We start from the raw sequence: 72089 nt of genomic DNA, 5'->3' as shown, positions 1-72089 counted from the left end.
TAAACTTGAGGAAGGGCAGGCTGCTTTAGTTGCGGAACTAAACTACGTCAAAAATGGCTGTGCAGCTGCTTCAGAAACGGTGCGTCGACTTCAAGAAGCAAATGCAACTTTGCGGGCCGATCTAAAGGCAGCCCACGACAGGCAGTCTGCCGCAGATGGCAAGGTCAAGCTGCTTAGCACGAAGATTTCTGCAGTGGAGTCGAGGAGTTCACTTGAATGCCCAGGTAGCCCGGACCCTGGCTCTCATTCATTGAGTAAATTTTCTGAGCAGATTGAAAAAATTTCTTCGCGGTGCGATGAAAACGAAAATAGAATCAGACGCTCAAACATGCTGTTCTTTGGCATAAAAGATAATGCTCGAGAAGACTGGGCTGCATTGGAGTGGAAGATAATTTCTTTCTGCCCAGAGAAACTTGCTATCGATGTAACGGGCGCCCAGTTTGACAGAGTGCATAGAATAGTTAAATTCGCTGATGAAAAGCGCAGAGCTATAATTGCTAAGCTGACATATTTTAAAGATAAAGGACGCATCTTGGCTTCTGCGCACAAACTAAAAGGTTCTGGTTTCGAGGTTCGAGAGGTCTTTTCTTTTTCTACACGACAAGCCAGAAAACAATTGATTGATCACGAGAAAACACTAAATAAACCATTCAAACTTTCAGGGTATATGTTGCAGGGTATATCCCTGCAACATCCTGGAAACAAAGCAACAAAGTGACAACCATTCCACTCTGGGAAGATGGCTTGGCAGCGACAGTCAAAGCTCTCAAACGAAAAGCAAAGTGCTTTCGCTGCCATTCCATCTTCACAGAGTGGAATGGTTGTCATTTTTCGCGTTGCGAGTCTGGCGTCATTGCTCGTTCGGAGGTGCCCGGGCTCGCGAGTGTCGTTTTCGTTCAGCATCGCGGTAACGTTCTTTGTCGGTGGTCGTTTCGCGCCGGCGCCGTTTACGTTCTCGTTGCGTTATATATATCTATATATATATAACCGCAGACAACCCCGTTCTGCTGAATGTAATAAAATATGGCTAGCCACCGATCGCTCTGGCACTGGCTACTCGCAGCTGCCGGGAAGATTTATCCACGCATGATAAAAAAAATCTGCGTGGCAGTATAAACTGTCGTTCTCTTTCAGCACGTATACGACATCGGTCTGCAAACTCTATATACTATACGCTGACAATCCGTTTCAATGGCATTTTTAGCCTTCTGTCGCACGCCACCGCGATTGTCGACCAGCCACCGCAAGCTAAGCAAGGGGAAGCGGGTCAAACGCAGACGCCGTCACCACCCTCCTCATCCGGTTATCTACTTTCACTGTGCTGGCTCGGACAAAAAAAAAATTATGGGGTTTTTACATGCCAAAACTACTTTCTGATTATGAGGCACACCATAGCGGAGGACTCCGGAAATTTCGACCACCTGGGGTTCTGCTGAATGCAAGGCAACGTTCAGGCTGACCATGCTGGCAAAGCTGGAAACAACACTTCGGGAGGAATGGTCAAGATACCTTTCTCGACAAAACATGTGGCGACACTGGTATCTGCACGCGCTTGGCGTTTCCAGTGACCCCTCTGGACAAATGCAGGCCATCAATACAGACCGTTACAAAATTGATCTATCGAATGACTTTTACATGCCGCGAGGCCTCAACAGACACGACCAAACATGCCTACACTGCATCAGACTCAACGTGGCCTACATGAACTACTTCAAGTGCGAAATTCAGATGATGAACATGGTGATGTGCTTCGAAAGTAACACCCGTGAACACCTGTACATGTTAAAAATTATGAGGTTTTACACGCCAAAACCACCATATGGTTATGAGCCACATCATAGTGGGGGACTCCAGACTCATTTCGAGTACCTGGGGTTCTTTAACGTGCACATAAATCTAAGTACACGGGTGTTTTCGCATTTCGCCCCCATCGAAATGAGGCCGCCGTGGCCGGGATTCGATCCCGCGACCTTGTGCTCAGCAGCCCAACACCATAGCCACTGAGCAACCACGGCGGGTTCTGGCCGGGACCCACTGTAACATCCTCCACTTCTGCCCGCTCCTTGTCTCTTGTAAGCCAATTAGATAAGAAAAACATTTCAAGGTCGGCAATGCTACTCGCTTTGAAAGCAAGCAAAGGTTTCATCCTATAAACGAGGAGTGCGTTTGATTGGGCTATTCAAACAACGCTAAGGATCAGCGCCCGATGCATGCGTCCGCGTTTACTTAAATTTGACGTCAGGGTATCGGAATAAAATCTGAATGATATAGTTTTACATTGTGAGTTCTAAGTTGAACAACTTACAGATGTCAATTAAGCCACACATTTGAGTCATTTGTTGAATATAAAACTAGTTTGGTCGTTCATTTGACCAGAATACTGTTGAATTTTAAAACAAGGTCCTCATTTTCGAGCACCGAGAAAGAGCAATGTTCGAACCTCACTTTGCAAGGCACCGGCTCTTGCTACCTACCGATCCCGATGGAACAAAACCCGCGCTAATAATTTATGAAATGTTGAAGAGTTCTCCTCGCTATGTCCTTCCAGGACCACATGCGAAGGTAGATCAACTATTACATTGTTTGAGGGACATCTTCGCCGACATGTAGCCGCTGTACGGCCAAACAAGTATCACCAAGTGCCTATGTCTCGCCACTATATAGTCTAACCGTGTGATCAGAGGTGCTTCAGATGCAACAGTAGCACTGTTTGCAAAACTCAGATGCGAAGGGGCATCACGAGCAGAAAGACAAGGCAACGCCAGAGAAATTGTTCACGTGGAAAAGTCATTGGTAGGTTTGCTCCAAGTACGTACAAATGACTTTCAGCGGAAGGCTCACTGGGCCACCACTGTGAATTATCCGCTGATTCCAGCAGAAGAAATGTTCGCCGACCAGATTGGTGACGTGCTCATTTACGATGGAAGTTCCCGATTATTTGATAGGTGGGCTTAGATATATGTGTCGAAAGGCAACAAGCCCGATGTCCATGCGCTCCTTGTACACGACACCACATTGAATTTTCTTTTGCTCGTGAACCCCCCCCCCCTTTTCCCGTGAACAGGACGACGATAAATATATCATGGCGCAACGATCTATAACTGAAACACGTGCGGACACTAAAGCCCCATTCAAGTCGGTGGCTAGTATCCTGGAGCAAACTGTACATATTCGAGAAAGGGCCGCACTTTTTTTCTAGAATATTGGTTGGCTGCGGCACTCACCCGAACCAGGCCGATGACTGCCTGCTGAAAATTCTTACGTTTCTGCAACTGTAGCAGAGGGTAAAAAGGCGCAAATAGCATAACGCTGCCGTAAACGACCTCAGATGCGGGCCCATCGTCCCTGACCAGCGCTGACCTACACAGGGTTCCCTTCTCCACAGACTAAATGCCATTGTTCCGACTGGAAACACTGCCAACACAGCGGAGACGACGTGCCACAGAAGGAAATAATGGCATGGTGGCACCGGCCTGAGGGGCGTAGACAGAAGAGCAGCTAGAGTCATCAAGCGGCAACGGAACCAACTTCGTTTTCCGGCGAGACGTTTTGAATGTTTTTCCACATTTTTGCCCTCCAAAGGGGGGGGGGGGGGGTTGTGGCCCTTACACGAGTATATACGGTATACAAGGACACTAGTAATTACAAGTGAAAACGTGCCGATTCATTACGTATAACTAATATGCATTACAGTCCACCAGTGGCACGATTACGAACGTGCCTTTCAAGCTCAGCGACGCTATTGTTGTGCTAAGAAAACCATACGGCACCTCCTAAGGAAAAAAAAAGAAGGAAGAAGGTGGCTCAAGCAATAACTTCAAGGTTTTCTCAGTGCGGAAATTATTTGGCCTTCTACATCCTCCTTCGTGTCCCCGATCACTATAGAACCTGAGGAGAACGGGATATTCAGATTATGTACCGACTACACGTTCATTGATCGTCAGACCAATTCATTTCTCTAGCCAATGCCCAGAATTGACGACATCATCAACAAAAGAGGTGGTTGCTGTCGGTTTCCCGACGTCGACCTTTTTCACGTATATTGTCCGGTTCCACTCTAAGAACAATTCAACCGCTTCATAACTTTGGTCATTCCTGTCAATGGCTTTCAATATAGCAGGCTACCGCTCGGGTTAATAAATTCTGAAGGGTGGATCGAAAAAGAAAAAGTTGAACAACGTGCTTCGTGACTTCACAGGTAACTCCTGCAACAGGTCTGTGGATGTAATCACGCGCTCAAAAAGACGTAACAATTATTGCTCGCATCTGCTCTATGTGTTAAGCGTAATAAGTAAAAAAAAGGTTGAAACTGAAACTACAGATGTGCGAATTCTTCAAGAACGTTTAGGTTCTCTAAAGGAGACTGACGCACGTGCGAAGAGCACAAATGGGGAATCCGTTGAGCGCATAACTGAGCAGCTAAAGCCGTATCACGAGCGTGCTCTCCGCGTTTTATGGTCTGCAGGGACATTCATATGTGCGTGAGCATCACTACCCCTTAATGCGTGGGACTTTTATTTAGAAATATTCTAGGCTCTTTGTAGGGCTACTATTTCTTGATAATTATTTGTGAACGTCTCTGATATATTTCTGTTTTTCTCATGGGACAATGAGTAACCAGCACCTTCCTCTGGTGCCACGATATCTTTATATTATTGCGATAGTAAAAAGGAAAACAAAAATTATCCAGATCCCCCGCACTGTGGGAATCGATGTAAGCGAAGCTTTCTGTGCTGGATGCTTTGATTGACGATAATTAGCTATGATGTTGACGGCTAAAGCTTGATTTCTTCAATGTTTAGGCTAACATGAGAGTTGTTCATGATTCGATGTTAAACGTTACCTTGCGTGCACCACTGCTGTTTGTCTGCGTAGTACACAGCGCACAGAGGGAGAGGTGTTTGCTTCAGGCATTGTTGTGCGCCATATTCTGTAACCTCTGAGAGGGTTGAGCGTTGTCATTTCCTCACATGGCGCATCGCTTTGTGGCAGAAGTATTAAACTTGAATTGAATTATGGGGCTGTACATACCAAAACTACACTCGGATTATGAGGCAAGCCGTAGTGGTGGAATCCGGATTAATTTTGTCACCGTGAGGTTCTTTAACGTGTCCCAATATCTAAGAGCACGTGCGTTTTCTATTTCGGCCCCGTCGAGATGCGGCTGCCGCGAATGGGATCAAATCTACGACATCTAGCAATGCCATCGCCGCAAAGCTAACGCGGCGGGCACAGAAGTGTTGATTTGACGATCGACCACTTCCGTAGTGTCTCCTGGACCCTGCAGTGCGCTTTAATTAATGCGGCTCTGTTTCTGCACGCCCTGCGTAAGTTTCCCGCTTGACTTATTTGCATGGCGTTTATTTTTCAGAAATAGCAGCAACGTACTGTACCGCACCTTGAACTTAAGCTTATCCTGTTTCCCCGCAGCCGCTATCGTATAGTAGTGGAGTTTCCTTGCCTTTTCACGTAACCCCCCCCCCTCTTTTATATGGGAATTGCCTCTTCTCCGCCCTCTCCTTCTTCTCCTCTCTGCAGTTCTATCTGCGTACCCTCTGGCCTCGCACGTTAGTAGAAAGGGAAGTGCTGCAGTTTCTGCAGTGCATCTGATGGGTCACGGTTAACTACAGCTGTCAAGCGGCTAATGTGGCGACGGCCAGGGAGCTCCAGAGGGCATTGTGCACGTTCGACGCGGTGGGGAGAAAACGAGTTTCTCCCTTCGCCTTTCCTCTCTAATGTTGAATTCCAATGGCGGAGTCGGAGCAAGTTTTTCTGCTCGTTTCGGAGCAAGTTTGTTCCAATGACAGAGGGAGGGCGGGAGTAAGGTGTTCCAATGAGAGAGTCGGAGTTAATTCAGAGCAGGAGTCACTCCATGGAGCAGAAAAAGATGCTCCGCCAAAATCGGCGCAGTGGACCGGAACTGTTCGTGACGCATTTCCTTCACCACGTTTGTCTGCTGGGAGGCGCCACCGGTCACGACTCGCGAGGAAGCAAAAGCTGCTACACGCTTGGCGAGATATCCATTCCGCACTTTTAAAAATACAACAGGTGAACGGCGCTGAAGAGACAAGTGACCGGTGTGGCGGTGCTAGGAGCAAACAGCGGAAGGAAATGACAACACGCAAGGTATTCTGGGTAACTCGGCGATAGAAGTTCCGCTTCCGCCTTGCTCCGGCGGCGCAGGTTGTGTTCCACTCGCAGATCTGGAGGCGTTGCTCTACGCCAGAGTCGAGTGCTCACTCGCACAGTCCGTCGGCTGCTCCGACTCCGCCATTGGAATCCAACATAACTCGCGCCTGTCATCTATATGGATGGATGGATGGATGGATGGATGGATGGATGGATGGATGGATGGATGGATGGATGGATGGATGGATGGATGGATGGATGGATGGATGGATGGATGGATGGATGGATGGATGGATGGACGGATGGACGGACGGACGGACGGACGGACGGACGGACGGACGGACGGACGGACGGACGGACGGACGGACGGATGGATGGATGGATGGATGGATGGATGGATGGATGGATGGATGGATGGATGGATGGATGGAGCGTCCCCTTTGAAACGTGGTGATGGCAGTTGCCACCATGCTCAGCTTTTTATTTTGCCTTTTATTTTTATTTACCTGTGCTGTGTGTTATTGAAATTCTCGATTTTCTTTAAATACGTCTTCCTGGCCTTTTAACCTTATGTCACCTCTATGCTTTTGAGCCACCAATCCTCCAATCGCCTTTTGCTAATTTCCACCGCATCTTTATTTACGTGACTATTACTATCTCTCAACCCTAGGGCCTCAGGAAGCGTGACTATGGCCGCATCGACATCGGGATTGATACCATCACATTTTAGTATGAGGTGTTCTATTGTTTCTACATATTTACCACACAAAGTACATGTGTCTTCTTCTGCGTTAAATTTCTTTTTATAGCTCCACGTTCTAAGATATCCTGACCTAGCTTCAAAGAGAACGGCACTGCCTCTTGAGTTATCGTAAAACGCTTCATTCCTGATCTGCTGTTTCCAGTCTCGATATCATCATCAGCCTGGTTACGACCACTGCAGGGCAAAGGCCTCTCCCATATTTCTCCGACAACCCCGGTCATGTACTAATTGTGGCCATGTCGTCCCTGCAAACTTCTTAATCTCATCCGCCCACCTAACTTTCTGCCGCCCCCTGCTACGCTTCCCTTCCCTTGGAATCCACTCCGTAACCCTTAATGACCATCGGTTATCTTCCCTCTTCATTACATGTCCTGCCCATGCCCATTTCTTTTTCTTCATTTCAATTAAGATTTCATTAACTCGCGTTTGTTCCCTCACCCAATCTGCTCTTTTCTTATCCCTTAACGTTACACCCAGCATTCTTCTTTCCATAGCTCGTTGCGTCGTCCTCAATTTAAGTAGAACCCTTTTCGTAAGCCTCCAGATTTCTGCCCTGTAGGTGAGTACTGGTAAGACACAGCTATTATACACTTTTCTCTTGAGGGATAATGGTAACCTGCTGTTCATGATCTAAGAATGCCTGCCAAACGCACCCCAGCCCATTCTTATTCTTCTGATTATTTCCGTCTCAATAGTTCAATTATTCGTCTCAATAATTTCCATTTCTCGATATAGTTCAACACTATGCTTCTTTTCCATTGAATTTATCCCATTTTTACCTTCCGCGTTTCTAACCTGTCGTTTAATTCTCGGTCTTTCTTCGTCCTCGTGTCTGCCATACTTACTGGTTAGCTTCCTAGTTCTTTTCCGCTATATGTGAGTCAACGCTCTTTCTGTATAGGTATTTAAATACCTTAGCTGCCCACCTGCTATCGTCCAATTTCCTCAGGCGCTTTTCGTATAGGATTTTACTCTGAGCTTCCCGTGCTTCGAACGATGCCCAGCCCATGTCCCCCTGTACTGATTCGTCTGGGGTTTTCCCGTGGGCACCTTGTGCTAATCTTCCCACAGCTCTATGATTTACTTCTAGTCTCGACTGAACCTCAGCCCTTAAACACGGGACCGCATTCCCGAAAGTGAGCCCCGGCACCATTACTCCCTTCCAAATACCTCTCAGTACCTCATACCTGTTGTACCCCCACAATGCCCTATTCTTTATTATCCCGGCACCTCTTCGCCCTTTTGCTATGAGAGACTGTTCGTGCTTTTCCGTGTACATCTGCTCTTTGTTTATCCATACCCCTAGATATTTGTATTGTAAGCTCCTGATCAGTTGTATCGTTGAAAAACATCCCACTGGACTTAGCTGCACCTAATCTTAGCCGCCTAATCTGTACGACAGATTATACCCTAGATTGCTGCGTTAATTGTAACCTTATTTCCATACTTGTCATATAAAGCATGAACAGCAGCGGTGATAGAGGACAACCTTGCCTTAATCCTTTGTATACCTCGACAGTTGTCGTACTCTTAATTCCTTCCCATGTTATTTCAACATTATTTTCTCGGTATATTTCCTGTAGAAAATCAATTACCTCATGACCGATACCTTCATCTTTTAATATGTTCCACAGGAGTTCCCTGTTCACGTTGTCGTATGCACCACTTATGTCCAGGAAGGCTAAATACAGAGGTCTATTTTCCGCCTTAGCTACTTCTATGTACTGGGTACGCACGAACAGGCTATCATCTAAGCGCCTACCACTTCTGAATCCGTTCTCAAGTTCTCCGAGTATTCTATTACTTTCTACCCATGACTGCATTTTTAATTTCACCGCCTGCGTCGCCAGCCTATATATAACTGATGTTATCGTAATTGGTCAGAAGGATTGTATGTTCTTCTTATCACCTTTCCCTTTATAAATCAAATTCATTTTACTCTGTTTCCAGCTGTGCGGAATTTGCTTATTTGTTATGACTGCCTCCAATGCTTTTATCAGCGTTTCTTTGCTTCTTGGGCCAAGTTCATTAATTAACTTGATTGGAATTTCGTCTATCCCCGCGAACGTGCATTTTGGAACATTTGCTTCCGCCTTTTTCCAGTTAAGATTGGTCAGTTCTAAGCTGTTTTCTATTATGCTATCCTGTGTTGCTCCCTCATTTAGGGCGATTACCCTATCGTCTTTCCTAAATGACTCTGCTGTAACTGAACCGATGTAGTTAACAGCGTCATCTCCCTCTAAACAATTTCCTTCGGCATCGTGAATCTGTTCCTGCTTTCTGTGATTTGCTTTACCCAGCCAGCTTTTCTTGACCTCCCTTTATTAGTTGCATCGCGAACTTCAGCCAGCCAGCGATCAGAGGACTGCACCTGCTCTTGTTGTTTCTTTTGATGATAAGATTCCCATTTTTGGCCTATTTCCTCTTCAGATAACTGCGCCCTCTTTGCTTCTCTGTGTTCCCGAGATGCCAACCGTCGTTGTTCGATGGCCTCCATAATTTCCTTATTCTACCAACTTCGTGGCTTCCTCTTTCCTCTCCAGCTGTTTACTCCTTTTACTTCTTTTATTTTTGTACTAATGAGTAGTTCTAACTGATTATATTCCCACCTTTCCATGGGATGTTTCTCTATTACTTCTATGCCAGCCGCTATTTGCGCTATTTGTTCGTCATTTAATTTTCCGTACTCTTTTTGACTTCCCTTCATTTCTCTTTTGAGCAGGGCTCCCAACTGTAGACTAGTACGCTTATGATCACTTCCGAGGCTGTACTTCCCCTCTTCGTCTATTTCTATTGTTGCGAGCTTGCTATACAACCCCTGCGACATTAAGCAGTAATCAATGGTCGTTTGCCTGTTGCGGGACTCCCACGTGATTTGTCCCTCACACTTAGTTTATTTACTATAACTAGGTTGTGTCGCTCACAGAAGTCTAGCATCAACCTGCCATTACAATCTGGGTATCCATCCAAATCCCCGATGTAGCCATTCATGTCACCCAGCAGACAAATATCGGCGCCTTCTCCAAACTGCTTTATATCGTCATCGAGACACTGCACTAGATCCTCGTTCTGTTGCCTGCATTTGGCCCCTGTCCCTAAATAAACTACTCCTAGCCATGTCTCTTTACCGGCAGTTGTGCCTGATAGCCAGACATGTTCTTTGCAAGTTAACTTTATTCTTTTCCAATTTGTTCCTTGATGTATCAGCATGCCTACTCCTCCTGCCTTCATCTCCGTTGTTGTTCTATTGCTCCTTTCCCAGACGTAGCCTTCAATAAACGGTGGGTCTTCTAGATCCCTGAGATCTGTTTCGAATAGCGCGTATACACCTAGTTCTTCGTTCTTTAACTGCTCTTGTGTTTCTAACCACTTCACTCTCTTTCTACCGCCTTGCATGTTTATGTACCTGATCCTGGTGTTACATTTATTTTTTGTAGTTTTCTTCCTGGACCTCCATATACACTCTCTGAACCACCCCCCGACGCGGTGTGCGCGACAGCAGCAACAGCCGTGGGAAAGTCGAAGGAATAGGCAAAGAAAGCTTCGCTTCAAAAACAGAGAGTGACATTCGGGAAGTTGCACGGTCAGCTTTATGCATAGCGCTCGTGACAGCCCCACCCACCCTTAATTTTGAATTATTTTCCACTACAGGAAGTTTAAGCGAATAATTAAAGGATGAGAACAGAGGACATAGTGAGTCCCTACTAAGTAATACAGCGGATGTTGCAGAAGAACCGATTAACTTTCTTGTATACAAACGCCGAAAAATTAATTCCAGTTTCAGATAAACAACGATTAGAGTACGCCAAATTTTAAAAAGAAAAGTCGCAAACGCTGAACCCAATAGGTTTTGTGACTAAGAATGTAACTGTAGACTGCTCCTTAACTCTAGAAAAGGAACTTAAAAGCGTCCTTTTGTCACCTCCGTTTACAGTAGTTTGCCTTGTTTGGATGTGAACCCCTCCCCTTTCCCCCCCCCCCCCCGAACGTCGCATTTCTTCTTCCTTCCTTACTATATCTCAAAACTTCCCGTCCCTCTGCTTTGTCTCCTTCTAAAAAAAACGTCATCCCATTCACTTATTTTATTCTGTTTATTATAAGATTACTCTCTCACTCTGTCCCTTTTGGTGACGTGCGAAACAGGATAATGTATATGTTAAGATGCAAGAACCTCTGAAACAATAGAAAAAAACTTTATTGACAGGTACCCGGAGTTCGGACTGAAACTTCCTTAAGCGGAGTATCATTATTTCTTCCTGAAGGCACGGCAGACACGCTGGTTTTGGCAGCGTCTTTGGCAGCGGTTTCTGGCTTGTGGCTGGTTGGTACCTTTTTATCGCTGAAGGTGCAGCACCCCATGTCAAACCTACCGAATAGAGCAATAATCGTTGGCTAGCAGGCGGCTGTCTTTTCACCACCAGTCCCATCCACCATGGCCACCGCCGCCCCCGCCGCCGAAGCCACCACCGCCGCCGCCGAATCCGCCGCCACCGAATCCGCCACCGCCGCCGCCCCCGAATCCTCCACCGCCACTGGAGATGGTGTAGGTGAGCACCGGCTTGAGCGCATGCGTCACTGTCGTAACGGGCTTGGCGACGTAGCTGACCACGGGCTTGGCAACGTAGCCGACGCTGACCACGGGCTTTGCGATGTAGGAGACGGATGAGGTCACGACGTGGCCACCGCCGCCGCCGCCGCCAAAGCCCCCGCCACCGCCAAAGCCACCACCGCCGCCGAAACCGCCCCCTCCTCCGCCGCCACCGAAAAGCCCGGCGGATGCGACTGCCACGAGGGCAGGCAGCACGAAGATCTGCAACGAAAGAACGGAAGCACGCCGTGAACCACGAATATTTGCCAGAACTTTGAAAGGGCCGTTTACAGCGAATTCTGTGCGAATACACAGGAATGACACTGAGTATTCTTTCTGATGCCCCGTAATGGAAATTGTTGCAGCACACAAGAGGTCTGGTGCTACTTTTGCATTCTACCGGCGTGTATTTGACTTACATTTCTCGTTTAGCCGTTGATGTGTTCCTTCCAAGACAAGTTGCTAAGCTATTCCATTTCGTTCCTCGGCCACCTGAGTTATCTATAGGGACTGTAGGCTATCTATGCAAATGTAAATTTTGAACTTGCGAACTCAAGGTGCCGCGCAAGTACTACTCGGACAACAGCACACGATGAAAATGCTGCTTCCTAGCCCCAGCGTCCGTGTTTATTCAGCTTAACCTAGCCTCACCTGCATAAAAACATTATTACCTGGTTATAATATTACAGGTTTGTAGCTAAGGTTTTTAGTAAACTACTCATTTACAATGACAGCTGCTCAACACTTATTGGTATTCAAAGCTTATCTCATCTATCTCGCTTTAATTTCCGAAACACGACTTTGCGAAACCATAAAGTTTGTCTGATTAATGTTTTGATCGCGGCTGATTCACGTGGTTCCTGACATGCTGGTAAATTTTCACGGACTTCAGTTCTTAAACATCCCTTAAATTCAGCACGAAAACATTCAGCAAAGTCAAAGGGCGTGCCTTTTTAGATGATGGTTTTCTCTTTCACATATGTGTCGACTATGACGATACAGATATAAGTATGCTTTTTTAATTCCACACAATGTCATTCCAGTGATTAGTGCGACGCGCAGAAACATGTGAGTGTTTCAGTAATAGATCAATCGTTCTGGCAAATTGAGTGGCGATGACATGTCGCGTTCAAATATAACCGACACCTGTAAGATTTCCTTCCTATCGCGCACATGAGAGAGAGAGAGATTGGGTGGGAAAGACAGGCAGGCTAACCGGAAGAGATTCTGGTTCGCTACCTTGCAATGGGGGACGGGGAAGGGGAAATGAAAGACGGGGAGAATAGGGGGGCGGCGAGATAAAGCAAAGGTACGTGAAAAAAGTAGAGGAGGTGGAGAACGTCAGTGAGAACTCATGTCAAGCACCTTGCTCATGCCCCTTTCCACTATCTCGCATCACTGTAAGAAAACCAACCGCGTGCCTCTTTTTATCAGGCGATACTGCCCTTATCGTGTATAGCTTCCATCGGATTACACAGCCGCAGCGAGAGTTTTGCTTCCCCCTTGGTGCTTGACTATATCGCATGTTTGACTGGCGGTACCAGGAATTTGAACGAAGGCATTGCTCTCATCATCGCACACGAGAAATTCCGAATTACCTCCAGCATTGTATTATCTCACCCAGCATTATAGGTTAATCAAGAGAACCATGCGCTACCGCACAAGGCCCTCAATAAAGCACAAGAAGTCACGTACAGGCGCCTTCCGACGGGCACCTACCCTTGCCCGGCCTTCGTGCACAAAATCCTTGCGGACGCGCACCCTCACATTGCGTGTCGCTACTGTAAAGATATAGCTAGCCTTGCTCACATGCTCTGGGGTTACCCCCTGGCGCCGGAAGCCAGGACCACCAAGAAAGTCTGGGATCGAGCTCTACGCAGTTCGGACCTTGAAGCACAGCTCTGGGCTGTCTATCCGGCCCGCGACGCGGCGGAGGGGCATGTCATCTCTGTCCCGACATGGGATCGGCCCGCTGCGCACTAATCGCGCGCACCGACGGACCTCAAGAAAGTTATTCACCCATCCATCCATCCATCCATCCATCCATCCATCCATCCATCCATCCATCCATCCATCCATCCATCCATCCATCCATCCATCCATCCATCCATCCATCCATCCACCCATCCAGGGAGTATTCGAGAGACATCGGGGACTCCATATTGTTGCACTGTTCGCAGCCTCCACAGCACCGCAATAGATAAGCAGAACGGGATAACGCAAAGCTTTTCCTCGTGCTGGCTGCAAATACTAAGGCGCCAACTATGACGTAAGTGCACGCCTCCTACAAACAAATGCAGGCAGAGGATTACGAGATCACCTTCCGTTCGAGAATATTACCTCCCGTGTCCGCCACCCTTCCACTGTATTGCATAATAAAGAAGTATGATTTATGTTTTCCATGTTGCGCCTATGTGCCTTGACTTGTCATTTCTGTTTCGCACGTATCACGCACACATTTAAGTATCTATTGCTTTCTGTGCAATAAATCATTGAATCTAAAAGGAAGTGCATGCGTTGCCTGCTTCCTTTCTACCTCGTCAGACTCGCGCTGTTTATTTCCAAAGCTGTTCAATCTGCACCTCGCATGCTCAGTTAGAAGCACCGGAACAAACGTCCAAAAGTACGCAAAGTTATAAGCACGTTGCCTTATTCAGCAAACAAGATCAGTACAGTTTGGGGCAAGCCTAATAAAATAACATGGACACCATTTTAAAAATGTTCCAGCTAGAAAAGTTCATCATCAGAAAATATGCCTAACGCACAATGAGGCTACCCCGCATCTTGCAGCAACGCGCTGTCTTAACAGACAATGTAAAATAATGGGAACAAGCACATGTCGGGATACAGTTTTCGATTCTACGTAAATTTTGGCGCACGATTAATTCATACTTGACCAGTGTATTCTGACACACCGAGATTAAGCACTCTCTGATCCCCTACCTGGTGACGCGAAAGTAACGTTTGTAGCTCGTTGCATATTTCTTGCGATAGACAGAACGACCATTTCAAATCATTATGTGAGTTACGCGCTAGTCTGGCAGCCCTTTTTGATGCGGTTGACAAAAGAAATGAATGAGCGTGCACCCCACTTTCTTGACGAGCCTGCTGCACTTACTGTCACTGAAAATGCCGGCCGAAAAAAGAATGGCAAAACACAAAGTGCCATCCAATGTATTCTCTCTCTGTACGACTTTATCTAGCCCTCGGGAATAATCGCGGAAAGTAACTAAACGTCATGAAGTCATTTTGTTCATGCGTCAAAAAGCCATGACAATTGGCACGTCAGGTAAGTGCGTTGCAACGGCGTCATTTGCAAGGTGTCTCGCTCCGTTCTTTCGCAAATGACTGTTGTTTCCGCCCGACGTGCTCCTGCTACGGAGAAAAAACAATCATGTGTCTGCTCGACCATGACATCTCTTCTCCTGAGCTCGGTGAAGTGGCAACGCACTCTATAACCGAACAATTGGCACTCCGTTAATTAGCAGCGATTGTATGTGTCAACCTGGCTAACTACCTTGAGGACAAAGGAGAAAAAATAACGAGAGCGATGAAACAGAAAGAAACGAACGGACAACCGATCACCCGAGGTGAACGTGATGTTAGATCCTCAATGGTGCGCTTTGCCGCAGCGCACGAGTACCGGAACTGCGCTGCTCTTCACGGCGTGTGCTCCTTTTCCTGTCAGTGAAGCTTCGCGCCTCGCGGTAACTCTGCCGCAGCGTGAAGAAGCTCAGCTAAATTTTGCCACACAATTTCCTTGAGGTGGAATGGTGCGCAAGTCCGCGAATTTCGCCTCAAGCTGACGACTGGAAAACGTCAACTTACGTGTACTCAGCGTATAGCTCAATATAGACGAGACCGTGCGCGGAACAGCTGGGAACCAAAAGAAAGAAAGAAAGAAAGAAAGAAAGAAAGAAAGAAAGAAAGAAAGAAAGAAAGAAAGAAAGAAAGAAAGAAAGAAAGAAAGACGCTACCCCATCGTCAGCCCTTTCGTCGCCGTTTGGAGCGCGGCACGCAGTGGGAATAGAAATGCGTTTGCTGATTAGTTCTACGCCTCATCTTATCCAGAGACTTTACAGCATTGTGGATAGATTTAAAGCAGTCCAGTATTCAACCATAATTTTATGCAGACATTCTAATGAGGCCAGCATTCCGTAAGATAAAGAAAAAAAAGAACTTCTTGCGAATTATAATTTTGAATGAGCAAAATTTGAAGCAAGGCTTCAGCACACTCCATCGAGGTCGGATGTAGCATGCCCCAACCTTGGTAAGAAGCTTCAAGTGCCTAGAATGCACTGTTGAACGGACAAAAAGCTGTAACTATAGGTCATTTAGATCTCACAAAGCCTGCGCAAATTTCCACAAAAGTCACTTTCAAAATCTTGGGCGTTTCACCAGCTGACATTTTTTTTTTTTTCTAACATACTGTAGAGACGCGAACAGTGAATGCCGTGATTCTTCTGCTAACCTCCCCATATTTATATCATAATAAATGTCTATCTCGCCCCATTCAGACTGAAGTTGGTCGATACTCTGGTGCATCTTGAGTAAAAACATGTTTGCGATGAAGTGTTGGAAGCTGCGTCAAGGCTAACTGCAGAACAGGTGTGCATGGTGGTACACTCGAACAAAAAAAAAGAAGAACGGGAACTCCACGCGAAGGGGCTACAACTGCGTACACGATGGAAGAGGCTGCTCTAGAAAAACCCTTTGCAGGTTCCGTTCCGCCGCTGGCTGCTTCCGAAGCACTCCTAGAGATGCACTCACAAATCCCGGGAGAGATGTGCTTGTACTCACACAGGCGCGCATGACTCCAGCTCAGCAGGCCAGTGGTGACTTTTGACCGGGCCCCGGTGCCTTTATATACGGGACGCGACGCGGTGTCGTCGCGAGAATGAGGAGGGCGGAAGAGTAAGGCACAAAGCGAGCGAGAGGTGGAAGTGCGTGGTCATTACGCGAGCCTCACGCATCCCCGCGCTGGCAGCCTCCTCCTTCCCCCACTTCGCGAATCGCTTCCTGTTGGCCGAATTCTCCTCTGCGACGTCAATCATGAAAGGGAACTCGCGGGAAAATTCGATGTGCATCTCTCTGCTGTGCCGCCTTCATCGAGGAGGAACTGGTTTACCAGGAGCCGGCTGCTACGCGTGCAGGAAGCGCTCCCATGGGAAGCGGCCGGAAGAGAGCGCGTAAACACGGAGGGTAAACAGCCTCTCGGCCGTTACGCAACGGGCCACCGCGGGGATCGCGACACGCACTCTCCCTCGTCCAATCTCTCCACCCCACGGCCCCCGCGCTGCCCAATTTAGTGGATGCCGCGCTCTAAAAAAAATGAATAAAAAAGAAACGGAAAGCGGGGGGGGGGGGGGGGGGGTAGGCGCGTCAGCGTCCGTCCAGCATCATTACCTTCGCACGAGGGCAGCTGCGAGTCTTCTCCCCTCTTTCTGGTACTGATTGCGACTGCAGGGACAAACGCGTGGTTGCTCGTATAGCACATATCGCGCGAGGAGAGAGGGGTGGGGGGGAGGATCTCAGGCTTGCTATTTTGGTGCGCTACCATGTTTCGAAGGACCAGTAGAGCATGAACCTACAGGTTAACGGCTGCCCCAGTGCGCGCCAGGTGCAGTTCCGTGGTGGTTACCCAGTTCGCGCAGCACTTCGACGTGGGTATCAGAGCGCGACCGAGATGAACCGATCTTCCTCGGGCGTACGGCCTTCATAGCGCCCTGCTGGAACTACCTTTCCGCCTTCACTGTCACTGCGAAACCAAGCGTAAATAATTTCAATGACACCGATTATTGTGCCTTCTCCTACATTGCATGTGGCTAAGCAATGGCTTCCGGAAAAGGCGCTTCAGATTATCAGGCAAAACATTTTGAACGTCACTTCCATGCCACGGATCTCTCTTCCCATTTGTCTACAGTTGTTTGCAACAAAATTTCTCATGTAGCACATGTGAGCTAAGTGGAAGGTGGCCAAAAGTGAAAGTGGGTCAGCCCATTTTACTAGTCTCGCTATGGTAAATAAAGAGCCCGGGCACTGTTCATCGTTCACAATTTTCTAAGCGCAATGTAAGTCCTCCCGTCCTCCTCCCTTTTGACCGGACAAATAACAAATTTTCCTTGCGTAAAGCAATTTCGGATGCAGGCGTACGTAAAATATTTATCAGTAAAACCGAGGATATGGTCTACGTCAGTCTGATCAAAATATTCGATCACGAGGGGGAAATTTTAGAGTGGGAGAGATAGAAAGGAAATCCACCGAGGAAAACATTATGGTAACTGGACAGCGCGTTGATATCCTGGGCCCGTACTTAAAAAAAGACATCTTGCACTAGAATTGTTCGTCAGAGAATATTCCAGTCAATCCTGAAGCGGGACACGTCATTAGCGAAGGCGGCTGGCCAATGGAAAGTAACACTCAGGAACGATCTTTGTGAATTTGGCCCCTGTTAAGTGGTTTTGTTTACGCATATTTGGACACGTAAATAGCGCGGATCTGGAATATGCGGACGTGAACGGGGAAGGCGAAGTAAGTACGGGATATGGAAACCACTGAAATTCAGAGGCGCTTGCCGCTGTGAAAAATGATTGGAGAATTAACCAGGAGTTTTATATCTATACCAGTGATTCTACAAGCTTCAACAGCTTCGCTTTCAGCTCGTCAAAGCAGCGCATCTCGAAATGAGCCAGAAGTTGTTCCAAAATGATTGCCTTCATAACGGTCACATCAAATACAATGATAGGTACACATAGATTTACTTGCCGGTGATCCAGCATGTTCGGACGGATCGTTAACTATAGTGCTTTCTACGCATTGAGGTTGTTGTATACTGATATCGCGTGTCACGCTGCATTTTCATGACAATCGCTTATCAGCCACGCAAGCAGCAGTCGGCAGATCACATGTTCATCACCCTATATAAAGAGCACTGAATCAATAAACGTTGTCTGTTCCATCCTGGCGTCCGGCTGATACGCCACAGAGGTCAAATTCACTAGAACGAAGGTAAGTTCCGGCACACACCAGAACTCGCAACTGCGCGCACCGGGCGCATTTAAGTGCAAAAAATATACTCCGCGCCGGAGCATGCTTCTTGCCTTAACTCTGCTCAGCTATACTTATTGGCTGCACACGGTACTCTTCGTGATGGTTGCTTCTTAGGAGGACAAGGTGCCCCATCTAATCGCGCAGCGGCGCGGCCAAGCTCCACCTTATACACTATCGCTGAAACGGGATCTTTTTATTTATTTAGTTTAGTGTACGTGGTTACCATTAAATTATGTACACCTGGCAGCGCCGCTGAGGCTCACAACCAGCTAACTGGCACGAGTAACTACTTCTAGAAATAGTGCTGTCAACAGATGGCGCTGAGGTAGCCATCTTTGCACGATTGCTGCCTCAGTGCATTGCATTTCTAGCACTTCGCAGACACGTAAGCAAGGCAAAGCTTTGTAATGCGCCGGACGAGTGCAGGTCGAGAACAGGCGCCGACTCATGCGAGAAGAATAAACGAGTGAGACATGTCATCTGTGAAACGCACTCGCCGGCTCTTTATTCTTTCGGTCGCTGTCACGAGAGGGATGGTGCCCATAAGATGCCCCCGCACACACGGACATAACTAAAGAAAGACTAAAAAAAAAAAGGTTGCGAGATAGCAACGGTGTTCTGTCGGCTGTTACCTTCCTCAAGTAAGGGTGCTTTTGTTAGCCTTAATTAGCCATATTTTATTAACTTACTTATTAATTACTAGCCGAACTGAACAAATTTGAGTACAAAAACTGGTTTTCACCTTCCTTTTTTAACTCATTCGTTTATTTACTCAGAAACAGCTTGGCCAATCTTAGCTGGTACAAGCTACAAAGTCTCATATAATGCCGCTGAAGAATTTAACAGTGCCGGAATTGGGAGTAAAAGTTACCTCTTCTTTGGCCGAATCTGAGCCCGAAGAGAATCAACCCTCAAAGCACAACGATAGCGGCGACCATAGCCCTCAGCTTACGAATATGAACTCGCGGATCAAGTACGCGTCCGTGATTTTTACATCTACATTCCCGAATGGCTGCTGGTGCACGCATACATTCGAGAGTGTTCAACACGATTGGCGTCGTGTGCGCGAGCTGTTTGGAGAAGACTCTTCAGGAAATTTGGAATACTGTATTCGCATCTTGCACCGAGCGATAACAGTGATAATTTCGCGAACGTGGTCACCGGCAAAAAGCAAGACAATGTGCGCGTCATAATAGCAGTGCCGTATAAGCTAGCAGGCCAATCATGTGATACTGACGGCGCATGCGTATCTGTCCTCTGGACGCATAATACCTGTACTTCCCACAGGTGTGTTTCACGGTACTTTTGGGATGATGTGTCTAATTCCCGTCCCCCTTCCTATTTCTGTATTGGAAATGGTAGGTAATCTATCAAGCCGTTTCATAGCGCGCAATATTCCGAGAAAACACATACATTCCACAGAATCAGTAATAAAGACAGTAAGAACAAGCAATCTTGAAGCCATCTTTGCACGATTGCTGCCTTAGTGCATTGCATTTCTAGCACTTCGCAGACACGTTAGCAAGGCAAAGCTTTGTAATGCACCGGACGAGTGCAGGTCGAGAACAGGCACCGACTCATGCGAGAAAAATAAACGAGTGAGACATGTCATCTGTGAAACGCACTCGCCGGCTCTTTGTTCTTTCGGACGCTGTCACGAGAGGGACGGTACCCTCGGAAATTCCGCATACTACCAGTCCTTTAATATATTTTTCGTATACTATTCTCACATGCATGTAAACTCAGCTCAGAAAGAAACGGTACGCTGATATATGGTAAGTTGGTCACCTCGTATTAAAAGGGTGTATCACGAAAGCTCTGCATTCAAGCCCTGGTCTCGCAACACAGCCATTGTCACCGTATCCTTGCCCTTTTTGTCCCACGTTTTCTTTCCTTTTTATTTTATTTCTCTAAAATATGAAGCGAAAAGACAAACATAAGCATGTCATTGTGACCTTCCAGGAATTTTGTTCGCTGCCCTCCTTTTTCCTTTTGGAGTCTTCTGTCGTTTTCCGGTAAAAGAATCGCAGCGAAAGCACTCAAGGCAGATCAAGATTCAGGTATCTCCCTACTATAGGGAGACTACCTGTTAATTTGTTTCCTATGGGGCGACTCACGAAACCACATTTTTATCGCTTTATTGTTCATCTATTTACTGCGCAATCCGTAGCAGAAAACTACCGGGAAAACTCCCTTTGTGCAGGTCTAGAGAATGAGTGCAATAGGTGGTAAACAATGCCGCAGTGCCATCGTAAAATGGCAGTGTCGTGGTACTCTATAGGTACACAGTGGGCAAAACAGGCCAAGTTCGACACCCCTTTCCTTTCGCCTTTATTTCCACAGTATTTTCTGTGCTTTATGACAAACTCCTAAAATAGTAATCTTGTGACTGCGCTTTTTGTATTTAACAAGGGTACATTGACGCATAAGCGGCACATGACGTCAGTTTGTGTCCGCGTCCCGGTCATGCACCAGACATGTGCATCGGTGCACGTGGTCGAGTGCGCCAGGTGCACGTGGGACGCACTCGTGCCAAGTGCACATGGCCGAATAACACTTAAGGTAATCAAACCTGCCAACACAAGCACTCTATTCAACGAGCTCGAGTATGCTGACACACAGCACGCAAATCAGTAAAATAGTTTTATTTTGATGCTATTTACAATATTGACATATTTAAGGTCACTATAGAGTCAAATGCGACTTACACATCACAAAAGTTTTACGTATACAGCAGCTTCATGACGACTCCACGAGGGCCACCAGCGCACGCAGATCATACTTGCACGACGGATACGCCCTGGCACAGCCAGGCACGCCGCTGTACCTTCCCTGGTTGTTGGCCTTCTCGAAGTCTAGGAAGACCGAGTCACTGCCGATGGGTCCGACACCATTCATGAAGGCTGCCACACGCTGTCCGTAAGTGCCGTAGTTCGAAGGATCTGCGCTGACCTCGCACGACAAGCGCAGTATGCAGTGGTCCGTGTCCAGATCGTGCACTAGCTGAACCGCCTCCTTGATAACGAGCGGATCTGTTTCGATGCTACGGCGACCCTGCGAGAAGACGAAAGCAGCAAAAGCTAGTTTTGGATAGGCTCGCACTGAAAATGTGGCAATAAAAATGTCAAGCTGAACAGCCTTGACAGAAAGGCAGGCATATCGCCTTCAAAGCGGCAAGATTTCACTTACAGCAAATGACAATAAACTGTTTACCGTATACAATATTGCACGTGGAAAATAATTTTGTAGCAGCTGCAGTACAGTTAGCGCCCAAGTTCTGGAAGCGTTAAGAGTTGTGGAGAACTACTGGAGTGATGGAATACGTTCTACATCATGTATATTTGCGGGAACATTCCGGTACTGCAAACTCTCTGCGGAGTGTGCATAAAACTTTTTTTTTCATACTGTCATTAATTGATGTGCAAATTGTATGTGCTGGGACATACAATGTGTTAATTTGAACTTTCCTGAAAACTATGCTTTAGGGCTTTCCGACTGTCGTTTCGCCACAATGTTCTGACTAAGTGTGAACGAGTAGCCGCCATCGTCCATGATGCATATTTTACAATAAAAAAACATACGACGGTTACTTACCCGCAAAGTGGCAGTCTTCTGGGCTTCCACTTTAACCAAGGGGCTCTTCAGCTCTGCAGAGGTGTGGACCATGGATCCCTTATTTCCCTTGACGGTAGCGAAGCCGTCAGAAGAAAACTTGATCTTGGGAGAATCAAAACTGGCAGTTTTATTCGCAACCAGGAAGAAGTCCTTGGCCCGAAGGTGGAGTGGAATTGGATTCTGGGAGTGACCACTGATGATGTGCGGCAGCAAGGCGATGGGCTCAGAGATGGTCGGACGGGAGAAAACGCTTTGGCGCCTCGGTAGTGGGACGACGAGCTCAGGCAGCTTGTGGCTTTCAACAGAAGCCCGCAGGCCCACGCCGTGCCGACTGACATTCCACCAACCAAGCATGCCGAGGATCTTCATACCGATGGCGAGCTTGAGACCGCTGACGCCACCGAGACTTACAATTGCTGAGATGGGCAGCAACGCCAAGCTGGACAGGAACAGGGAATCGGCGGTCTGCAGCAGAACGGCGACTAAGATGGCGGCGAAGACAGTGGTGCCTGACGATAGCTTCATCTTGCTGGGCAGCTGGAATGTTCTGGTATCTGACCAAGAGACACGCGCTTTTATAGGGAGATTTTCTTTGTTAGGGCCGAAAAAAGAAAGTGGTCGCGTGATTAGGTTTTTGTGGCAGATATCTTGCTCTCGCTTACTCATCTTCTCTTTCAGCCTTCGTCCACGTCAACCCTTGACAAGCAGTGCTGTTCAGTGCCGAACAGGAAAAGAGAGAATGATGTCGATCAAAGAGTCAATGGTCATTGAGTGGGCAGTTGGGAGTGCCCTACTGGGAACTGAGAAGTTTAACTGAAGATTGGAACCTTCCATGGCCGTAAAACAGCCCGAAGAGAAAAAAAAATGTACCAAAGAAAAAAAAAATCTCCCCAATGCAGACCGCAGCTAAAATTTCTGTGGCTTTTTTACCAAGTGGAGTTAGATCTCGCATCTCTCTCACCGGGTCTCTTTCAAAAATGCCTTCAATCTCATACCAAAGAGGAAGGCACCCTTTTTCGGTCGCAATTCTGAGAAGCGGCCACCCCGCACCCACGAACTGTAATGATAACCTTCAGAATCACCTTCAGAAGTGTAAATGAGGATGAAACGTGCAAAATGCACTGCTTGCAAAGTGGATTTGAATGCACTGTTTTGATGCCATGTGGAAAATCAATCTGGCTGCACAGCTTTCTGAGCGCATTGCAAGTGCAAATTAAAGCTCATCAAATATGCAATCGAAACAAATGACGCATCTCACTTGAACATTACATTTCATACATGCATTCCTTATTATCACAGACTCGTTGCCTGTAGTGCTTTTTTTTTAATCCATTAGGCAGGCAGTGCACATAGCAGAATCTTTCGACTGCCGCGTGGGAAACAATGCCTCTTAGCGCTTCAGGCCTTTGTGTCCCCTGTGTAATATTATGTCGAAGTGGATCCGACAGGCAGTTATCGGTGTCTCTAGATGTGCGCAATTCTTGTAGAATTATTTGACCAATGACGTTTGTACATCTTCGTACAGGTTGAAAACGCTTGCTTCCGGTAACTTCATTTCATATCTGACTCAAATAAGGCGTTATGAGCGATATAAGTTATTAAAAAGAAGGAAATTCTAAACCCAGAGAACAACTTTATGTCTCGACTAGATCTATATGTATAGTGAAGTCGTGCAAGTAAAGCGATTTATTGACGTTATGACCGGGATCAGGTTTCATACCCTCAGAATACCCTCAGAATGTACCATTTGCGGAAAGGCTGCAGCGCATGGGCGATAAAGGTATTGCTAGCAAAGGTACTCCCGACCACTAGTAAAGAGAAGCATTGTTTCCCTTCAGCAGCTTTGCCTTTACCACCGCCGAACCCTGCACACCCGTGTACAGTGCGAGGGTTAGGTTGTAATATAGGCTTATTGAGTAGCATTAACAAAATCCGTCTCGGCGGCCAGGTGTGGATTCAGGGGGGACTATGACCACAGGAATTTTTCCGGTGATTTCGGAAAGCCCTTGTGATTGTGCTTCCTCTCTGAAGGAGACCTCACTTAGAGGAAAACATGTAGTATGTGGACGACAGTTCTTCGTTGATAAAAAAAAAAGCCCTTCAAGGCAGTCGACTTGCAGAATTTTGCGAATGGCCCATTGCCACGTGGTGGGTTCGCTTTGATTTATTATCTCCAGAATGCACGTTCTTATCGTACATTGTGTTGTAATCGCACTATCTGAGTGCATATCTAACGAGACGCTTCGAGCGTCTTCCCGAGCATTGAATTTTATCCTGGGGTTTTATGCGCCAGAACCGCGATATAATTGTGAGGCACGCTGTAGTGGGGAGGACTCCGTATTGATCTTAAACACATGGGAATCTTTAAGGGGGCCCCAATGCGCGGGACACGGACGTTTTTGTATTTCGCGCCCATCGAGACGCAGTCGCTGCGGCCGGGATTTGGTCCCGCGACCTCGTGCTGAGCACCGCAACACCATAGCCGCTAAGCCACCACGATGGGTACGCGAACATTCGTGAGTTATCCAGAATTCTCTGCGTTTTGTAGAAATAAATGCCACAAGATTGCGAAATGAAAGTATATATTCTTTATTAACGCTTTCTGGCATTGTTAATTATTGCTTCGTTGGCGTCACTACGACGTGATGGCCAGCCAGACACCTATAAACTGCATAATCAATGATAAAATAAATATCCTCTTTCTTTCTTTTTTTTAATTTAACAGAGGCGTGTTGGTGCAAATATGCCAGCAGCACCCACCCGAATAAACTATGTACATGCTAGTACCTTATTTTTCGAGTCGTTGCTTCGGCTGCTTAATTAGCACTTCTGGTGGTACTCACCTACTCTGTTCCATATGTCTAATGCATCAGAGTTAGGTGTCGCGTCTCTTTTTCGCTCCTTTTATTTAGTCATCCGCGTTACAGTACATAGATCCTTCCCGTCTGTGGTTTGTAAAGTACCACCTGTTCGGTCCACCATTCTACTGCGAAACCTCTTTTTTTAATATATGTGTTTTTCTCTTGAACTTGCCTGTTCCAAAACAACACGAAGGGGCAAAACAACCGTTGTCACATATTTTCTGCTTGTCTGTCACACTGTCTGACACCGCTATCGCGCTTCCAGGTAATTGCAGCGCGCAAGTCTCGGACTCAAATCAAGCGGTCACGACACGGGCAGCCACACCCGTGGTCCCAATGCGCCGATTTCCACCCGCTCGGCTCCGCTTTCCTGCTCCGGTCACGCAACCGCCGACGCGCCGTTCTCACCGGCACACCCGTCCAGGGGCCATTGTTCGAGTTTAATGTTCGGTCATCTCGTCTGCGAATGAGAACAGCCGCAACGAGGCAGGGCGCGCTCACGCCGCTGTTTATTGTCGGCCATGCATGTTCATTGATGTGGAATGCGACTCGGCGAAAAATTATGCCAGCGCCTTCACGTAGCTTCCGGTGCAACGTGAAGCATTCGCGCTCTTACGTGTGCGCCAGCAGCCACTTGCAGCGTTTTGCTGCTATCGCAGATACGTGTGTTTCCCATTCTGAAGAAGTGTGGACTGCCTGTGGGCAAGCAAATGCGAGAGCTGCACAACTTCGTCTCTTGGTGTCAAATTTACTGGATGTTTCGTGAGAATCCGGTCCAGCGCACACTGAAGTGTCTGTTAGTCTTTTGCTATTTATTACCTTCCTTTTCTTTGGGGGGGGGGGGGGGTGGAGGAGGGGGGGCGTGAGGGGAGCAGGTATCTTTAGTTTAACGGTCGTGAAAACATACTGTAACACCCTATACTAATTTAACAGTTCTGGTTTACGACATTTACGGAAATACTAACTTTTTAGGCACCCTTCAGCCGAGTAACCGAAAAGCTAGAAATATCTCAAAACGACTCCTATTGTATCAATATAGAAGCCAATAGCAACCTCAAAGCAAACCCTGAATGGCATGATGCTTTGAAAATAGCAAAAGCGACCAGTCTGAGATGAAGTTCTCCTAGATCCAGCTAATATACGCGATCTGTACCTAATATGTATACATATTGTACTGTTCAACTCAAATTGTTGAAACATCGAAGAGAAGACAAATGCGACAGGAACCATTGCGCTTAAAATGCAACACCGTAAACATAGCAGTGACAATAGTATATACCTCTCATGTCACACTTTGGGTTTTCGACGTGGTGTATCCATTAAATGTTAGCTAGGTTTACGGTCACCTCAATGAGCTACCAAGCGAGAGGCCGACCATGGCTGGGACGCACCTAGCTATTACCACCACTAAAAGGTGAAGCCCGAAGTGCTGCCCAATACGCGACTGGTTAATCCGTCAAACTACACGGGCAATGCAGGAGGTCCACACTAAGCAAAGTAGGGCTTACTCTAAGCGAATGTGGCCACTGCGTTGTATATGTATCCGGAGGGGAGAGCAAAGCTGCTTTAATATGTGCCCATGTGCACTTTAAAGGCGCTGTTAATATATCACTGAACATCCACCCCTAATTATTACGCTTGTAGCTGAACACCTGACTACTAAATATGTAATATATAAACATTAGCAAAGTAAAAGTTCTCAGAGAAAGGTTGCTGATCTTCTAGCACATCTCTAATTAGAAAGGTTTTATTGAGAAAAACTAGGTTTTCTAAGCATAAACTGTCGATTGTTGTTTTTGTACGAGCCCTTTTGATAACCATGATCCCTAGCGCACAATAGGTTTACTTGTCTGGATCCGTCATAGTTGCATGGCAACACTCCGCTTAACGGAATGAAGCATTGTGTTCCGTGGATATTTTTGGAGCTGGTGGTGCCAACTCGCTAATGCATTAAGCCAAACGGGCGCAGTTCGTCGCCGTGATAGCTCCGTAACTGCCTTTATGGGAAAAACTTTGTCATCATTTCTTACCCACGCCGTAAGTGCAATTTGGGGCGTCCGTGCACGTCAGTGACTTAGCGAGCAGCTCATAAATTATGACTCAGCATTTCATAGCTATTTTTACTGTTCATATCTGTTGCGGGATCTTGTATTTGCAACAAAACTGAGCCACGCGGTTTCTTCGTGAACCCACGATGTTATTATCGTCCTCTGTGGAATGGATGACTGTTTCAGACGTGGAAAGAGGTGTCAGCAAATCGCCTGTCATTTCCGTTTCAATGTACGATAATAGCAGGATGTTCTGAGAAACAGAAAACAGTTAAGATACTGACGCTTTGGAACAAGAAAGAGAACACGTGTCGAAGAACGATCGAGGCGTAAAGAAAGGTACAGGCAGCTTCCACAAGCAGTGTCCTTTACAGAAAATGTCGAATCACTAAAGGCTCGCGCTATAAATCGCCTTCACATTATTCTTAGATCTTGGAATAATAAAACTTCCCCCGAATCATTTTATTCTTGCATTGATCGCAATGTAGAAAAAAACATAGAATCGTAAAGCGACGGTATATGAAATAATTTAACTATATTTATTTTGACATTCGACTGGACTTAGTTTGTACTCGTAGACTTTAAATTATGGGGTTTTAAGTGCCAAAAACACGATCTGATTAGGAGGCACGCCGTAGTGGGGGACTCGGGAAATGTGGACCACCTGTGGTTCTGAAAAGATGAACCAAAATCAATGTACATGGTTTTCGCATTTCGCCCCCATCGAGATGCGGTCACCGAGGCCAAGATTCAATCCCGCGACCTCGTGCTTAGCAGCCCAACACCACAGCCACTAAGCAACCACGGCGCGTTACTCGCTAGCTTCGAGAAAAGGAAGCTTGCGGTGCCACTTTTCCTATCGAACCACGAAGTACAAAATATCATGGATTGCTTGAACATTCGTAGCGACCTCTAGCGCCAAAATGTCGACTTACTGCCTCACCACGTGGTTAGAAAACGAGTGTTCCCTGCATTAGAAGCGCTAAGCCACACCGAGACTGCAAAAAAATATGTCAGTCGTCTGCCCTGCGAGGCTATTTTTCAACGAGAGCTCTCGTTCAAAAAAGTACATTTTTCCCTCCGAGTGCGATCACCGACTCCAAATTTAACCCCCGCACCCCGGAGAAAGCACGCGCGCAAAAGCTTGCCACGAATGCACAAAAAAAAAAGTTCCACGTCGTTTTAGAGCCCCTCCCCCCCCCCTCCACCTATGCTTGACTACCGACAGGGAATGCATTACTGTCATCCTGTAGAGCTGACAGGTATGCAGCTTTCGGCGATGTTAAAGGCGAAGCTGGGGAATGGTCCGTTCTTTCACTGTTTTTGTTTGTTTACATGGACGTAAACTATTGACCTCATATCTAGCAGACGCGCTGCGACATGACAGGACGAGTTTGTCACTTCGCTGTACACGCGTCGCTCAATACGTATGGGGAATGTTTACAAGGATCTATTTGGGATAGACGAGACACGTGCATAAACAGAGCCGGATGTTTTTTTTTTTTTGCTTTATCTTATAAATGTATATATGGCTGTGACTTCTAGGAAGCTGGAGCTCAACTGCTTAACAATAAGTATCGGCTATGAGTCTCGCCTTTCCCACTTTCCTCACCCACTGTCTCACTTGTTCTCATGGGCGTTTGGAGTAGACGGCCGCTTATCACACGCCTTTTGATGGCGCCAGAATGCGCTTTCTCTTCGGACTTTGTCAGACACGTGTCAGCCTCCCGTCCCGGGCCCCGTGGAACCGTAGAATGTGTGACTGAGTACTCGTGAGTCAGTATGTTACTGTCGTTCATGCTCTTAGAAAATCAAAGGGAGTACAGTAGGTCGCACGAATGCTGTGAGCGTGGGCTGGCGACCCTACCAACGATCCACGTAGCGCTGAATAAAATAGGGTAAAAAGAAGCATTTGAGTATTGGCGCTGAATGTGGCCTCGCGTATCTCCTTTGTCCTCGTGTATTGTTTGCTGTCACGCCAGACGAAGCAGGCAATGCGCCGCGTCAACACAGACGGATCACCCTGGCAATCATCTAGCGTCTGCAGCCGGCAAAATTGTCCTTTCTTGAAGTAGTAAAAAAAAAAAACTACTAAAAGAATGGGAACTAGCCCACTCATCACCGGATAACTTGTCATAGGAAAACTGGTCACACCGGCCATCTGGTTCGATGCCATCTCGAGAGCGGCACCAACTTGATTGTTTTATATTTTTATTCATTTATGTTAACCTCAAAACCACGTGGCCCTAAAGATGGGAGTGGTTACAAAGCAGCACGAAAAGAAGAATTGCAGCACTAGTTAGTGTATGACAAAAAAGGCTCTTAACTATATAAAGTACATTAACTATACAATATTGGCTGTATTTAGTCAGCAAGTACAAAAAAACTGCAAAAGTGTAAATGGTAAACATTGTAACACTAAATTTCACCTCGTTATACAATGCTAGCTGAAGTGACGAAATAGTTGGCTATCATTGATAGTTACGATGTCCTCGGGAACGTGGTTCCAATCTAAGGATGTACGGCGCAGAAAAGATCGATAAAATGACGGAGTATTAGAACATATGCGATGCCACCTTATGATGGTGGTCGACACGATGGAAGAAACACCGAGATCTAGAGGTTAGTTGGTCACGAAGCGTAGAATTGTGGTATAATTTGTGAAATAGGTTTAAACGGGATACTTTACGACGTGACGCAATAGAAGGAAGGGCTACAGTGGTTTCCATTGATGTTATACTTGCAGTACGGTTGTAATCAGAAAGAATTAAGCGAACAGAGTTATTGTCTACGTGTTTGAGCGAAGAAGTTATGTTTTCATGATAGGCACCCCACACAGAGGAAGCGTATTCAAGCTTGGAACATACTAATGTCTCATAGAGCAATGATTTTAATGCCGGTGGTGCTTTTGAAAAGTTCCGACGTATGTGCCTTAACATTCGAGTGGCATTATTAATGATGCATTCAATGTGAAGTGCCCAAGATAGGCTAGACGTGATATGAATGCCCAAGTTTTTATGAGATGACAGATTCAAGGGGGGACATTGTTTAGGCAATATGCTAAAGGACTGTGAGAACTTCTAGATTTACGCATGACTTTACATTTGTTAACATTTAAATCCATTCGTCATGTACTGCACCAATTAATTATAGAATTTAGGTCAGATGTGGAGGCAGGAACGGTCGCCATCATTAATTATTTCGCGAAATTTAACGTAGTCGTCAGCAAAATAGTGAATGTTGGAATAAATTGTGGAAGGGATGTCATTAACTTAAAGTAAAAATGAGAAAGGTCCAAGTACTGATCTCTGTGGTACACACGAATGTATACCACAGTAGGTGACGAGTTATGACCGTCAGCTGTTACCGTTAGCAGTTAGGAGACATTGAATCCACTTAAGCAAATTGCTGACTAGATTGAAATGAATGAGAGACCTTGTCGAAGGCCTTGCTGAAATCTAAAAAGATGTTATCGGCATTTGATGAACGATCCAAAATGCGACGCAAATTATGCGTGAGTGATATAAGCTGGGTCTCGCATGAAAATAATTCCCGAGATCCATCTTGTGCTGGCGTAAGAAATGAGTTCGATTCGAGAACCTTAACCAAGCTAGTGAAGATGACGCTCTAATTGCTTGCAACAAGTACTCGTAAGAGAGATAGGCCGATAATTAGTCGGGGATTGCTTGCCTGATTCGAAGGGTAGAACAACCTTCCCAATTTTCCATGGTGTAGGGATGTAGGTGTATTCAAATATTTATGATTTTTTTCGGTATCAGTGAACTATAGGCCACAGTGTTTTTTTAAAGGTTTGTTGCCAATATTATCATGGCCAGGAGTAAAGTTAATGAGCAAGGTGCTTACCAGCTTGGCAGTACCAAATGGACCAATAGCAACTGGAGACCTGACAATATGCACGCAGTTCCCTGCAAGAGGCAAAATAACATTTCTGTCGAAACAAATGTTGTATTGAGAAGTGTTATTCAGAAAGTCTGCACACATGTTAACAGGGACTGAGTTATCGAGATCGTCTACCAGAGCTAAGTAGTTCTCTGGTAAGGAGTTCATTATGCGTCAAACATTATTGTACACTAGTTTTCAGCATATCTGGCACTGTGTAAGAAATAAAGTTTAATTTAGAAGATTTTAAAGTTGCTACATAAGCGTCATGGGCAATTTTATAATCTACCCAGCGAGCGTCAGATGGCGTCATCCTATAGCAGGTCGATAATGTTTCACGCGGTTAGATAAACGCCTAGCGTGGGCGTTGTACCATGGTTCTTGTGGATGATTTGAGTTGATAATGCGGTTAGGAATGTATTTCGTGATGATTTCCTCTATTTTAGCAGCCAACAGGTCCAAGTTAGACTGAACACGGCGATCATCAAAATTATGAGAAAAAAAAATGAGTCCAAAGTTGATAACTCACTTTCTGCTGGAGAAGGTTCGCTTGAACATCTTTGGTTTGGGAGAATCAGAATGCATCCAATGTTTGGATTGCTTTTTTATTTCTTCAGTTTCGAGATGGACCCATGGCTCGTCCCTTGTGACGATTATTTTTTTTTTATTAATCTTCTCCTTCATCCTGGCCGTGCTGGAGAAACGTGAAGGCTGTGCCCTTTCGCCGTGTTTTGTGATGGTCGGTCAGCATCTTCACCTCGCACAGAGTTTGCGGTACTGGAGTCTCATACTCACGATGATATAGAGAGCTGACCGTGAAATTTCGGGAAACGAACTACTCAGCACAGAAATTGGGAACTGATGATTTTCTCGATTCGCCAGATCCACTCGCTGAACAGGATCATCGGTTGAAATTCGCCTCCTTCCCTGCCCGCCTGCTTCGTGGACGTCTGCGTCCTGCTTCGAAGTTACTGCACCATTGCCACACTTTGCTGTCAGTCATGAAAGTTGTACCGTACATATTACTCCATCGTCGATGAACTTCGCCTGCATTGCACCCCTCAGCACACCGAAATCGAATGACAGCGCGCCCTTCTGACTTAGCGGGAGGCTCTCTTGGTCTAGGCATGTTTACGTGCTCACTACGCACCCCTAATTTACGACTGCGACCTCACGCGGTCAACGGGCACACTAGAGACACTGCGCAACACATGCGCAAAGCGTCATGAGATTTTCGCTGTGGTTTTCGTTTCGCGACCAATTGGACCTGGAAAAAAAAGTAACCCTCGTACAAATACCTAAACATAAACGGAAAGTTTCGCTCACGGACAACTTCGCCGACGCCGACACCAGGTTTTCTGCGACACGGGGCACTCAACGCTCTGACGTTAAAACTGGAAAATAATCCTCATATGTAAGGAGGCGTGTAAATTCTGGGGGCCCAATTTTTGTAGAAAACAGGGCATAAGATGAGACACGCTTTGGCCAGCTGCAAAAAAAAAAAAAAGAAAGGTTGGTTCACTGGCTACTTGTAGGATAATTTTGGCTTATATTTAAATGAAGGGCCATTTGAATTTCATGTAATGGCGGAAAACTTGGAATTATTTTCATCGAACTGTCCCCAAATCTTGCTATCTTCTAAAATTATATTTCGTCTCTGTGCTGCGCGCAGTATCTAACTTAAATGCCTGAATTTGGCACAAATTCTACTTTGGCTTATGTTTAGACGTCGGTAACACACTAAGGTGGTGCATAAAAATACACGAAGAAAAGCGTATTTATTTGAGAAGTATATCTACATTGCCCATGAAAATTTTATTCGAAGTAATTTGCGTTTGCACCAGGAAAGAAATTTTTTGAATGTCACTCTCACCATTGCAATATTTTGGTTCGCGCTTCGAGTTCACCTCACGGTATATAGGCGGGAAATGCAAACCAGGGTGGTGCAGATGATGATGTGTGCGGAGAGGAATGAAAGTCGAGATCCCCAGAAAGGCGTAATGATTTAAATCCTGAAAGTATGCCTAAATCGACGTTGCGCACTTCTGTGTTACTGGAAGTATACATATACGCGGTGCTTAAAGTCAGGGGGAGCCCAAGTAGACGACCCCCCCCCCCCTCCCTTATTTAGGGAGGGGCTCAACGGCTCGACCCTCCTCGGCCGGTCAAGTATAGCACAATGGCGCCCATTCGACAAGCGCTGGAGTTGATTTTTTAACTGGTAGGGCCATGTGCATGGAAATCCTAGCTCTCCAATTTTCGACTAATGATTTAATCGTGATTAATCATTTGATGTTGCGTGAGCAGAAACGAAAGCACGTATACCTGCTTTCGTTTCTGCTCAGTCACTGCTGCGAGTCACTGCCCATGACGGTCACCACCCTTGTTCGACTAAGATAATAAGCAGAGTATGCTGTTTCATGAGCCATCTAAGCGTGAAACTACGGGATTGTGAATCAGTGAATATTGACCTTGGTTTCTTCAGGTTACCAATTAATTTTCATTCGTTTAGTTATCCATTATAAGTTCTGTGTTATACCAAAGACGCATACATTTTGTACTCTTTTTCAGGTAAGTAGGCGCGAAACCATAAAATATGTTGTAGTGCCCGAGGTACTGCACGTTACAGTCGCCGCCCTTATTCGTCTAAGATTACAGGCAGAGAATGCTGTTTCATGAGCATAAAATATATTGTTGTAGTGCCTGAGGTAGTCAATGACGCAAGGCAACTAATGTTCTGTGTTGCAGTCAGACTTATTTGCTTTGAGTTCACATATCTTTAACCCTTTACCTTCCGTGTTATTCTTTAGAAATATCAATTTTTTTATGTGCTTGATTAGATCGGTACATTAAATAAATGCCCTAAATACACTAAGAATATACTTATTTGCCGAACACCAATAAAAACTTGCTTAAAGGGCTCCTCACCAGGTCTGGCCATTTTGAGCGCACAAGCGCAGAGCGTACAATGCGCGCCAACGATCGTGTTTGCAAAAAAATTACATCGCTACGCGCCGCGGAATGGCCTGAAATTTCAATCCGAACGCCGTTTCCCTCTTCACTCCCGGCGAATCCGCCCTGAGAGGGACGGTGACGTAGACGGGCTCCTGCGCCTACGTAATCCTGTCGGCAGTGTGACGTCCCTCGTGGTGACACGTGACTTCGAGAATTCTTCAAGACAACACCTGTTATCTGTGCGATCTGTTGCTTGAATGGACCAATTGAAGTTTAGAGAAATAATAAAACACATAAACGGAATGTCTGCGTGTGTTTTTTTTTCTTTTTTTTTCTTCACGTCGAAGCAAGATCTACTTCCGCTTGGTCTGCTTGTTCGGCTTGTTCCCACGATCGTGCGGTCACGTGCGCAGGTACCGAAACTATGCCATTTTCCGCCGTGTTATAGCGCGTCATCACGCTCTGCGATCGGCTTGTTCGGCCTCAGTATTCGTGTAGCACTGAATTATACCGCTAGCCATGTTTCCTTGTGCACAGCGCGCAAAATCGTGCTGTGCGCGAACGAGACAACAGCTCGCGCGCGGCGCGGTCAGCGGAAATGCTAGCGTAGGCAATAAAAAAAAAGAGAGGAGAAAAAAGAATGAAGGCGGGGCCTGTGACGTACGCGTCACGCGATCCTCGAGGTCCAGCATGGGAGAGCCCAGGGAAGGAATTTCGCTTGCGAAGGCTAGACGTGGCGAGTGGAGAGATCGTCTTGCTTGCAGTGGAGCCCGCCTGCTGAAATCATGGGTTTGCGGCACTGAAATATTTCTATCTCGGCTATTAAGGGGCCGATTTTTAAAATGTTTCCGGTAGAACGCTCCTTAGAGGACACGTAACAACTTCCAGCGTATAAACAAAAATTGCTACTGGGTCTGGTGAGGGGCCCTTTGAATTCTAGAGAAAGGTGGCTTCGCTACACTACTTGAATGTTTTTTTTTTCAGCGCCAATAAAGTAAACAAAAAGTTAACATGAAATTAAATATATAGATACGCAGATATATGAGCGTGTGTGAGTGTGCGGGCACTAAACTGGTCGCTGCCCGATGAGTATGCCCCCCCCCCCCTTTCCGTCCACAGAAGGGAGACTTTAACCCCTGCATATGCGGCAGCCTACGCGTGAAGTGGTAGAGCAGGCCCTTAATCGCTTTAATGAGCGTGAACTGGGAGCACCACTTGCACGGACACACATTCGGTCACCGGGAAACCAGCGAAAGAAAGCGAATACATTTGGTGAATATGGTTGATAGGCAGCTTTATTGAGCATACTTTACTAGTTGCGTGACATGTATATACCATTACTACAGTTACTTGGGGCCAGATAGACAGTTGTCGACAAAGCTTTACAGTGAAGCTGTATATAGCTACCCTCTGGCGGTGGTCGATTCCCGCCCGTCTACGCGTTACGTCGACACGAAAATATTTTCGTCTCCATGTTCTCGCGAATGCTCTGTAGCTTTCAATTGAATGTAGGTATCTTGGAAAAAAACATACTGAAATTGGCCGCTAAGACGACTCTATCATTACACCGAGTTTCATTTACCTGTCACATTTAGTTAGTTCACAGCGAAGTTGTAAATGTTACAGAATTCCCATCTGCTGTCAATACATGGGGTTCTATTGGAGGGAAACGGACAGCCCCATGTTCGTAATAATAATAATAATAATAATAATAATAATAATAATAATAATAATAATAATAATAATAATAATAATAATAATACCTATACATGCATAGATGGGTCGACTGAGGTAAACGCAGCACAGCTTCGCTGCTCGTCCTTCTTCACAGAGTGGAAGAGCTGATGAATTTTTTATGTCAAGCCTGAAGAAACCAATAAGTACAGCTGTTTATTATTGGATGCATTGTGGTACTTAAGTCAATCATGTTGCCAGATTTTTTCACTGTTTGTTGTCGCGCTTATATACGGGGTTATCGTTTCTAAGTTTTACGGAATCTTTAAATATATAGGCTGTTGTATATAACATAATTCTAGTCCTTGAGCGGCATTAGACAGATGCGAACATTACTTGCATGATAAATCAAAACACATATTCAACTAATTTGCTTCTTAATTATCAATGAATGCTTCAGTTTTGCCGGCCAAAACCACGATTTCATGATGAGGCACGCCTTAGCGGGGGACTCCGGATTAATTCTGGCCACCAGGGGGCCCTTAAAATGCTCCCAATGCACTGGACACGGGCTTTTCTTTTTTTTTTCGCATTTCGCCGCGGCCGGGATGTGGTCGCGCGACCTCGTTCTCAGCAGCGCAACACCATAGCCGCTAAGCTACCGTGGCGGGTCGCTTCTTAATTAGTTACTATTAATTAGTTACATATTGCATGTTGCGAATTGCAGTCGGTGAGTTTACAAGGCGTATCCACTTCGAATAAATTTACAGAATGACACTAGTTTCGAAATACGCACCATCAAACTCGCCGCAATCATGCGCTGTTGTTCCACTTTTTTTTAACAAAACGCTCTTTTACGCATTGGAGCACAAAATTAACTGGATCGCCCTCGTGTTTCGTCCCGCATTTTGGGAAATAACATGTCAAAACTAATGCCATCGTGGAAATTCATTTCAAGTGGAGACGTCTTGCGGGCTCACCGGATACGATTTGTAAATTGCAATATGTGATGTACAGTAACTAATTACGAAGTTTATTAGTGATTTTTGTTAATTAGGTGAACATGTGTTTCGATATCTTGACCTAGTAATGTCCATGTGGACTCTTTAAGTAATTCAGCTCAGGAACAGGAAGTATACTATATGCCACTGGTTACATTAAAAATGACGTGAAGCTTAAAAATGATCACTCCGTATAATATACAAAGAATAGAGTACGAAAAAAATGGACCGAAAGCCATGTGCTGCGGGTGCACCACCCATTTTTTTACGCAGCAAATTCAGTTGGTTTGTGTGTGCCGCCAACATGCTATGAGGGAACGTCGAAGCGCGAACGAATATATTACAATGGTGGGGCTCAAATTCAAATTTTTTTTGGCGGTGAAAGTGCAAATTACTTCGATTAAATTTTTATGGGCGAAGTAGTTATGGTTCTCAATTATATAAGTTCTTCGTATATTTTTATGAACCACTTTAGCGTGTTACCAACGTCTAAACATAGGCCAAAATAGCACCTTTTGCCAAAGTTATGCATTTATTCTAGAGCCTGTGCGCAGCAAATTGGCGAAAATAATTTTTTAGAGTATTTTACGTCTTAGGGACAGTTCTATAAAAATAATTCCAGGTTTCCATCTGTGACTTTCTTTTTGTGCGGGAGATTTTCCCAAAACGCTACAATTTGCGCATATTTACCTCGGTGCTAAAGACTTAAAAACATAAGACCATTTTGTGAAACAATCTTATAATAAAATCATAATTCTCAGACAACGCAAAAAAGCGAAGTTTGAAATAATGCACGAAATGGACGATTTTTGAAAATTTTTGTTTCACACCCGGTTTTCCAAAGTTTCGTGAAATTCAAATAGCCCCCACATGCGCAAAGAATGCTTCCCGTTCAAAAACATTTTGGGAATATACTGCGCAAGCAAAGCTTATATACGTGTAACCTTTTCGCAATTTTTTAGAGAAATGGATATTGTTAGAGCGCCACTGTAGGAACAGTTGGCGTGGAATGACCCAAGAGCAAACTAACATCAATCGTCTTGAGCTCTAGATCTGGTAGATACGTATGCTCACCGGTAATCTCATAAAACCTCACGCTGAAAATCAAAGGAGCGTCAGAGCACGCTGTTTTCAGTTCCTGAAGCAAATGGGAGTACAGGTGTAACTGGAACTGTCAAAAATGCTTCGGCACTTCATAGCTTGAAATCCATCAACCCAGAAACTAAAGCAAGCACAGGAGCTGGCCGATATAATTCCACTGTCACCTCATTTCTTTAAGCACTCTCCTTTTGTGCTTCGGTTTGAAGTTCAAAAAAGCAATGAACGGGGCTAGTTGATGGCTTTTCATTGGTTCCTCTTGTGTTGTGTTTGCGCTCCATCCATTGTCGTCGGTTTTGTTCCCGTCCTCGACATTAAGTACACAGCGCAAGAAAAAACTAGGAAATGGGTTTGAAATTCGGTTCTTACAAATGGTTGCCAGTACCTAAGTCATTCAATACTTCAGAGAATGAGCGCAACGATCTGGCACAGGGCGGCAGCTTACAGAAGTATCACCGGCACATGCCCGTTATCCTACATCACGGAATGCACCAACAAAAATCGCTCACCCCATTTGTAGAGCCGTATGTGAGCGCGTTTCTAAAGCAGTTTTTTTTTCTTTTTTTTAATAATATTTAGCTTAGAAAGAAGGTGAAGCTGGATGTGCTAACTGCACTCCTTATAAATTCGCGATGTGGTTGCCAGAATCAACACGTTAAATGGTACACCATAACATGTCAAGCTTCGACGTAGACGCCAAGTTCCTGACAAAAAAAAAGCGTTCTTAAGTACTCACTATGCGACAGAATTTATGCTCCATAATGATGTTCGTTTGCATCCTTGAATTCATACTTGTATGTTTAATGATGGTGAGAATTGGTGCTAAATTAACGAACTCGCTACTTTTGAGTTCGGTTTAGGCTCCTTTTCTTGAGCACCCAACTGAGGCACTGTAAATATATGGAATTGCAGTATATCAAAGTGTCGGTGCATTTGAACTCATAGCTCTTACTTCACATTTGCACTATACTTACTCAATCCGCCGCAGTGGCTATGACGTTGCCCTGCTGAGCAGGAGGTCGTAGGTTCGATTCCCGGCCGCGGTGCCGCATTCCGATGGAGGCGGAATGCCAAATACGCTCCTGTGCCAGGCTTTATGCGCGCAGTTCAGAACCCCAAGTGTCAGAATTACTGCGGAGTCATTTACTATACAGCGTGCCTCGTACCCCATATTAGCAACTCCTAGAGGTTAAACCCCGTAATTTAATCCAACCGAACACTTTTCGCATTACTCTGCACTAGAACAACAGCGGAGCTTTATGGGTATCGGTCATACGCCAAGGACAGGACCGCAGAGAAAAATATTGTGAATGATACGTTCATTTTCTGTTACGTATACAATAACGTAAAAATCAATATGGTACGCACACTGATAATTTAAAAAATCCGAGGACCCCTCAGCACTTCTTTTGAGTTGCGAATGCGAAAGCATTAATCTCGAATTGAACGCCGCTGTGCAGTCCTTGAAAAACGAATAACATTGCCTACACTGAGCGACTTCGCTTACCTAATTGGCTGACAAGAGGCAGCACGCTCAAGTGGAGAGGGACGATAGGGACGAGCCACTGCACTGAAAGTCGATCACTGGATGAAAGAGGTGGTGCCGGCGTCTGTGATTGGTCCGCTTTCCCTTACTTAGCTTGCGGTGGGTGGTCGAAAATCGCGGAATCTTAAAGAGTGACGATAAAACGAATTCTCAGCAAAGAGTTGGCAGAACGAGGTCGTGAACGTGCCGAAAGTGCTCGAAAACGCTACACGGCCGCGCAAAAAAGTTTTATTATACGCAAATAAACCCATGCTCTCCGGCAGGTATGAGTAGCCAGTGCCTGAGGGATCGGCGGCAGCCACCTTTTATTCCTTTCGGAACGGGGCAGCCTGCGGCTATTCAGAAGAAAATTCAGTTTTGTTCGGCATATTTAACGCGGACACGCCACTTTGACGCGGTGAGTATTTGCAGTTTTGTGACGTCGCGTTGCAGGCAGTTGAAGTGGGTGCAACACAAAAACTTTTGACCAATAGCCGAGAGCTAATGGCGAAAAGGCGTCGAATCAGAAATAATTTTTTTTTCTTTTTTCGGTCAAGTCATGCATAATCGGTGTGTTCACGTCATATCAGATGGGGAGCTATCGTGGTTATGGTGACGTCGCGTGACAGACAGGTGAAGTGGGGGTGGTCTAAAATTGTTTTTGACATATCGCGGTGGCCTGATTGCAGAATCAGAATAGAAAAGTTTGGAATAGTTTTACGTTATAGCGCCCATGAACTCCTCGCGGGCAAGCGAGGGCGTTGAGACGCTTAACCAGCGCCTGCTTGATAGCACAAGGCCGGTTCACTTCGATCCGTAACGTCATGCTACCTTGCCTGACTGCCATAGAATCCAATGGGGACGCTCCCGATGAAGCCGCGATGATTTTGACGACACCGCTTTCGTCACTCCGGGCTTGGCAATGGAAATTTCGGTCCAAGTAGCACGATGTAATAAAGCAGAGTGCGCAGGATTGATATCTTGGAGGTGCTGGTTGAGCCTGGTTGGGTAAGACACTTGGCTTTTGAGCGTGAGGTCGTAGGTTCGAAACTCACTACCACCAATGTCTTTCTTTTCGACTGAATTCTGTGTTTTGCACATTAATTTCTTTATAGCGATTACCGAGGCGAAGTTAGAACGCAGGCGAGAGCTTGCGCGGACACGGAACGCGCGGATAACACAGGCTTAGGACAGCGATGGGGACGTGGCGTCGCGGCGATGCCCTCTCCCCCCAACCAACAACTGGCCAACCAGCGCGTCAGCAGGTGTTCTCTTTCTCCCGTTCTACTCCGTCGAGGCGCGCACGTGGCGTGGGGTTGCAGCCAACGGGAATTTAGGCGCCCTTTCAATGCTACAGACGCCGTCTTTTTCGCTCAATGGGACATTTGATGCTTTCCCATTAAAAGAAACCCTAGCATTCTCAGATTGAAAGTGCGGCGCGAGTGTGTGTCAGTATTTATTTTGTTCAAGTTACGTCTACGGCGACTCTACGGAAACCAACCGAAAGTTCATAATCATGGGACTGTTTTGACAGCGACTTCCTTTTTTCCGCAGCTGCCTAATTTTGTTGCTGAGTGCATGCGTCCTAGGAGACATTCGAATGTATAAACGCCGGTGACAGCGGCGATGTCGTGTTCCACCACTCCCCGAGATAACAGAAGCTTGCGGTCCGGCGAACATCAGCAGCAGCCACAAGAAATGTCGGCACCACGCAAAGCGCTGTAAAACGCGCCGGACTACTTGGCGCCGTAACACAAGTGCAGACGCACCATTCCCGTGGCTTTGCTTTCGTAGCCACAGAAACGATTCCAACCCGCAACTCGGTTGCGAGAGGTCAGGCGCCCTTTGCATCGGCGGCGAATGATAGACCGCCAACCACCAAGAACCGACCCTCGAAACGGGCGAAAGCGCGAAAGAAAGCTATTCGCTTTACAACATATATTTCCAATTATTTCCGTGAATCTTTTTTTCGGCTCCATCATTCCTCAACAGCGGGTACCTCTCAATAAGACATGTTGCTGGACTAGTTGATTTATTTCGCAGGAGAGTTGCCGCAGGCACAGGCCCCCATGATGATGTCGCGAAGCGGCGGATCAATCACGTGGGGCGACGGCACTAAGACACTCTAAATAGTGTGCTTCCGGGAAAGTATGATTTGAGAGTACTGCGATATATGAATTCAATACAAGGCAGAAATTAGAAAATGTGCTTCAAAGTCAACTATAAAAAAAATAACAACGCTCCAAATTGCCTTTCATTCCTTACGGAGTGGGAATTTGCGTAGGTGTATGATCCTCACCATAGATCCCTGTTGTGGGTCATAGAATACAAAAAATTAGGCTTGTTAATATAACGTGCTTGCTTCACAAATTTTAAGCCGCAGGGCATACTTTCGAACAAACGGAATTGTGTTGTTTTACTTTCATCACGCCTATATATATATATATATATATATATATATATATATATATATATATATATATATATTGGTCTTTAATTTTCAGCCCTGCTGATTTCCTTTTTTTTCGTAGCCTTTGTTTGTTAGCAAAAATATTTAAAATAGGAGGATAGCGTGCTGTTTAGCCACAAAGGAGGTCACAAGGTGCCACAAGGAGGTCACAAAGACCAGGTGCAGATGCGTAGTGGTTTATTCATTCGCACAAGAGAAAGCAACAATCATGAAAGCAGTGAAAATTATCGCTGGCGTTCGGGCGTCGGGTGAAAATAGAATGGCGCCCTTTTTGGTGAAAGCCTGCCCAGAGGCTAGCGCCAGTATCCGTGTCCGCCACCGTATCCGCCACCATATCCTCCTCCGTAGCCGCCTCCGTACCCGCCTCCATAGCCACCTCCGTAGCCGTGACTGATAGTGAGTACAGGCTTGACTACGTGGGATACCGTGGCCACCGGCTGCTTGACATACGTCACAATTGGCTTGGATACATAGCCAACCCTGACTACTGGTTTGGAGATATAAGAAAGGGATGCGTGACCGTAGCCGCCAGCTGCTACTCCAGTGGCCAGGGCGGCCGCCAAAAGTACCCACTGCAAGAAAAGGAAATAATATACACAAGTGTATTCAGCGCGTTAATTTACCAGAGCTCGAAGGTGAATTGTGAGAATCTCTATCATAATTATCATTATTATTTGCTTTGAAAACATATATACATTTAACAGGAAGGGGAAATCGAGGAGCAGGCTGCCAACTGCAACCGGAAGGGGCACAACGCCTGCCTACTCTTCAGAAGGGAGGTGACAGCAACACAGAAATGGAAGATAGGTAGGAGGGGAGACAAGAGCAAAGAAAGAGCAACAGGACAAATGTAAAAGAATAAAGTAGAACACATTGTACGGATCACACACAGCAGGGCCGGTCACTGAAGGTCACGCAACTACATAATGTTAAATAGAAGAAATGGTACGATGCTCCGAACGTGAACCTAAGTTGGTTCATTTCAGAAAAGTAAGTAGAGCGCGATGTGCCTGAACGCGTCGAGACGCACAACCACTTGGGTACAAACATTCGTCGAGTTTCGTACACCGCAGGCCAAGGAGATGATAGTCTTTCACTAGCAACATGCGCTGCGCACTAAAAGCGGGACGCTCCAATATTAGGTGCTGAAGCATCTCGCAGCAACCTCACGACGTGCACGATGGACTGGCCACACGTCCTTGTCTGTATAAACGTTTGCGCACGTTCACGCAGCCGAACCTCAGCTTGGGTAGTTGCGCTCTAGCGCGACGAGGCAAGCCTCGACCGCGAACACGGGACGGGAACTTTCCTTTTGCGACGCGCTGGTCTGGGTGCTGCTTGGGAAGGTGGCGACGAATCAGCAGAGGAGCGTCATCAAGCTTGCACAATATTTCAGGGCAGACACAGTCGTTATGAGCGCAAGTTGACACCAGTAGATCAGCCTCTTTATTTCCGCTGATTCCTACGTGTGGAGGTATCCATTGCGCAACGAGAGATACCCCACGTGATGAAATTTTATTTGCAGAGTCAGTAATGCTGCACACAACTGGGCAATCAATCTTACTGCGTTGTAACCTGCTAAGGGCAGTGCGGCAGTCCGCAAACATGGCAATCTTCGATGTGGTTAACTCCTATTGCACGTAAGTCAGTGTAACATTAATCGCTACTAGATCCGCAGTTATTGACGAAATTGGATGCGGTATTCGAAAGATACATCGTACTTCAGTCGAAGGGCACAACAAAGCTGCAGAGGCACCTTTGTCATCGCTTTGTACAGATGCATCTTTGACTACTTGAAGATAATCTGGAAACTTTTCGAACATGTGAGACTGAGCCAATTGGAATATTGCCGAAAGAGGCATATCAGACTGTTTGAGTATGTCAGGGAGGTAAATGAGGAATACGTGTTTCGCGATATCTTTTGGGGGCGGAGGCGTAACGGAAGCAGCATTTTCAGAAATGTGAGTCATATTCATAAATAATGCCGCCATTGTTCATAAGTGCAAGCTTGATGTAGGCAGGAGCGGCGGATGATGACGAAAGATTAACTCACGATTCACACTGGCGTGACGCTCATTGGGATAACAAAGAATACAGCTTTGCTTGAGGCTTCGCTACATCAACTCACGTTTCATAACCGAACACGTCAAGAAGATATATATATGGCCGTTGAACTCTGATCTCATTACACAAGGGAGCTGGACCTCTGGCCTATAGTTTCATACAAATCTACTCGAGCACTCATCTTTATGCCGAGATATTAGGGAAGAGTTTGGTTTGATTGTCTAGCTGTTTCACCCCCGTGTGGCAAGCGCGTGGCTACCACGACATGCAAAAACCGAAATGCAGATGATGACGCAAACAGTGCCGTATATCAGTGTCCCCCGTATGCAGCCCACGGAGCGAAAAAGTAATAACACATCGAAGGGAAGAATCATCGAAAACGAACTCGCCTTCCTCTTACCGCAATATCTGTTTCGGGCTCACAGAGACCACTCAGTTACCGCTTGCACGAGCTCATTCTGCCACGAACAGGTTCACTGTACTTTAATTCCGATCGCGATTTCGTTGGTACAATTTAAAAACTAGACACTTCTGAGTATTTTAGAAGCGTGTGTTTTAACTACCTAAATGTCTAATTTCTGCTAGTCAAATCCCCATTTTATAGAGCAGTTTCTACGGATATCTTTTTTCCTTTTTTTCATATATGTGACTACAAATTTGGAAAAGCTTTCATTAATTCGCGCCATATTAACTTGTCAGTATGTTCGGAACACGAAATGGTCCTTAAAATTTTCTGCCGCCTAATGAATTGTGCGTGTCTTCGGTTTTAGGAGCTAATTCATCTGGAAAGTTCCGCTTAAGTTTGCCTGTGCTCTGTTTCACCTACAAGCCCGATTGTCTCAATCACATCATATATATTTTGCCCTCTCCTCTTTCTTTCAATCTCTTTACCTTTCGTATCACAGTGAGTGGTGGTCGATTGCAATGGGATATAATTAACAGATTCCTACGTTCACACAACCTATAATACTTAAAAACAAAGTGAAAGGGGATTGCGTAAAAATGAAGGTATTTGTCTGTCCCCTGTGCTGGACGTCGTTCTCAAGAACTACACGTCACCAACACTGATGAGGCACGACACCATTAAGAGAGTCCGAGGGGTTCGACACGGAACGGCGGAGCTTCTGAGAGACCCCACGGACGCGAGGACACACGCAAATCTCTGAATAACCCCATCAAGGCATACTTCTAAACAAACCAATCAAGTCACATTCATGTCGACGCACACTCGCTGAAACGACTTGCCTCTCTAACATTTGTAGCGCACAACACTCTGAAAGGAGCTTGTATATTAATTTGTAACTTCTAATTGCTGGACTGGCGTCATAAGAGCATATCATCTGGAAAGCGTCGGTCACTGTGTTGGTACAATTCTCGAATACCTTATCGTAATGAAATATAAACTGGCCCGTCTGATGGGAAACGTTTAGCGCCCGGTCTTGTTTGCGGTGGCTTGGGTCAGTTCAGCTTTGGCGACGAAATATACGTCAGCAAGGTGCCCTATCAGAACAGTATAAGATATAAATGCATTGCTGTCATAATTTGCGAAACGAGGCTCAAAGATGTCACCTTTAACTGAGCCAGAAAGCCGTTTCATGTCAAGGCTCGCTGGCAAAGTTTTCAGTGAGACTCGCAGAACTGCATAAACTCGAAGGAACCGAAGACAACGTGCATTTACTCACGTAAAGATGCATTGCGTTCTGTTCAAGTGAGGAGAGCGAGGCTTATCAGACTTTTCACTGGTAGGTTGTGGTACCGGTGCCCGGTCTACCCACCTTATATACGCTAGAATTCGGCCTTAAGAATGGGTGAGAATATGGAGTTGAAATTGTTGACCTGGTGCGGCTTGTTACGCAACAAGGTTGGCTTTCTGCCCCGCATTCTACATTCTTTGTTCTCTTCTTTTTTTTTTGCAAAGCCGTCATTAGCAATTTTCAGGCACGGAACGCTTATTTTTACTCGTGCGTGTCCATTTATGAGTCCCATTAACCCGGACTCGCCGCGTTAAGCTTTCATTACCCCCGCATTCGGAGACGGAAGAACAACTCTCACTTCGAAGCTCCGGTCAGCGGAACGGGTTACGAAATCACTACGGTGCGAACACAGACCCTGCGTGAGCCCCCTAAAATAATTTTTCTCTTTCACTTTCCCCTGAAAGTAATTCTTTTCTTACATGTCTAAAGTAATGAGAACTTATTATTACCTAAAAAAAAACAGAACCCAGCTGTTTCCTGACTGTTACGTACTTGTACACGTGTCATGTTCATGGACGCGCGGCATGCACTCTGCTTAATCGTCACGCCATTCTGTGGCGCACCGTCGACTTTTGCTCTGCCGTTATGGAAGGGACTGCGAAAATAAGAGAAAAAAATAAATCCAGAAATGGCCGAGAGCGAATACGGGAGCTTGATTCTTTTGGAGCAATCGCTCCTGCAAAACTGCTACCATAGGCAGGAACGGTGACCATGAGTCTGAAACTCTTTACGGAAAAAGAACAGGCGAGCAACAAATGTAGCAAAGCTCTGCGAATGACCGGACCAGAAACAAAGTTTGTCACATATGGTAAAACCGTGCACCTGACTAGTTAGCCTGTATATTGGGCGCCAGGACGTGTACCTTGGCATCATCAACCGCCAACGTCCAAGTGGCATGTAGACTTCGATCTCGTGTCCACAAGTTGTATCACGTACGTAGCATTTGCTTCGGCGACGCCGGGAGCTATGTTTTTCATCATATGGACGAGCAATTCGATCTGTTGTACCCATTATTCTCAAGCGACTTTTTTGGGTGGTTCAACTGTTATCTACACTATATGAGAAAATCCTGTGTTTTTCCGTGCTACCTTATCAAACAATGCTGTTTGTGCGCTGGAGCGACCGCTAAAAACTGGTAGCTTGGCTTCAAAGCAAACCATATACGCACAAAATTGCGACGCTTGAACCTCGACAGTGAGGCATTCAGATATGGCAAAGGAGTCACGCCATTGTCCCGTGCAGCCAGCAGTGCGCGCCATATCTCGACGCATCAAGTAAATCTTCAGCGTTTGCGTCAACACAAAAAGGGCATTCTTCCTACGACGTTCAAGGGCTTTTTGTTGGTATACAGTTTTTCGCTGACTACACGAGCTCACCTCTGTTACTCCGTCAGTTCAGTCAGATCATGTTTGCCTGTCTACTGATATGCGTTTTCATATTAGCATAACTATGCGATGTAAGCTTCTAGTGTCTTCGTTGTATTTTACCCTTAGCCGCAACATGATTCAATCCGAAAATATTTAGAGTACGAAGTTTTGCAATCCTTTGGAATGAATGTCTTACTCATTTCTTGCAGGTACCCAATAAAACATTCTACACCCTTATGGGTATCAAATTATTGTTTTCATGTGTTACATCCTTCATTACATCTATTTAATTAGCACCCATATTTGTCTCACAACACCCCATAATAAGGGCGTGTGCAAGAATAAGAAAAATTGACACTCATAACGGTTGTAAGTGAGTTCTGAACACCCTTTCAGCACCCTCTACGCTGGGTATTTGAACATTGTATTTCACAACGATTGAGTCATCTAACATTTTACAAAACGAAAATAGGCATATAAATGAATCATTTGTTTCTGTTTAGTGTTTTTAAGCACTGACCTTTTTGTTTTTAATAATTGCGTTATATGACTTTGAGCAATAACAGTATTGTCTTTGTTTCATGCCTTTTTACAACTATTTTGTCGTATACATTTATAATGACTGCATGTGTTATAGCTTGCAATACCAAGAATGTTTTGTTCCTTTTTTGCTGCTACAAATTGTACACGAATACGTGCCTAAACTAGCTTCGGCTATTGGCGCAACAGATTTCTGCGCACTGCATATGTGCGTTAATTGAAGGAAATAAATGAAATGAAACGAAATGTGCATTCTGTAGTCACCGGACGGCGGTCGGTAATCGTGACATGTTGATGCTCATCAGCTCTGGCTGGCACAAAAAACGAGAGTCAATGTAGTTTTAAGCTTTCGGTGCAGTGAACGTCAACAAAGGAAACTAAAAAAATCGCCGAACAATGGTCATATTTTTTGCATTGCAAGCGGTCGACACATGTAAGTAGGTAGCAGGCGCCGGAAGAAGGTAGAAGGCCCACCAGATCGAAGTACACTTGCGGGAGTCTTGCACCAGGGGACCGGAAAGGAGAGACCGGCGTGACGATGTGCTCGGTAATCCCTACGCGTTGGCACTGGAGGCAAGGACGAGGCCCATCGACGCTCGTCCGCGTTCATAAACGCGCCAGCAGAAATGGGCAGTGAGGAGCTTCTGGGACGCACGGATGCTTGGGTGGCTCTTGTTGTGGTGGGTGTTGAAAAGGACTATAAAGTCGAAAATTTGGTCACACGTGCGGGCGGGTCACACTTGTTTAAATCTTGTTGGTAAGGGACGCCGTGGGGAAGATGGGGAACATTAGCGGCATCGGTGAGTCAGAAAAATGCACAAGGTCGACGCGTTGCGCTGCAGCCTGGACTTTCCACTTGACAGGGTTGCGCATCGAAGTCGGATAACTGACACGGGGAAACGCGTCAGCTGCCGCGCTGGTGGTACCGCGAACGTGTCGGAGGTCGATTGAACTCAGAGATCAAACACAAGTGCCGAAGCTCAGGCGCAGTGTAAGAATCAGAATTTCGTGTGAAGACGAAAGTCAAAGACACGTTGACCCGCGGAGAAGAATTAATTCAAGAGGTTGTCGCACGTTAATGTAATTTGCACCCTTAAAAGAGAGAAAGGCTGCAAATATGTCTCTAACTCACACCTTTTTTTGGTGTAAGGGTGTGAGTCATAGACATTTAAGGGCATGAATTACTTTACAGCGCAGTTGGCGGCATCCTGCTACAGAAATGCGCCCACAGCGACGGTCGAAGTGCCGGTAATAAGACCGAGACGAGCATGGGGCGCGAGATGATGGAGTATGGCCACATCTGCGAGAGCCTTTCTTGCTGCTGTGAATGCAGGCTTTGCGGCCTCATTCCACGAGAGTGACGGAAGGGTAGTTTTTTTTCTTTTTCTTCCTCTTTTTTTAAAATTTTTTTTAGCAAGCATGTCCATCAAGAGCTTAAGCAGGTGAGTGCAGCGGAGAATGAAGCGGCGATGAAAGTTAAGAACTCCCAGATAGTCACAGAGCTTCTTCATTGATATTGATTGCAGAAATTCATTGGTGGCTTTCTTTTTTGTGTCAGGTGATTTGATGCCCTGTTGTGTGACAAGGCGGCCCAGAAACTCAGCACTTGAACCGTCCAAAATACACTTCTTGGGATTGATTATCAGCCCGTAGTCATCAATATGAGCGAGGAGAGCGCGCAAGGGCTCTGTATGATCACTATGAGATGGGTTGGCAAGCAGAAGACCATCAAAATAGGAGAAAATGAAGTTTGAACCTCTGGTAACCTCATCGATCCACTGAAAAGTCTGCGCGGAATTCCCAAGCCGAAAGGTATCCTCACATGCTCGAAGAAGCCGAACGGTGCAATAATGGCCATCTTGGGAATATCAGCTGGCTCTACGGGAGTTTGATGGTCCGCTTTAACGAGGTAGGTCTTCGAAAAAACGGTGCAATGCATTGCATCATGTTCATCGTACGCATTCCATTCATACCATACGGATTCCATTGCATGTATGCATTGGATGCGTTGAAAATATTGCATGCATTTAACCATACTCTTACGCACATAATTTGTATTCTAATTTCTGCAACTGGCGCGAGACAACGTATTGTCACAATGGCTTCACTCTAGTCCCTGACCCATTTTCATTAAGCGGAATCCTTCAGAGGTTCGAAGGAGCGTGCGATTCTGGTTTCACCCCGTTGCCTCGCAAATAGCTTTACGCTTCGGAAACGGCAACTACGTGTGTGCGCTTGCGAGAGAGCATGTGGGCGCGCATTTGAAGGTTGAAAATGATATTAGCTGGTTCGCAGGCCTTCCCACCCGACCACTTTCATATCACGTTGCACGTGGCAACGAGTGATGTGCTGAGTTGCCTCTGAAACGCGTTTATTAATTTTTTTTTTGAAACTGGGAATGTCTTTTCCGTTTGTCTTTCCGTTACGCTGACGACAGCCATTGTCGTCCTCTTTATTATTGTGGAGTCGTCAGACCACCTCCTCACCCTCAGCTTCAAGATAGCCATAGGACGAAGAAAAAGAAAACTGTTCGCCTCCACCACTACACTGCTCGGGGTACAGACAACCCAAGCCCCGGCAAGCCAGCTTACATAGAACAGCATATTGATCTACACAGTGGTCCCAGTGAGCGCCTGTCTGTTCTACGTAGAAAAAATATAAATCACTAAATAATATCTGCATAATATATAACCGGTTTCATGGTTTCAGAATAGAGGAGGAACACTTAAGTTGCAAAACATTGGGCGTTACAAACAATGGATTTTAGGGTAGGTATTCTGAGCGTCCCCTTTGAAACGAGATAGTTGTAGATGCCACCAAGCTCTTTATTCTTACTTTTCTTCTGCCCTTTTTATCAGCCCTTAGGACCCATAGTTCGTATCTACAAACATTCGAGCCGTGGTAGAAATTTATTGTCTAAAATCTATTCATTATGTTCCCCGATTTTGTGCTACCGATATTCCAGCCGTCTTTTACTATTCTTCACAGCAGCTTCATCATATAACGTAGACGAAAGGCGCGGAGAGTCGCCAGATAAACGTGTAAACAAAACTACGCCTGCCATCGTCACTAGAATTCGAACTCATGCCACTGCAACAATGTGCATTAGGGAGTCAGGCCCGCAAACCACTGTGCTATCGTACAACAACAGCGCTGGGAAATAAGTGCACGTTTTCGTGCTCTACACAGGCTCTGAGAGCGGGGGCGTTTGTGCATGTTTTTCGGAGGCCAGAAGAATCAATACCGATAATGGTAGAGGATGACATTGTGTGCAATGCCTGTATAGACGTTGTTCCTGAGAATACGGCAGTGTATTGGTGTGGACTTCTTCGTCGTCATAGTCGTGATAACAGCGTTGACGGCACGAGCGACATGAACAAGGAGCACATAATAATCATGATGATAAGCCTCCAACGTGGTACATGAACGGAGGAGCTCAGATTGATAGCGGCCAAGTGTCCGATGCATTAGCACTGCAAATGTACAGGGAAAAAAATATTCCTTTTGCTCAAATCTCCTAGGTGGAACTGCGACAATTTTCTCGTGGCATCCACTGCAGAAGTCACGGCTTTCGAGGTGGACAATCCCTATCCGGCGCCTTCTAAACGAGTTCATGCCATGGTTTGCAGCCCGAAGCACCGACGTGTGGAAAGAAAATGACGAAGGGTTAGCGAAAGAAGGACAAACACGAGCACTAACTACCAACTGGATTTGTTGGTCAAGAACACACATACATACGCAAAAGGTGATAGGGTTATCACACACTGTATCAGAGACACATGACACATCGGTAAGTCAATGAACCCGCAGTAAAATGTAAAAACTCATGCATTGCAATAATTTTCATATAGTAAAGCCAGACTAGATTAGGGCTGACATAGGCTCAAAATCGGGAACTCCTTATAATGTGTACTACTGATGGTTGACTCACGAACCCGTCACCATATGTCTTAATAGGCCTCGGAAGTTTCCCGCGTTCCCCGAACGTGATGACAATTCAGCGCATTCGCTTCTTCAAACCAAGGCTTACAGCCGCAGCTGTTGCAGTGCAACACTACGTTAGATGTTCTTCCTTTCGTTAATCAACAAGGGGGCTGACAGATGGAAGAGCAGACTGTGGTATAAAAGTTTTAAGCAGGCATAAGGTGCCTCAGAAAGGCTCGCAAATGTTTTGATGGGAGATAGATCCTCCTGTCGAAATGTTAGCCCGCCTTTCTAAGGCACCTTATCCCGGTTGATAACACTCATTTCGTTAAGCCGTTTTTGTCTTCCTCCAGCCTTTTGTTTATACAGTCTCATATTATTACGAGTGCGCTGCAGGAGCGAACCATGATGAGAGGACTGACGAAGACGACGATCGCCGAAAGTCGTGCGCACGGGCTCAATCTTGTATGCCTGTCTCCTGCCCGTTGTATATATCTTGTAAATATATTGTCAAGCGTCTTTTCTCCCCGTAACTATATTTGACCTATATAACTGCAGCAGCATGTGAATGTGATATTTTATGTACAGCCCTATATGCAGCAATCCACAAATTTCTTTTCATGATTAATTGCGCACATCCAGCTCCCTTTATTTGGTGTCCCGCAAAGCGTGCGTCCGTCATCCTGTAAATGCGCCCGATATTGCATGGGGCTGATAAGACTATACCACGACACCACATCCCCGGCCGACTTTGTCAAACCATGGTGCATGTTTTGCAAACATAGGATAACTGCTGCGTGTTTCTTTTACAGCGAAGCTGTTCATGGCTAGGGTTCCGTGCATTCTTGTTCTGCATGCGCAAAAAGCGTAGGCCGATGTCGGAGATAGTGCAATACCGGGCCGACCCGAAGAAGAGGTGAAGCAGGCTTCAAGCACTCCTTGCAAAAGGAGCCTACTTGCAAAAATAAGTTTAATATCTTGGTTTCAAATACAACCCGTATCAGATATTAGGCTGATAAGAACAGATACTACACTTTGACCCGCGTCAGCCATGTCTACGTACGAACCGCCATCTCTTTGTCGGCGTTCCAAGCGGTTGCGTAGCTCCTTTCCTTTCCTTCCGATCTCCCCTGGCAGCGTTCCCATCGAAACGTCACGCGTGTCTAGTTTCCTCCGGCTCCTCGGGCCGGCGGTTCCCTTCTCCAAGCGAATGTATATAAAAATCACGGTAAATGAGTTTGTACCTTTGTTCAAAATTCTGCGTCACCTCCGTGTCGTGTGCTGAACAGCTTCGCTGGTAATCTACCTTCACAAAGTGGAATGGCCCATGATATTTTTTTCTATTGTGGCCCCGCTTTTTTTCTATTTGCAACAACTTTTTGCAAACTGATGAAATGACAAACCTGGGGAATCCCGCCGTAAGAAACGACGGAATTCATTTCATTCGTTTCAAACGACACCGCGTTTAGTAGAATAGTTGCTGCGACATATACGTGTAATTTTTAAACTACATATAATTTTTTTAAAAATCACATGTTTTAGATAGCACAGTTCTAGTCATTAAGCTGGATTACTCGAAGAGGCGGAAGTTACTTGCACAAGAAATCGAAAAGCATAACCAACTAAATAACGAAATTCTATGAATTGAGTTTTAGCTAATTGCGGCACATATTGCAATTTGCGAATTGTAGCCGGTGAGTTCGCAAGGGACTTGTACAGGGTGTCCCAGCTATCATGCGCCAAGATTTAAAAATATGCAAATGCCACGTAGCTGGACAGAACCAAGATAATGTTGTTTGCCGTGGCTTGGACATACTCAGATTATTGTTTCGCACTGCATCCGATTACATAATTAGTCTTAATTGATCAATCAACTTCTCAAATATCATAGTTATATAAAGAACGTCAATCAAAACATTTTAGAACAACATTGAAAACTTCCGATACAACTTTCTGCTTCTAAACACGTGCTACATAAAAGTGTTTTGTTTCGAGCGGGAATGAAGCCCGCGAATACACGCAAAGTGCCTCGAGCGGACAGTCGCGCGGCAATTTTGCGTGTATTCGATAGCATTGCCTACTGGAAAGAGAAGCAATACTGAGACACATATCATTCGCGTTCATTTCACATACCGTTTATAGAAGAGTCTGCCGAAGGGGACACTGGTGTCTGCAGGGTTTTCTTTTTTTTTTTTTCAGGGTGAAGAAAACACCCAAAGGAATTTGAAGCAAGGTGAACATACAGCAACATATTCATTCTCCAGGCATGTGCTATCCATAGCATTAGAAGTAATTGTTAGTTGGCTTCCCCCTTCTCTTTAAAAAAACATAATAAACTTTGTCCTGTGTGTATAGTTAAATATACTCGTACATGGTGTTGACAGTGTAAATAAAAAACAATGTTGAAGCGAAAAAATTGTTGCGCCTCGGGGTAGCGTTCAGGCCAGGAATCCTCCAGGCATAGGGATGAGTGCGTAGGAGCGGAAGAAAAATGTTTACTTGCATATGGAAACAAGTAGTCCGATCCTAGGCGGAGCTCTCTCAGTCCCACTCGGGCGGACTTTTTTAAGCTGCTCTACTTTCCCTATTACACCAGGAAATTCGATAACTTTATTGCGGCCAATTAGAGGGGTCGTACACTTCACAGAACACCGCCTCTGGTATCAAACCTCCGAAGCAAGGACGAGGCCATCCGGAAACAGATATCGTTCGCGCTCCTTCCAAGAAACAGTTCACGCTCTCTGCCCGAAGGTGTCGTCGACTTGGTTCCTTCTCTACGTGTCGGTCATCTTGTCAGGGTCAGGAGATTACTCTTCGCTCTCGTTACCACTCCCGCGGAGGGCGGCGAATGCTGTCGCTTCCAAGTGAGCCACTTGTTTGCCCGTCACTGTCGGTGTCTGGCCCCGTTGCCAGGTAGGTAGGCGGGCGCTGATGAAGGGGGCTGCCCAGGGGGATGCACCCAATGTATGCGCACTGCCGATTTGGGGCGCTTGTTTGCTCGTCACAGTCGGTGTAGGGCACTGTCGCTGTCTGGGGGGCGCTGCTGCCTCGCGTAAAGCACCGAAATAATGCGCACGGCCGATTTGGGGCGCAATAAAATATGGATGAGGTAGCGGCCGCTTCTGATTAGTTCTAATGCGCTTGTCCTCATATTGTCAGAATTTGCGGAAATAAAGCGAAAGTATGAATTAAAAGCCTTACACGTCCGCACAATATGCAGTAAGCTTTTATCCACAATAAAATTTTAAAAGGAAAGGTAGCGGCAACCTAACCTTCCCGTCTCTGTGCTTAAGCGTAGAGGCACCCAAGGATTGCAAATTTTGAACAGTTTAATCTAATCCTAAAAGGTTTTTCTAAGGTTCAAACGGCAAGAACGAAACCCACAGTAGCACGTCTTCTTTCACCGCTTATTCCACAACGAAGACGACGACAACAGGCTCCCGCTCGTGGCACATTTTCCCCCTCGTCGGTATGAGTTATAATTTTATACAGCAACAGCATAAACACCAAGGTTTTATCTTCAAAGTCACATCTAGAATGTCAAATGCCGAGTGACTTGGTCGCTGCCAGGCTATAACCACTTCAAAAACCTGGAAAAGAGCAATGTACCATTCGTAACTACACCGTTCGATATCACCAATATGGGCAATTTGCAAGCTACTTCATGCACAACCACAGTTGTTGAGTGAATACATCACACTGACTGGTTAAGAAAACATATTTATATAAATGGCAAGTTTACTTGCTCACAGCTTATTAAATGTGCACGCGGCTTTGCAAACTCGATAAATAACTAGAAGAAATCAGCACAATCGTTGTGGGCTTTTCAAAAGCTTTCGGCAAGGCCTCGCACAAAATATGGCTATTTTTAGGTTAGACAATATATACTTGAGAACAGGTAGCTGGTTACCCCACCTACCTTAGTAATCGCTAACAATGCGTCGTCTTTCGTGGGCATCCCTCAGCTAGACTTCCTTTTGACTGTGGCGTCCCTCAGGGCTCTATATACTTGGTGGGTCCCTACTTTTACTCATATTTGTGAATGATATTGTAAACGACATTCCTGTTATTATCAACGTATGCGCCGATGCCTGTGTGATGTAGTGCGATGTCAGTAATCCCGCATTTATACACAAAACTATGACACCGCATGTGCTATGTCTCCATTACGAAAACAGACTTGCGCGATGGGATAGCGATCGACGGTCGGAAAAGGAGGCTTACGGGAAAAGTCTCTCGCAAGACTGATCGACTGCGTGTGGTCGCTATGTGCTTTCGTGCTCTCCTTGCACTGTTATTCGGCCGAGCAACGACCGCGACACAACTTGCTAATGTTGTGTGCGTTTCCTCTTTATATGGGGGTGTGTGCGGACACGTGTGTGCGAGTACGCGCATGTGTGTGCACGTGCGTGTATGTGTGTGGATGTGCTTGACGCGCGTGAGTGCGTCCGTTACCACCAAACACTATGACCACATATCAACGGTATCGGCAAGACGAGAAACGCTTGAGCCATGAAATGATAGGATGTTTTCATCTGTCTAGTGTGATTTTTACCCTCGTAACTGCATAAGGCGCATCCTCTGTTTGCACAGCATTGCACGGAATTATCTAGAATACAGCACGTGCAGGTCCCTGCCTGGGGCCAGGCTGGCTGGCCCCGGTTTCCCAGCGTGCGGGTGGGCTGGTGATGCGTGGCAAAACGAGGCCAGTGGAACTTTTGTTGGCCCACTGCAATGCCGCTGACGACTGGGAACGCGCGCTGTAGTTTCTCCTTTTAGGTTGCCCTACGACGCGCATGCCACCGAATGAGTGTTTCCTCGCACCGTTTTGACTATAGTTTGCTTGTTTTTGTTTTTGTTCTCATGTGCATTGCAAATCAGGATTCGAAAAAGAAAGCAGGAACGTTGCGTTGTATGGCGGAGCGAAGCGACCTGAATACAAATTGCTCGTTTACCAGGCTATGTCCCAGCTCCCTTTCACGTATGGCCGGTCGCGAAAATGTGTAAATGCGGCCGAACTGATGGCGAGCTTTTCTAAAATGTCCAGGGAAGACGTAAAGCGCTTCGTAAAGTCAGTCCTGTCTTGTCAAAGTTGTATTGGTTTACGCATATGAACAGAAGAATTCAACACACAGCGACCACTGATGTTGCACGTTGCCGTTTACAATTTTAAGCGTGCACAGTACACTACTGTTTTATGCCTTCGCTTATAGTTGGACCGACGGTGGCCCTACCAGTAGCATGCGCCGACAGCTCGCAGACCTCGTAGGTCTAAGACATACTGCATTAAATTTCCTTATCTTGAAGTAACTTGATAATATCGTAATTAAGTGAAAACCTGGCTACATTTTGGAATTTTAAGTCAATTCTATGGATAAGGAAAGACGACTGTGACTAATTTTGTGACTTGGCCACAACCTCCAGACAGCGATCGTGTTTGCTCCAGTCGGCTGAGGAGGTGTTAATTACCATCCTTATGGACATCATCAAAAACAAGAGAACGTGGTTGAGATTCCACGCACTGTGGGAAATTATGTTATGCGAAGTCCTTTGCAAGTACCTGGCTATCCAGCATTGTTTGGGGTTCCGCAAAATGATACCAGCTGCACCAACGTGTTCCTGTAAATTGATCAGTTGTGTGTGTATGTGTCGCGACCGTGCGTGTGTATGACGACAGCATCACGATGACAACCACGTCGTATACACGATCGTATGACGGCAATGGCGTGATTTCTACGCCGGCCGTTCGACGCGAGCCTACGACACGGCGATTGTTGAGTTCTACACAAGTAGTGGATGAGCTTAAGCGAGAGAAACAATTATTGTGACATAATCGGCGACTGCGTGTTATACAATCGTACGTACATATATTTCATGTGGTGTATGTTAAACCGACTATGGCATTTGTACTTCGGCAAAGAAGTGCTAAAACTTGGTTAACGTGAGCGATCATGAAGTCTGTGCAAAATCGCACAGTTTCTACGTAGGGTATATGCTGCTACAAGGAAATTATTGGGCGAAGTGGACCGGCTCCAGAGGTAGTCTAACACAGTGCCTCAAAGCGCGAGCTCTCACAAGGAAACAAGACGACAAAGTGGCACTAAGTGCACGCGCCGGGTGTTTCAAAGAGCTGCCTCCCGATTCAAATCCGATCCTCCGCAGTACTTTGGTGTCATTCCCATAGGTATCAAACTTAACCAAACCAAGCTGGCTGGCTTTGGCAAACGTTGCTCAAGAATTGCTGTTATGGGGCTTCCTAAAAGAACTTGTTGAGACTATTTCATCTTGAAAAACCAGATTCACGCTACAATATTTGTTTTGCGTTGAACGAACGTCGCTTAATATCACATTTGTGCAGAACTTTTTTTCTGAACCGATGTATCGAAAGCCGTATGTGCCTCTATTTGGCCCCGATGTTGTTTACCATTAAAAATTAAAATTAATTAAATTATGGAGTTTTATGTGCCAGAAACACGATCTGATTAGGAGGCGCGCCGTAGTGGGGGACTTGGGAAATTTGGACCACGTGGGGCTCTTTAACGTGCATCTAAATCTAAGTACACCATTGCTCTCGCATTTCGCCCACATCGAAATGTGGCCGCCGTGGCCGGGATTCGATCCCGCGATCTCATGCTTAGCCGTCCAACACTATAGCCACTAAGCAACCACCGCGGGTATTCTTTACCATGTCCGTAAAATGTGTATAACGCCAGCAGCGAAAACATTTTTCGTTAAGCTGCACACTTCCACCGTGCCAACTAAAACATGGCGTTTTTAAATAAGGAGTATATTTACTCTGGAATTCAAATAGTAGACCTTCCCACCAACACGAGACAACAGAACACTGCTTTTTTTTTTCTTTGTCATGATACATTTCATTTTTGGGGACATTTGTACAAAGAACTATTTTTAAAAAATGCTTGCTCTCTCGTAATCGAGAGTAGATGTAAGCATTGTTAAGAATGGCGAGCTGCTCAGCAAGATTGCCACCCGATTACGACAAGGGGGGCAAGACGCGCATTCCGCACCCTCTCCGTCACTGCAGCTAGGAGGCGTTCGAAGAAGCGGCCTTTGTGCTGAAAACCGCTTCCTTCCTCCAGCCCCATCGACATTGTGAAGGGACGAGTTCGGTGTGTGAACAATGGTTTCGAAGTTCCCCAACGTGGAGCTGATTTGACACGCATGGACAAGCTGCCGCGGGAACGACGTATTTTGGTGCTTCTCACGCTTCGGCGTGACGCAAAACAACGAGCGACCCTCGATCGGCGCCGATACTTCCCGGAACGGCACCCCTTCAACGCCGTCGTTTGGGCATCGGAATGTGTGTGCCTTTGTGTCTGTAAACTGATCTGCAGAGCAGCGGCGAGTTGGTGATGAGTAAACGAACAGTCGCCGCCTCGTATGGCCGGTGGATCGAGTGTATAAAAACTGTGGTTGTGCGAAAGCTGAAGACACTTCTCTTGAGCAGTCATGTTAGACTGAGTCACTTCTCTCATGCAGTCATGTTGGACTGATACTCTTTTTCTCAAGCAGTCATGTTAGACTGATTTAATTTCTGTAAATAAACCCTTTTTCCTCGTTCTCGATGAGAAACAGTTCTTCACTTCATCAACGATCTCAGCGTAAATAAGTTGGACGACGGCATGGGCCAGCTACCTTCGAATTCATGCCGTACTCCAATCTTGGCAAAGGACCACGGACGATGGGATTGAGCCCCCAATCCTGACAGCATGTAAGGACAAGCACATTGGTCGGAGATGATACTAGCCACAATCTTAAAATGGGTGTAGCGCATGTTCGCAACAGCACACCGCACCACACCACACCGCACTGTACCACGCCATACTGTGCGTTGGTCCATATGAATGCTGCCCAGCTAGAAGAAAATCGCCTCGATGAGGCGATTTTCAATGAGGCGATTCAATGAGCCTCAATGCGGAGTTATCTCTTGATGCGACGAAAAACTCCCACTGCTAAACTCACCGACAGCCGGCGTTTAAAAGAGCTCAGGCAACCCGGCCTCAGCGCCAAAAGACGACAATGAAGTGTATGATGCCCTGTACTGCCTTTGAACGTCACTGTTGGAAATGACAAATAAAACTTGAGCGTACTAGAAGTTACAGCTTGAGTGATAGTGGGAACAAACATTAGAACGAACTCGGAAGCAATATTTTTTGTAATTTGTTTGAGCAGTAACTAGTGTATGCAAGGTGGTCCTGCACAAAGGGTTTGGGGCCAGAGACCGCACTTTCTTAAGTTTTGACTCGTTGCCCGGATGATCTCGTTTGGTTCTCTCAATATGCCCGGATAACGACTCTCGCTTTTGACTCAAGGTCACTTGAAGGTCGCCGACAACGGGAGCTGAAAGCATTTCATGCTTAAAAACATTTTCTCATATCTTACAACATCCGGTTCCTTTCCTTCGAAAAGACAATCATTAAATCGCTGTACGATTTTGTTATCTTATTAAGGATGTATCCATTATGGAGAAGCCGCATGATCCACAAAAATGCCGATCCATCTCGGTCGATCAGGTCTGTTTTTCGAAAACAGGCTGCTCAAGTGCGCAGAGCGGTTGGAACCTTTGATCCGGCTCCTGAGTGGATTCAGCATCTAGACGCTTGTCCTTGTTTGCCCGATTTTGTTAACTTTCATTGGACTGCGTAGCATGTGTGCGTTTGTTCTTTCGTGTGTGTGTGTAAATATAATAGAAATAATTCTCGCATGACGTTACTCATATTTCCATGTAATAGAGGAAAAAAACAAAGTGGGCTCGTGGCCTAATAGAGCGCCCGGCTGCTGTGCTCATTGGCAGAGGCTCGATTCCCACATCGGTCGCACATTATTTTATTTTTCTTAACGCGAGGTGAGGCAGGACGCTACGTACCGTAATGTGTCAAGAATGAGGAAAAAATGTGCTTCGCATTAAAAGTCTGACAAAGCACAAAGACAGCTCTTCCAGGCGCATCGCTCGCGACCGTTTCGTTTCAGGAGTTTCATATACTATACTGTCCCTGAGCTTATTATTATGGAAACGATAGTAAATATAACCCCAGCCTGCAAAGCTGAAACGGACGGTGACCGGAGGCTGAGCGTAGTATCAGCGTGCCTTAGAAGGGGCTTTACTATTATTTCTTTTCAAGTGTCATTCAAGTCCCAATCGGCCCGGAAATCCACTAATGGTCTTGTTTCGATGGCGCCACGTTGTCCTTCCGGATACTGCTATGAATAAATATTTTGCTTGTATTGCGTATGTATTGCCGGAGTTGGCGAATAAGCAGGCTCGATGCGTAAAGTGCTCGATGCTAGGGAAGAACGGTCTCCTGTTACTTTTTAAACGCGGTTGGCCATGCTAGCTGTCTCCGACCTGTCAATCGCAACCTCTTCCGGTTCACCCGACGTTGGCAGTGGCGTGTGTTGGAGGGACGCGGCCCGTGGGCCGGATAGACTGCGCGCATGAATATTTCTGCTTCGACTTCGCGCTCAGAAATGGGCCGCAATTCGTAACGCCTCAACGTGGACGCAAATAACTTGTCGCGCGAAGCAAACACTGCCGTGATTTGCTCGGACCACTTGTCACGAAATTTCAATATGAGTGACGTAACATGCGGTTTTCGTCAGGAGAAAAAAAAATCTAATTTCGTCGACTTCAAAGTGCATCGCCCCCAATACATACCGCGGTTCGCGGAAGGTATTACTTTACCGTTTTTTTTTATGTTCCTAAGCATTACTTCCTTCCTTGAAAGGTAGCCCTTAAGCTTTTATTGTGTTGGTGGTTGCAAGCCAACGAACAGGAAACACGCACGTAATTTTTATACCAAAATTTATTTATTTTTCTGTCTCGGTAAGGTCGGAACGGCATGTATTCACCAAGAAGTTCTTACGCTTTAGAACCGTTCGTAAAAGTCTGATGCCAACCAGTGTCACGTTGGAGATTTTGTTCGCGAAAAGAACTTGCCGCAGGTGGGATACGAACCCACGTCTTCGCATAACGTGTGCGATGATCTTACCAACTGAGCTACCGCGGCGCTGTTTTCTCATCCACTTTGTGGAGTATTTATGTCTACCTACTAGAACTAACTAATCCTGGGAGTATTAGCCAGCGCCACCATTCATGCCCTTGGCAGGGGACGTGGAACATCCTTCCTGCCGCAGGCGCCACGTCTACATTAACATTTTTGTATGAAAGCAACTGCTCAATAAACGAACACATGCTACCTGAAGGCATCAAAGCTGCTGGATTCGAAACCTTCGCTATGTAAAAAAACGACAAGAAAGGAAACCGAAGGGCCCGATTTTTGTCAGTCAAATCATAAGAAGCCTCTAGCTAAGCTGTTTTTTTCCTTATTTCTGCGTACATCTTTGGAAAGCCGGCATGGTTCGTGGTGCGGATGCAAGTTGACGTCCCCATGCCTCTGCCGGGAATGGAGACTTCAGCGGTGGCTGCGTCTAGGGAGCGGACCGGCCTCCAGAGCGACACCGACGGCGATGACACCAGCGTCCACTCAGTCAGTAGTGAGGACTTCTCCGATGACGCCTTCGAGCTTGTGCGGAGCTGCAAGGCGAAACGAAGACACACCACCAGGGCATCCATGTCTTCGAGCACGCCAACGCTAGGACCAACTCAGAATACCGCAGTCAGTACGATTCTATTTGTACCAGAAATCGGTACCGACAACCTGAGGCGACTCAACAGACAGTCCGTATAGGTGCAACTTGAAGCGGTGGCGCCAAATCAGAAAGCAGACGTTAGAGTCAACACACGAAAAATTGTGTTGGCTATCGACGTCACACATGAGACTGCGCTCGGAAATTTGACTAAAATTACTGGACTAGGTGGCGTTAAGCTCCGCTCGTACATCCCCCAGAACAGTGGTTCAACTACTGGTGTCATCTACGACGTGGACGTCTCCATCTCCAGCGCCGACTTGCCGATTCTAATGAAGCCTGTCATTGATGGCGTCGCCATAACACATGTGTATCGCCTCGGCACATCCCGCTGTGTGAAAATTATATTCAAGGGCGAGACTCTCCCTTCGCACGTCAAGGTGGGCCACCTTAGACACCCTGTGCGACCATTCAACCCAAGGCCACTGCAATGCCGCAATTGTATGAGGCTGGGACATGTGAGTGCCGTGTACGAGAACACGAGAGTTTGCTCACGCTGCAGCGAGCCCCACGCTCCAGACTCTTGTGCAGCCGCGGTTTTCAAGTGCACCAATTGCCTTGGGTCCCATGATGCTTCCTCGAAGGACTGCCCCAAAATAAAAAGGAAAAGCCGATCTTGAAGCAGATGGCGAGAGACCATTGGTCTTGTCGGGAAGCTGTTGCGGCCGTTAGAAAGCGACGCTCTCGACGCCACCGGACTTCAAAGAACACTAATACCTCTATGAAGAGTACGCCCCATCCGACAACACGTCCTCCTCTGCCCCCTAGGCCTGGGGCAATTCAATCTAAATTTGACAAGGCTACGGCGGAGAACAATATAACTTGGTCCTCACTACTAAAGCAACAGCCAAAGCCACAACAACAGCGGAAGTCACAACCGAGGCCACAGCTGATGCCGCAGCCGATGCCACAGCCGGAGGAGATGCCACAGCCGGAGGTGATACCGCCGCCGATGCCACAACCGGAGGCGATGTCGCATCTGATGCCACAGCCGGAGCCGGAGCCACGTCAAGTGATACAGCTGCGCACGGCTGGAGAGCGAACAGCTCGCGTTCCTGACAAATTGCCCGAAGAAAACCGGCAAGTCGTTATGATGCTCCAGTCTCTGATGAATACCCTTCGCATGCTCTTAAATAACCTGCACACTCCGTCAGCGCGAAGTGCAATACAAGTGCTGGATGCTCTCAATTCAGTACTTGCAACTCTTCAGTATGCATCATGGCTCACCCGCATCATTATGTTCGCACTGAAGTCAGAACGGCTGGGGTTTAGCTTAAAAATATACTGCCACGCACTGCAACGTACTGCTGACGCCCACCGGATCATTGGTCTTCACTGGTAACTTCAACGCGCATCACCAGCTATGAACCACCAAGATTGACCGCAGCCTAATGTATCGACGGAGCACTTGCTTTGACTTGACTGATTTCCAGGCACTTTTCTGCGTGCACAATGTTCCCTCTATCCTGCTTTCCTCTTTCTGTTCCCCCTCTCCCTTCCCCCAGTGTAGGGTAGCAAACCGGACGCTCGTGTGGTTGACCTCCCTGCCTTTCCTCTCTTTGCTCTCTCTCTCTCTCTCTCTCTCTCTCTCATAAGAAGCCAACAAATGATGACACCAAGGACAGCATAGGGGAAATGAGCTGCATTTCTGTATTTGAAATAAATAATTGATAAATAAATAGAAATGACAGTAGATGAAAAAATGGCTGGCTGCAGGTGGGATACGAACCCACGTCCTCGCATTACGCGTGTGATCCCTTTATTTAGCGCCGGCGATTCCTCTTACAAGAAAAATTCATCTAGTTAGTCCTGGTGTGTTGTAGCTAGCGATGAGGCAGACCACGGAGAATATGTTATTTTTTGTATGCTAGCCTGATTTAAAGTAATTGAATAACCGTGTTAAACTTTTGCAAGCAAGGATCAAGTTGCGATAACTGATGCACATTGTGGCAGATTGTAATAATTCATCACTGATCTTGTTTTACGAGTGAAAAGAATAGTGCGTAGTACTGTTTTTGTGCTACTTTAAAGAGTCTCAATGTTCGGATGATTACGCGTAAACTGGCAATTGTAATCACCACATGAAATTTCTAACACCCGGTGTGCTGTTCTTTTCTTCTTTTAGACTATACATATTTTTTATAAATATCATTCTGTGGCAGATAGCACATTGAACTGGATTCTGAAAGAGGTACTCGCGCAAGCAATGCAGATGTATAATTGACTATTTAAAGAATCACTAATTTAGCGCTTAACTACTTACTTCGCTGCGCATATTGCGATTTACCCATTGGAGCCGGTGAGCTTGCGAGGCATATCCACTGCGTAGAATTTTTGAGGATGACATCGGTTCTGCGCATGTGCCGACAAACTTTCCTTAAAAGATGCACTGTTATTCCACTTACACTTTTCCAACAAAACACTGCTATATGCATTGAAGCGCAAAAATAACTGGGATGCCAATGCATTTCGTTGCACACTTTAGCAATGAATATATACAAAGTAGTGTCATTATCGGAATTGTATTCTCGGAACTGTAGCTCACAAGCTATAATTCGTAAATTGCAACATGTGCCGTAAACTAATTCGTTAAAACTTAATTAGTGAATTTTTTTTATCCAATCGACCATGTATTTCGATTCCCGATGCGAGTAGTGTCCTCCTCTGTGAATGGTACAGCTCAATGACTACAATTGCGCTATCTACCTCAGGCGATTGTAAAAATTTCTGTATAGTGTAAAGAAAAAAATGACAGGGTATATTAGGAGTGTACCCCGTGAACACAAACATTAAACAATTATTTATTTAACATTTAGTTAATTGTACACTCCGTGATTATTATTACTTGCGCGCAGTGTGTCTGCCAAAGAATCTAAAGAACTGCGCGAGTGCTAGCTGTACTGATATAGTTCGGTTCGGCTAGCATTTTTAAATAGTCAGTATTTAACGTCTAGGGCATGCTATTCGAAGGCAGTTTAATTTGTTTTTATCCAGTTCTGCGTGGAAAAATTTGAGCAACTTCGCACATGTTCCTTTTTTTTAAGACTTCCCACCTTCAGGAGTGTTGTCGGTTCGGACGACCTAAACTGGTTGACGTAGTGGTGCCATTCATACTTGCTCCACCTCACCATGTGGAAGCCATGGCGAATAACCAACATTTCTATCATAAGAAGGCAACAAACACTGACACCAAGGACAACACAGGGGAAATTACTTGTGCTTAATAAATGAAATAAAGAAACGATAAATTAATGGAAGGCATTGACCGGTTGCCTTCACCCAAAACGATCACGGTCTCCTGACGCCTGCGGCAGAAAGGATGTTCCACATCCGCCGCCAAGGTCTGTGAGTGGTGGCGCTGGCTAACACTGCCAGGGTTCTACTAGGAAACATGAATACCCAAGAACGTGGATGGGGAAACGGCGCCGCGGTAGCTCAAATGGTAGAGCATCGCACGCGGCATGCGAAAGTTCTGGGATCGTTCCCCACCTGCGGCAAGTTGTTTTTTCATCCACTTTCATTTCCATTAATTTATCGTTTGTTTATGTCATTTATTAAGCACAAGTAATTTCCCATGTGTTGTCCTTGGTGTCAGTGTTTGTTTTCTTATGATCTGACTGATAAAAATGGGCTCCTCGGTTAACCCCCTTTTTTCTAGCTTTCTAACAGCGCATATCTTCGCTAAAAACAGGGCCCTAAAATGTACTTATGATAGCCTTTGTGACCAAAAGAACTGCGAGAACGGGCATCTTCCTTCTTGTTGCGTTGTCCTAGCTGACGACTGTTGTGCCTTCCCGCAGTGCTCCGCTGTGTGCAGGAAAAAAAACAGCTTGGAAAGTCTTTCTCCTGTGCGCGTTTAGAGCCGATTAAGCAGCGCGTTCCGCCCACGAACAACTCCAGCTTGTGCATGTGCCATTCTCAAGGGTTGATGCGGCGTGGAAACTTCGCTTGCTTGGACGTCGCGGTACTTTACTACATTGGGATTCATCGGAATGTGCCAACCCATGACTGCGCGCTCTTGACGCTTCACTGCAGCCTCGGCTACCACCTGGTCTATCTTGATGCGACGAAGCTGTACTGTGTCGCTTGTGGTTGGGCGTCGCCTTTACGAACGCATACTGTTTTCATATCGGCATGATGGACAGTGCTTCCTGCAGCGCTTGTGATTGCGATGAGACGATCCACCATATCTTATTGTACCGTCCACCTTATGGAAATGAAAGACATGCATTGAGCGCCGCTTTAAGCCAACTGGATGACATTGCGCGCGCCGAAGAAGCAAATACTGGGAGCATGGCCTCGACCGTCATCCGCGCAGGGGGCCAAAATAGCGCTGCTGCACTTTTCGAAATCAACTGAACTCTCCAACCATCTCTGATAGCTCGATGAACGCTGTTACCCGTGCGCCCGCGCATCACTTGTTCTTCCTTTTCTTGCCCCTTTCCTGTTTTTCCCTTTCTGCACGCTTCCCCCTCCCCCAGTGCCGGGTAGCAAACCAGGTGCAATCTGGTTAACCTTCCCATCTCTCTTTTACTCTCTCTCTCTCTTTCTCTCTCTCTCTCTCTCTCTCTCTCTCTCTCTCTATCTCTCTGTGTGTGTGTGTGTTTTTTTCTGCCCTCATAATATTTCCCCATACCCTTCTTTTTCGTCTTGTCCTTTTGAGGATAGTAGCAGGTTGAATGGCTGTTAACTCAAGCCGACCTCTCTGCTTTTCCTAAAATAAATTCTCCACTCGCTCTTTTTTTTTTCTGCAAGAACTCTCTCGCTGCCGCGATAATTCGCGCTGAGCCTTCTTAGCGCCCATGAGCAGCTGCTCAACAGCACTTGGAAGTCGGCAGCACGTGCCCAAGTTCTCTAACGTAGAGAGTGGATTGCTCTATACATTGCTGTGCCGCCCAGACCATTGCAAGCATTCAAGATCGCGATGGCCTACAAACGTGGCTACGAGTGCTCTGGTGTCACACGTTCCTCCTTCACGTACAGGAGGGTGGCCGCTTTAGACTGCCTGCTGTGAGACAAGGAGCTCTGCGACAACTATTCTGCCCGTCGCTTTGATACCTCGATGCCATATCCTTTGTCAATGAGAACTACATTACTGCTAACGCAGACCAAAAAGCAATAACAAAGAACATTTTCTTTTAACCATAGTGTAAAGAAAATATCACAGTTTTAGCTCTTCAGTGGGGCCTTATTGAAAATTAGGTGTCACCTACGAGAACATGTCTTCTTCCTTTGTCTTTACGAGTTCAACTAACCGCGCTGTACTACTGATGCTTTTAGCCATTCCATTATTGGCGTTGCACGTCTCGAAAAGCCGTACCCACCTTTAGAGTTCGTTGAGAGTTCTCTCTCTCTCTCTCTCGCTCTCTCTCTTCATGGAAGTGGAGGTGATGGCTTTGTATTCCTGCGTGTGTTCTACTTGAGAGCGAGGCACTATCAGCCGCCTTCAGCGCAGAAATGCCCCGCAGGTATCACTCAGACGACTGGTTTGTAAGGACACGTATATACACATTTTATTATTAATAATCGTATTAAGCCTAAGAGTTGAGCAGGATGAGGTTATGTACAGATGAGGTTCAGTTTGTCCTGAAAAAAACAAAAAAAACAATAATCAATCACCAAAGTGATGCGCAATGCATGAACAATGTAACTCAGACATTGTATTTCGTGCTGATCTGTGTCTTTCGAAGCCGGAAGCCTTTATCTAAACATTAGAGTTTATTGTGATTTATTATTAGAGCCAGCGACTTATCCAGAAAAGAATTGTGTGTTAACCAACCGCTAGTTTTCTATATGCATGTCAAGCGTTATTTTCGTTTTTTTTTACATTATGTGCAATTTTTTAGCAATGTCACCAGGTTCTTTTATGCTTAAAATGAACAGAACTTGTGTACTTACGCAAGTCATGATTCACCGAATATAGGCCCCTCCGTTGCTTATATGCACTTGTTTTTGTTTGTTTACGTGCTTTCTTGCTTATGGTTTGTTTTCTTTTCTTTGTTTTTGAAAGTGTCCCCCATATCAGTGTCAATGAAAGCTCTGCAATTATTGTACTGGGTTATTTAACCAAGTGTACAGTTTCACGCATCTTACCGCAACCGTTGAGTATGACCAGGATGACGTCGCCAGCACGCACACCAATCACCAGAAACCATGTCCGTAGCCACCGTAGCCACCATGCCCGTGGCCGTAGCCGTGGCCGAATCCATGTCCGTAACCGCCGTAACCATGACCGTAACCGCCGTGTCCGTAGCCACCATATCCGTGTCCAAGACCAATGCCGAGGCCGTGACCTCCAAAGCCGATGCTGATACCCTTGCCGTATCCGTGACCACCATAGCCATGGCCGTGTCCATAGCCATGTCCATAGCCGTGTCCGTATCCAAAGTATGGGTGACCAACCTTGACCTGATGGGCAACTTTGTAGGTTAGCACAGGCCTAAGGCCAATACCGACGGTCTTGACGGGCACCTTGACAAACTTCACCACCTTCTTGGGCACATAGCCTGCAGGTAGAACACGTGTAGCAATTACCGATCGGTCATGGCTTTTATCACTGGATAGTTCGTATTACACTCATCATTTTGCAACAAAGCGTTATCGACGATATTAATCGAATTATTATTTTTATCTGCAGCAGAATTGGCGGCAACACCCTAGTATACTTAGTGTAAGGGATATATAATTTGACGAGGGAAGTCTGCACTACTAAATCCCGGCAAGTGACCGAATACCAGCGGCCAAATCTTCTAGTGACCAACTGAGGATCACACTGTTCAAGTCCTAGTGCATGTGCTCGGGCTTGCACGAACGCAAGTTTTGTATGGTGAACGTGACATTTAGAGCTTACATGAACACGAGCATCCAAGAAAAATGCTTTCACGCAAAAAATAGAAATAAGTAAATAAATAAATAAATAAATAAATAAATAAATAAATAAATAAATAAATAAATAAATAATGAAAAGAAAAACAGCAGCATTTAAAATCCTGGGGCATCGGCTGGACAGATGCGTGTGCTCACCGATAGACACGTAGGGTTTCTTGACGTAGCCGACTCTGACAATGGGGACCCCGTGACCACCGTAGCCTCCTCCGTAGCCGCCGCCACCACCACCGCCGCCTCCATGACCGGCGTTGACGGCGCTCAGGGCGTGTAGCGCGTTGATGTCGTATCCACCTTGCACACCGCTGGTCATCGTCGCTACTAGCGATGCTAAGACGAGCACCTGCGATGGTGAAGGAACCCCGTGGTACGACCGCTTGGGAGCCGGGCATCCAAGCTTGAAGTGAACTCTACTGCCGAGCATGCATGCTGCATGTTCGCTAACACTACGTCATGCAATCTATGGTAAGCAGGAGTGCAGCGGCCACATCTTACGCGTAGACACATGTCGGTGCTCAGTGTTCTCACTTCAGTTAGCACCAAACCCTGACTGTAGTAAAAATAGAAATACACGCAGCTCTAGCCTCGCACTACACGAATTCAAGTCGGCGATCACGGTGAGTCATCCATATGTCTCTGAAGTGCTAGTAGCCTTATATGACAGCCGGCTCTATGCTGATGGTAAATTTATAAGATCGACTGCAGCTTTACATATAAAGCTTTTAGCAACCTATTCAATTAATGGAAAGATATCTAATGGAAAACAAATATTTAATGACCAGTCACACAATATTCCAGAACATTTATGAGGCTGTATCGCTGTTACAACGCTCATCTACTGACGAGCAGCCGAGTCCTACTAGTATTCATATGGCCAGAACAAGGTGCATGAAATGGTAATTAACAATAATTAATTATCAACGATAAGTTAATTTATTAAAATGTGTCACTGACAGCATACCCTTCACTTTTTTTAAAACAATAAAGGACAAGTTGGGCTTTTAACTGACTCAAAAAAGATTTACTCGCAATTAGTCTTTCTTCAAAGACATCCTCAGCAGAGGGGCTTTTTGAACATCTCACAGGGACATTGCTACAGACTTACGTTGTACATTGAGAAGCTCTTGATTGTCATAAAACGTTAACCCTCGAGTTCACTATTCTGCTACTGGCAAGGTCGTTCATTCATCTTCCCTGAGTTGTTATAGCAAACATCGAAAGGTGTATTACAGAGCTGCATCCTTAGTGACCATTGAAGCATTTTGCTGATTAACATTCCTGCTTTTCCTCCTTCTCTTTCTTTCTCTCTCTCTTTCCTCAACACTCTTGTCATTAGAATAAGCGGGCGTGTTAAATTACAGCAGGTGAACTCAAAGCAAAATCCCACAGTTTTCGCTTTTGATGTCTTCACTTTTAATCGCAGCCGAAACCGGAAATGTTACTACATATGATCAGCAACTTGAGTTATTGCAGTTCTACACTGAAATGCTGACTGCATATTAGTGACATTAAAGAATGCAATCCAGTGCTGTTCTACCTGCCGACAGAGGGCCATTTCTTTTCAAAACTGCCTTTCACCGCACAACTGGATAACTCAGTAAGATCACCATAAATAAACGTACATCAAGCTAAATGAACCTCTTAAAAGTTGGGCATATTGTCCCTGTCGTGGGTTGAGACAAAGAGCGTATCACACTCACTGATTAGGCTATTTGCAATCGCGAACGCTAATAAATAGCTCATCTCCTGATCAACGCAAAATTTTTATTTTATGAAGAATTCAGGGGTCGAAAAAAACTTGAGGCCTCAGATATAATTCAAAACAGTGTGGACATAACGTTTAAGGTAGCTACTGTCAGCGAATTCACTGTCGCCGATTTAACTGACGGTTTCATTCAGTGTTGCTGACTGCCAAGTACTCTTGAGGAAGCAAGTACTTAGCAGACATGCTTATGGAAGAGTCACTCGCTATTGCCGAATTTGCTTCGGTAAGATACTTAGCTTAAATTTCTTTCCCAAGCCAAGTCCTTCACGCTGTTCAAAAAACTTTGTTTCAACTGTAATTATCGCCAATGGGTTTGTATATTCAAGGTTCACTTTAAAGTTTTCAATCATCGCATCCCATTCACTGTCAACAGAAGGTCAGTTATATATATGCGACGAATGCATTAATTACTAAACAACTTCCCGCCTGTCGTTCTTCTCAAGGGTTCAATGAATTCGTTATCTCTAGCCTGTCTATCTATAGAAATCGCCTAAATTGAAATCGCCGTCGCTGAACGCCGTGAAGCCACCGACTAAGCCTTCGTCACGATCGTGGGTGCGACACCTGCTGAGGAAGGCAGGGTCGAGCCTGTGACCTTGACTCGGGCCTGCAGCCGGCTCTGCGTAGCACACGGACTGCGAGGCGGCGTGGTGGGTGAGCCGTAGCACTAGGCGCGTTGGCACTTACGATCGTCTTCATGGCTACAATCCCTGAGCTGCTCCGCTGGAAAGCACTGAATGCGTTGCTCGATTCGGCTCGCAGTGCAGGCTCTCGTGGCCTTGCAGGGTTTTATACCAGAGTGGGCAAGAAGGAAAGAAGCGCCGAGCCGCGAGGAGAGCTCGGAGCTGGGGGGGACGCACGCAGGGCTTATCGGCCAGTGATGTCAGGCGAGGGGGAAGGCGGCGCCGCTGAATGAGCGCGTCCATTTCGAAGCTTGATAAAAATAGTCGGTCAAGTCCACTAGGCGGCCGCAGAAGCCCATGGCGTTTCCGCGAGGAGAAGGTGTGCTTGATCTACATTGGAGCGGGAAATCTGTAAACTTGCTCCTTTTCGGCGAGAGAGGAATACCCAACGAGCGGCGGATGCGCGGGCGGAGAGGAGGGAGAACAAGCCCCTCCGCGAGAGCCTATTTCGGTCGCCAGACGGCCGCGAACACGCTGCCCCCGTTTAAAGGGACCGACTGGCCCAACACGAAGAAAGGATACGCGCGCGCCTGGGACAAGTTGGTCCCCGTGTCGCAGCTGCCGCGCATGGGCCGACGGCGACCACGTCCCGCGTCCCATGCGTGCCGCCGATCGCGCCCGCAGTTTAGGAAGTCGCCTCGCCTCTTGGGAGGGGGATGCGAAGGCGCAGACAGGCCGTCAGGGATCACCCCAGCAGCGTCGCGCCGAAAGCCTTGACATTGAGATCCGCCAGTTCCGCTCTCCCTTTCCACGCTGCGCGAA

The 72089-nt window shown here is 46.1% G+C and overlaps 1 protein-coding gene, 1 long non-coding RNA gene and 2 other non-coding genes across 4 annotated transcripts; all 4 read right to left on the bottom strand.

The window, feature by feature from the left end:
• Positions 1-41837: 41837 nt before the first annotated feature.
• Positions 41838-45538, bottom strand: LOC135903050 (uncharacterized). The gene is made up of 2 exons (XR_010564695.1): positions 45424-45538; positions 41838-42249 (listed from the first exon to the last, which is right to left on the bottom strand). It is a non-coding gene; the product is annotated as an uncharacterized lncRNA (long non-coding RNA).
• Positions 45539-52188: 6650 nt separating this feature from the next.
• LOC135903057 (U2 spliceosomal RNA) lies at positions 52189-52379 on the bottom strand. Its single transcript, XR_010564700.1, has one exon. It is a non-coding gene; the product is annotated as a U2 spliceosomal RNA (small nuclear RNA).
• An 8902-nt stretch (positions 52380-61281) lies between these two features.
• On the bottom strand, positions 61282-61354 carry TRNAT-CGU (transfer RNA threonine (anticodon CGU)). Its single transcript has one exon. It is a non-coding gene; the product is annotated as a tRNA-Thr (tRNA).
• Positions 61355-67481: 6127 nt separating this feature from the next.
• Positions 67482-71421, bottom strand: LOC135903026 (holotricin-3-like). Its single transcript, XM_065433399.2, has 4 exons — positions 71332-71421; positions 69018-69222; positions 68088-68500; positions 67482-67580 (listed from the first exon to the last, which is right to left on the bottom strand). Exons 1-3 carry the CDS (start codon positions 71341-71343, stop codon positions 68136-68138), a joined length of 582 nt encoding a protein of 193 aa, XP_065289471.2. The 5' UTR covers positions 71344-71421; the 3' UTR covers positions 67482-67580; positions 68088-68135.
• Positions 71422-72089: the final 668 nt, after the last annotated feature.

The sequence above is a fragment of the Dermacentor albipictus genome, chromosome 1 (genome assembly GCF_038994185.2).
Source record: "Dermacentor albipictus isolate Rhodes 1998 colony chromosome 1, USDA_Dalb.pri_finalv2, whole genome shotgun sequence".
Classification (NCBI taxonomy): domain Eukaryota; kingdom Metazoa; phylum Arthropoda; class Arachnida; order Ixodida; family Ixodidae; genus Dermacentor; species Dermacentor albipictus.
Note: the sequence above shows the minus strand (reverse complement) of the source record. Positions and strands in the feature narration are given on the sequence as shown.

What these genes read in the sequence shown, in the direction of transcription:
- LOC135903026 (XM_065433399.2), bottom strand. An exon ending in GAAACCCTACGTGTCTATCG is followed by an intron (nt 68,501 to 69,017) that starts GTGAGCACACGC and finishes TTCTACCTGCAG; the next exon opens with GCTATGTGCCCAAGAAGGTG.